The sequence below is a fragment of the Mustela putorius genome, unplaced genomic scaffold (assembly GCF_011764305.1).
Source record: "Mustela putorius furo isolate JIRA1106 unplaced genomic scaffold, ASM1176430v1.1 tig00003834_pilon_pilon_pilon, whole genome shotgun sequence".
In the NCBI taxonomy this organism is placed as follows: domain Eukaryota; kingdom Metazoa; phylum Chordata; class Mammalia; order Carnivora; family Mustelidae; genus Mustela; species Mustela putorius.
The window spans coordinates 21,414,876-21,486,964 of record NW_025421987.1 but is presented as its reverse complement, the minus strand read 5'-3'; positions in this window follow the sequence as shown (position 1 = coordinate 21,486,964).

Here is a 72,089-nt window from a genome sequence, read left to right as displayed (position 1 = left end):
CTCCTCAACAGTGTGCATTTCCAGAGGGGTTCCTCTCTGCGTATATTGAGGAGCCAGCTCTAATCCTGCCCCCATCACTGAGGGGGGCGGTCCTTCCCACACAACATGCAGGACATGTACCACCGGGTCATTACTTATCAGGGAGCCATCTGTTGATTTGTTCACATCAGAACTGTGGAAGGGAGAGAAGGGGTTAAAATGTAGATTCCTGGGCCTCAGACCAGACCACATAATCAAAATCTCCCAGGTGGGAATTCAGAGTCTGTATATTTTAGCCATTTCTGTGATTCTTATTCACATTAAAAGTAGAGATCCACTGATCCTAGCGGATTCCGCAAGAATCCCTTTAGGCTCACGGGCACTGTTGACTCCGTAGAGAAGGCCACAGACAATTTATACTCTCATCGGACCAACAGCCTTGCAAAATAGAAAATGAGTAAGTAAACAAGCAAATCAATTACCTCAGATCTTGATCGTTACTATGAAGTAAAAAAGATGTATCACCGAGAGTACGTGGGAAAGGCAGAAAACCAGTCACCGGAGGAGAGTCCTCTTTAAGGAGACCTCTTCTCCCCAACTCCTCCTGGCAAAATGTCACTTTTTTGTAATATGCCAAAACCCTAGTTTTCTTGCAATGGCCTTAGGAAAATGTAAAGTCTGTTCTAAGGGGGTTTGGAATAATACAGCTTTATTTTTGTCTATTAGTATCTGTAACTATTCTATTACACTGGATCATCATAGCAAGTCTATAGTGTCATCTAAGCAAATATCACCATCCTCACAGATGACAAAAACTATGACATTGAGTAACTTGGCCATCGTCATGAAACAGTCATAGTGAACCTTCATTTTGATCATGTGTCTTCTTTTTTCAAGTTGACTTCACAGATAAAGAACAGAAAATTCAACAGCAGCCCAAAGTAGATGTTGTGGGTCATCCCAGAAGTGTGTTCCCTTCTGTGGAAAGGTAAACTTGTCTTGATAGAGTGGAATGCCTGCTGCCTATGAAATTATCATTGACGTCCAAAATGCCTTTCCCTTTATCTAGTGATGTGACAGTACTTTATCAACACCCTAATTTTAGAAACTTCCTTGAATTCAATTTAGTTCTAACCTTGTATTGAGAGGAGGGTATTGTGCTAGGTCTTACAAAAATGATTAATACATGGTCCTATCCCTCACAGAATGTACAAACTAATGAGCGAGAAAAAGATATGATAGTTATGTATAATAAAACCCCAAATTAAATAAGTACTAAGTATGAAGTTTGGCATGATTAACTTACTCAACAAATATTTAATGGCTATCTGCCGTATGAGAGAGAAGCTCTTTATGATAAGCTAACCAAGCAAAGCATTTAAAGCAGGTGATGTTTGAACTGCACTTTTAATGAGAAAAATGGAGATTGATGGCTAGAAAAATTAGGAAAAGGAGATTCCATGCTGAAGGCAGAACACAGACAAAATTAAGAGTGACAAAATCATAGGATATGTAGAAAAATATAAATGTGGATTTGTTTAGGGTTTGTAAAATGATGTAGTAGAAGAAAATGGGAAGTTTAAGAATAGATCAGAGAAAATCCTTGACTGATTTGGTACATGTTTAGGACTTCATTCCAAGGCAAGGGGAAGCTATTGCAAATTTAAAGAGTGGAGAAAAACACTGCAATCCATAATTAAGGAGGAACCATACCTGAACTGCAAAAGGACATGTAAAAAAATTAATACCTTATTTTTCTTTTTGGTTTTATAATTCTCTTGTGTGTGGATATATCAAAATACGTAATATATATCATCCCTCAAATTGTAAATGTTTAAGGCTAGGAACCAGATACCTGTGATTGTCTTTGAAAATCACATTTTGTCAAGAACCAGCTCAGTTGATTATTACACGGTCATGAATTCTCTTCTCCAGGAGATGCACAGAGTGGATTAGAGATCTCGTCTCATCACAAGCCTGCCACCTTGCTTACCCGGGAAAGCACCATGATTTCTCTGTACTTACTCAAGTCCCTGGCAGATAGCATCAATGCTTAATAAATGAATGAACACCTAAATAATAAATCACAATCCTGGTATAACTGACCCGGGAACTTTGATATTTTCAATTATTTTATACAAATGGTTTGCTGATATTTTTCTGAGCATGCCACTTGCAAATGACGATTACATCCTGTAAATAGTCTTCTCACTTGACTATGAGCCATTTAAAAACAGAAGGATAAACTGAGAAAGTGGACAATGGGCCCTTCCTCCCAGTCTTGCTAAAGATCAACAGGTGTAGATGGGTAGATCAAAAAATAGATGAGGGGCACCTGGGTGGCTCAGTGGGTTAAGCCTCTGCCTTCAGCTCAGGTCATGATGTCGGGGTCTTGGGATTGAGCCCCACATCAGGCTTTCTGCTCTGCAGGGGGCCTGCTTCCCCCTCTCTCTCTGACTGCCTGTCTGCCTACTTATGATCTCTCTTTCTCTGTCCAATAAATAAGTAAATCTTAAAAATAAAAAAAAAGAGTAGATGATACACACATGACCCAGATATATTTGTATGCACACGTACACATGATTTTCACCTTTAAACCATTCGTTTGATTAAAGAATATTAACAAAGACTTTTAACTGAAGGTAAGATAAAACCTTAATTTTACTTTATGTCATCTTTTTCCAGCTTGAAATCAAGGCAAATAAAAGTACAGCATATTATAACTCATTTAAGCAGAGTTTACATAAGCTTAGGCGTCAAGTTTCTTCTTACTGAAACTTTTTTTTATATGACAACGGCAATGTCTTTAATTAACAGAATATCTGGAAATCACTTTCCTGAGTGAGGTTACTATTTTTCTTTTTTATGTGATGATTATATCCCCCTAGAAACATATCACATTTTACTTCCAAGTAACCTCCAAGACTTAAAAAAAAAAACAAAAAAAACCACTAATTTGGGAAAAGAATAGAAATGACATAAAATCTTGCCCATCTAAAAAATATTAGGAAGGAAAATGATTTCTGTTCAAAGAATGTCTATTACAACTGTTGGCAACTCTGCAAAGGAAGAAACACAAAGAGGTTAAGCTATCAAATAGTTCTATTAGAAGGTTATACACTTTGAAATTACCATTATCAGCATGGAGCAAAATTCTATCCAGCTGCTCTTTCTTGCCAACATAGTGGGTGAACATTCATTTTAAGGCACTTTTTTTCTTTTTGTTAGCTATCCAATTACCAGTTTTTGAGTTGAAAATACAATAATAAAGGGTGTATGTGTATGGGACAGCAGATAAAGGATTTTTTCTGTGCTCTTTTAGAAGTATATAGTCTAAGACCACAAATAGCATTTTACAATTCAGTTTTAGTCACCATGATTGACTAAATAAAAATGAAATTCTTTCAGTCAAGGAGGTTTGACGATGTATTAGCACTTGACCAGGTAGAATACGAAAAATGCAAATCACTTCATATTTGAAACAATGTTCAGTTTTATACTATACTAGATTGAGTCTAAAAATTCCCTTCCCTCTAACCATGACATCATGCCATAAAACTTTGAGAGTCTTGTCACTCTCCGAGCTTGCACAAGATTTATTTTGGACAATGGGATGTTACCAAATGTGATGCGAGCAGAAGCTTGAAAAGTGCTTGTGAGTTGGAAGTTGTTCTCTTCCTGCATTTGGAAACCCTGTTACCATCACCACAGGAACCAGCCCAGAGTAGCCCGCTAGGTTATAAAAGACTACACAGACCAGAGATGAGCTGTCCCAGCCAAACTATCCTGGACCAGCAATCTGTTGACTAATCCAGAAGCTGCCTGCAGATAACGCAAGCAAGCCAAACAGATATCAGCTGAGACTGGCCCCATTAGAAGCAGCACCCAACGGAGCCCAGCACAAATTGCCAACCCACAGAACAATAAGTTAAGTAAATTGCTGTGTTTTAAGCCACTAAATTTTAGGACTTTTTTTTTTTTCGAAGAAGAAGTTAATTGATACATACAATCAAAAGAATTTTAACAATCTACTGATCTTTATGAATTAAAGTTTCAGATACTTGTATATCAATCCATCTACTGATAATTGCCCTCTAAACTGCAAAGGACTATGGAGGTATCATTATTTTTATTTTTTAAGATTTTATTTATTTATTTGACAGACAGAGATTACAAGCAGGCAGAGAGGCGGGCAGAGAGAGGAGGAAGCAGGCTCCCCATGGAGCAGAGAGCTCGATGTGGGCCTTGATCCCAGGACCCTGGGATCATGACCTGAGCCAAAGGCAGAAGCTTTAAATCACTGAGCCACCCAGGTGCCCAAGGGGTATCATTATTTTAATGCAAATAAAATCTCATGGATCCCACAATAATTTAAAAATAATTTCCCCCATTCCACATCATAAAGAGGCCAAAATGCTATGTTCTGCTGGAGTGAGGATCTTGAAAAATCTGTATTTGAAATGTGCACAATTTTAGAGTAATATAGCTATATAAGCATCAATGAAATCTTTATCAAAATATGAATATATGTTTTTTTTTAGTATTTTCTAAATAGGCAATTGGAGGGGCAAATAATTCTACCAATCAAATTCCACAAATCTTTGATAAGTAGACTTCAAAAACTGCCATTTAAGAACTGTAAGTAGGGGCACCTGGGTGGCTCAGTCGTTAAGCCTCTGCCTTCAGCTCAAGTCATGACCCCAGGGTCCTGGGATCGAGAGCCCCTGCATCAGGCTCCCTGCTTTGCGGGGAACCTGCTTCTCCCTGTCTCGCTTCCTCTGCTGTGTTCCCTCTCTAAGTCTCTCTGTGTCAAATACATAAATAAAATCTTAAAAAAAAAAAAAAAAAAGAACTTCAAATAATGTTTGTTTTGTTTTCTTGTTTATGGAAGAGACCTGAATGAAGTTAAGTGACCTAGATGTCAATACTTCATACTAAAAAAATAAACAGTCTGATAATTTCATTTCAGTATATATTTTAGCAGAATACTGACTCTGAAGACTGTGTTCCTTAGTTGGAGGGGAAAAAAGCCCTTTTTACAGTAAGCATTTTGACAAATACATATGTAAGATTTCTTTTTTCCTAAAGATTTATGTGATCTGTCTATAAGTGATAGTTGCAGGATATTCAGAGCTGACCACAGGTAGCAACATGACCAATGTAAAAGGAGTTGAACTGAATTGGGCAGTAGAACCTGGGTTGGGCTGTCATCTTAAGTATAATGTTACCTAAGATTGATTACCCGAAATGGACTTCTGCAGAGCAATATTATTTTATGGCTATGGTGCAAGGCCACAACACATGGGTGATTTCTTTCAAATCAATGGAAGTATCATGATTAATATTACTTGGCAGACGTCAATGAAGCAATGGAAATAAGGACTTGGGAGATGGATCTCTCAGTTAAAAGTAACAGAAGTTCTTTTTTCATTCTGGAATCTTATTGTTGGATGGTGTAGCACAGACATGGTATTATAAACTCTCACTAAAGGCAAGAAGGTCATCTGGCCCTCCCAAGTGCTATTAGATCAAGATCAGTGAGGAAAGCACATTTCCCAAGTATTGCAAAGATGAACAAAGACTTGGCCTTGAGTTGCGGAAGTCAGTCTAATTTTTCCCAGGATCTACATATTCTTAATAAGTTGTTGCCGAAAACTGTAGACTCTTCTCTGCTTTCATTGTTAAGAATTTACAGTTGAATCTGAGGATGAAAGGCCACAAAGAAGACATTAACAAATGAGCAATTCTTAATGGCGGGGCGGGGGTAGGAGGGCGCATTGTGGTATTGTACAGAGCCCAACGGACGGCTTAGGTAAGGAGAAACTGCCAGGACAATTTTCTGGAACAGTCAAGCATTATAAAATGTTCATAGAATGTTTATGTTTGCAGATATTATGGAATGTTTATCATAAATACCTAGAGAAGGGAACTTAGGAAACAACTGGAATTCCTTGTGGAGACGTTATTTTGAATCTGCTCGTAGTCCTTTTTCACATTTGAACTATTTTACAATAATGGCAAGTTCCTCAAATTTTGATAACATTTCTGAAATGCCCCAGATTATTGATATATTTTTTAAATACCATGGCTCTTTATTTCCTGAATATTAATTGCCCTACTAAAACAGGTCCACCTTATTGATTGATGGTTTTGAAAAATACCCTGCATCCTGACTTTGCAGAACATATTGTAACTACAATGTTAACTGTCTAATCTGTTTTCTTTACATATTTCAATCAGTCCCTCCCTACCTAGTAAATAATTTGGGAGGCCAGACATTCGTTATAAGAGCTATTATTTCCTTTTTCTTCTCACGTTCTTCCTAGAAGGAGAATTTCATTGTCTACATATGCCAATCCCCACATATGGAGAGAATGAACAAATTGTTGGATTTTTCATCATTACCTCACTCTGTACCTGAATCTGGAGATCCTCCAGCACATTTAACTGCTAATCTCTTTGCCTTTCTTCCCTTAACTTATTGTATGAATTGTTTTTGTTGAACATTTATAGTAGGTGGGTCCTATTTGGATTCTTCCTTGTACTCCTTCCCTAACGACCCAAACCACCGACCCGAAGAAAGATATTTGCAAAGAGAAAAATTTAAGACCATGTGACTTCTGCCATTTGAATCATACTCTACCTATAGATAACATTCTCAATTGCTCATACCTTCATACCCTAGGTTTAATCAATTTGTGTTCCCTTAGGGTTATGTTCACTTATATTTGCCAAGAGGACTTATGGGGAATGCAGTGTTTCATTCCCTATCAAACTGAAGGTCATCATGCAATTGGATTATCAGTTACACCTATTTCATTATATAATCAATCAGAAATTCAACATTGGGTATCACGTTTACATTTCCTTCACAGACTAGAAGCATGACACTGGTTGCATATATAGTCCAAGGGTGTTCAATCCGAGTAGTATAAACCTCAGTGAAGCTGCCCAGTTTGGAAGATTACTTTTTGCTTCAGTAGGCACTGTGGCAAATGAATAGGTGATGAGAAATCTGTTTAAAATTCCAGGAAATATTGTTAAAGCAATAGCTACCCTCAAAATAAATAAATAAATAATCTCTAAACTCACTAGTTTTTGTTGTATTAGATAATAGAATTGTTCTTGATTATATAGCTAGCTGAACAAGGTGGGGTTTATTACGTAATAAACACCTCCTGCTGTATTTGGATAAATGTTTCTGGCAGAGTTAAAACAGAACTAGATAAAATCCAGGCACAAACCAACCAGATGTTAAATGCAGGACCCACTGATAACCCCCTGGGTCTTAGATCTTTTATGTACCTGCCCTTAGGAATTGCTTCCTGATTCAGGTCATTCTTCCAATTTGGACTCAGCATTTTGAGTATTATTCTTGGAATTGTCATCGTTGTGAAACTTTGTCTCCTCTGCATAGGACAATGTTATAAAGATGCCAACCAGACCACAGCTACTCAAGTGTTTCAAAATGATTTCTAAGGCTTATGTGACATCATATGAGGAAGCTCCCAGAAACTGCAGCAGTGTTTTGGCCTTAAAAGAACTTGCAGGGGGAGACTTTCTATGCTCTGATGCTCACTCTCCTTGCTCAAATATGGCCTAAGGCTCCAAAGGAAATCACTTTCCCTCCTATGTGGGACAAGACACAGTGGGAATGAGCCTCCCTGACCACAAGGGATCCATAACTCTTGATTGGATGATCAACACCGCCTCTTAATAGTCGATCACCAGTACCTTCTAATAGTTGATCAACTGTGCTTTCAGAGAAAGATCAAGATCAAAGCGGGGGAACCGTGAGAAACCGACATGACTGGAGCCATTTTAAAAAAACAGAGCCAGAGCGGCCACTGCAGAAAAACTGCCCTACCTGCTTTTGTTCGAACTGGGCCAAAACCTCTGGCCAGGGCAAAACAGCAAGTATTTTATGAAATTGTTTGAGACGTCAGGGGGAGAACAGACCTTGTGATCACAAGATTGATGGTTATGGACATTCAGCAGATAGAATCAGAACCCAGAGTAGTTTAACTTGTTGACATCCATAGACAACTTTTTATCCCTTGTTTTTTTTTTGTTTGTTTGTTTGTTTTTCAACTCTGTAATTGCCCCCTTTCCTTTCCTCACAAAAACCCGTTGCTTTTACCCTGCAGCCAGGACACTATTTAGGTTTCTACCTGAATCTGAGCTTCCCCAATTGCAATCTTTTGATCCCAAACAAATGTTTGTTTTCTTTTCATTGCTGCTCTTTATTTTCAGGTTAACATTTAAATGCATCTTAATTTAATTTATAAAATTGGATCAAATTTTAAGGTACACTTAAAGCTATGTTCTCTTTAGTTAATACCAAAAGCAAAAATAAAGATAATACATAAATATAACAAAATACCACTCTGTTTCCTCATTATCCTGAACAGTATGCTCCAAAAAACAAGTATGTTTGAATACAATCCCATTATACCTGGCTAAATCCTTCCAATTTCAGTCCACAAAACCTCTTTAATCTTCCTGAGACCCAAGCCCACCTGGAATTCTATAGCCTAAGCCTGAACCCCCAAATCAGAACATCAGTGTTTCAATTGCTCTACCCCTAAACTTCATGCTGCTTCTAGCCCCAGACCTCCCTTCACGTGGATTCTGAAATGTGAGATTGAATTCCTAACAGACTTGTAATAACAAAGAGGATTATTTTATCAAAATGGCAGAGTGTCCCCAAATAAATCACAAACACTAGTGTGCACTGAAACTGACAAAGACATTTTATCAGAACTAGCTTTTCCTTAGGGCTTGATTCATGTGGAAAAAGGAGATTGTTTAGGCTGGAAAGCAGTGTTTAGTGACAGAAACTCTATTTCCTTCCTATCTGAGTAAGATTGGTTAAACTGGTCCTGAGAAATGCATCCTTTTTTAAAGTCCCAAACTGTAATCCAAATACATTATTAACCTCGGTGTGACCTCATTGCTAATTGTTTATGCATGCCCTTAGGGGCTAGGCTTTTTAAGGAACAATTTGTGATCTTTTGATATGTTAATTTAATATGTTTGGTAATTTCCTTTTGTTAATGGTGTCCTTTTGTACATTGGAGTGCTAATTATTGTAATGGCTTTTTATTTAAGAGAATATTCTTCAGATGAAAAACAATTTAAATGATATTTCAAGCCTGTACAGCTCTTTATCACTTTTCTCGAGGTCACTATTCCCTCCATCATTGAAGTAAACAGCAGCTCACGTAGTACCCAAAGGCATCACTTCAGATTACAATAATTCTTTTTCCCAATTATGATCAAAACGTCAAAAAAAAAAAATTTTAAGAATAGTTTTAAAATGTAGTGATATTGCAGGCTGAATAAAGTTTGCAATCTAAAACTTCTTGGATCTAATCTCTGTCCTATGCCTAATAAGATGTTTAACATTGACTAAACCACACAATCCCTCCAGACCTTACTATCATCTCTATATAATTAGTATGTTATATATATTAAGATACACACACACACACACGTCTCTGTAAAATTAGCATGTTATATATATATATATACTAAGATACAGATATACATATATATGTATATATATACACACACATGTATATACTAAGTTATATACTAACTCTGCTTCTAAGGTACTAAATTTGTGGTCTGAGTTGTCAGCTCCTCAATCTCTAAGCAATAAAGTCCTCTGAGTTCTACAAGGCACAGCAAAAGATTAGCAGAATTTCCAATCATTAAGTAGATCTCATTTATGGAAGTTTAGACCAAAGAAAGAGTAGTAGACTTAGAAGATACGCCTCTTCTTGCCCAGCAGCAGAGAATGAAGTTGTCACCAGGTAGACTGGGGAGATCCCCCGGCTGGAGGCCTCTGCCCAGCCTGTTCCTGTGATGTCCTAGGAGGCTCTGAGTTTGCTCACAAGAAAGGATTCAAGGACAGACCAGACACAATAGTGTGAGTGCTGCCAGTGGGAAAATTTTTGTTAAAGTGAGAGTATGCTCTCTGGATGTGAGAGCAGGTGAGCTCAAGGGAGAGCCATACACCCCGCGTTTGGAGTTTCTCACTTTTATTGACACTTGTCAGCTGGGGTGGGGGGTGGAATATGCATTACTTGGGGAGGGATTTCCTTGGGAGCAGGGTTTCCTGCATTTTCTCTCTTACTTGGTTAGGGTCTTTGGTTTTTTTTTGTCTCGGGCCTGTCTGGTGTGATCTGGCTTCTTCTGGCTTTGTTTTTGGAGTGCTGCCAGGATAGATATCTGACCTTCCCCATAGCTGACCCTGACCCCCCCCTTTGCTGGCTCCTGTTAAAGACTAACTAGCTGCTTAATCTAACACAGTCATCAAACAGCCCTGACTTGATAGCACCTTCCAGGTCCCAGAACCCAGTTCTATCTCAGATGCACAGAGCCACTTGGGTCAAGGTCAAATAATTTCTAGAGCACACCACATCCAGCAAATGGGGGAGGTGATATCCCACCATAGAACCCTCTGATGTGACATCCCCCTCCAGACCACTTTATTAGAGAGCCAGGGCTTTGCTAGTCCTCCCTCAAATTCATCCTCCTCTCTTCCATCCTTCTAATTTTTTTTTCCACAAGTATAAATTTTTTTTCTTTAAAATCAAGGGAGAAGTTTGTTTTTGTTTTTGTTTTTAAGATTTTATTTATTTATTTATTTGACAGAGAGCACAAGCAGGGGGAACGGCAGAGGGAGAGGGATAAACAGGCTCTACACTGAAGAGGGCACCCAATGCAGGGCTTGATCCCAGCACCCTGGGATTACCACCCAAGCCAAAGGCAGGTGTTTGACTGACTGAGACACCCAGGCACCCTCCACAAGTGTAAATTCTTAATTTACCCTTGTAAATTAAGGGTGGACTAGCCCCTCCACCAGTTTATCTACTAATGGTGGGTTGTACTCCTGGGACAATATCCTATGCCTCCATGAATCCATGTCAATTCTAGAGCCCAAAGGTAAGAACTCAAAGGGGTAAAGTTCAAAGGGCCCACTTTTGCTATAACTGTTCAGCCTATAATGTAAGTATGAGATTATCTTCCTAAGTGGAAATCAAATTCCAAAATTCACTGATCTTAGAAAGATGAGAAGTACTAATTCAATGCAGATTCCCCAAAACTGAGCAAATTAGAACCAATATGTTCTAGGCCTTGAGGAAAACTCTAGGTGTGGCAACTTACTAGAGTGAATACCCTCTTGTGCACTAACTATATCCCAGAACTAGTTCAATCCTGAGAGCAAAGACAGGGGATCAAATATTTTGATAGAAATGACTAAAGTGAGTTCCTTTCTTCTGAAACACTAAGTTGACCTACTGAATCTGAATAACTTGAGTTATGTGAAAATTTTAAATTATTTTGCCTTGATTAATCAGAACATTCAGCAGCTACCTTAAGTAGGTATGTGTGTGTGCCTCTCCTAGGCATTGTACATGTGCACATTCTCAAAACCTAAAGCAATGAGTATTCAATCACTTCCAGAAGGTCACCCATATTAGCTACTAAGAAAATGATTCCTAAAAATGTGGATCTCTGGCATATTTCTTAGGATCACTCTGTAAACCTACATAGCAGAGATCAGAAAAAAAATTTTATTGTCATAGTCTTGTGAATAGAACTATTAAATACAGGGATACTCAGTTCTAAGTTATCCACTTTATAGTATAACTAGCCAGAAAACTGTAAAAAAGTCAAATCCAAAATCTTTTGCTAATATTGAAATGTTCTACTATTCTAAATAAAAATAGTTCAAAGATTAAAAAAAAAAAAACTTTACCAGAGTTCCTACTCTTGACATAACAACAAAGGAAAAAACAGGGTTTCACCTCTAAGCCCAAATCAATCTTGCTGACTTAAAGTCCATAACGTTTGGTCAATGACCCAGGAATCTTACCCACATCTCCCAAATAATCCTCCCCCTGAACTGTTTTAATTGGAGTTTATCAACTGAAGCAGAATTTATTTGAAATAATGATTTTATTACTACTTTAAAACTTCAATCTAAGATTTGACTTTAATAATCTTTAATGTTGTAATAACTTTTAATGTTAATTTAATGTGGCTTAATGTGGCCACCTTCCATGACATTTTTCTAAAAAACTTTTTTTGGGGGGATTCCATACCATTGTAACACAGAGAAGAGTAATGTTTTGCTTAAATACATTAGGACCAAATAACTGAATACCACTTTTCAAGTGTCACAAAGCCCCAGATCGTGTGTGTGTGTGTGTGTGTGTGTGTGTTTAGATATGTGCACTCTATGTATGTGTATACACACATACACACCTGCTGACTTCTCCTGGGTGTTCTAAAGTCAGCTGCTACAGAGGCATCTCTCTTGGTGGAGGAATGAGTGGGAAACCCCGCTAGCTTCCAGATGAGACAGCAGAAAATAAGATGTGTGTCTGTGTCTGTGAGTGCATGTGTGTGTTGGGAAATAATAACAATAATAATAATGGTCTCCATTATTACTACTAGAGTTTCATTCACACAGCACCAGGGCTTACAAACTAAAAAGAGCTGCCTTAGACAGCTGAACAAGTACCAGATAAGTCAATCCATCTACATCAAGTGCTTATAGAGCACCTTTGATGTGTAAGGTGGTGGACCGATAGTTGAAACATTCCATAACTAGTTCTATAGCCTTGATTCTGCCATAAATTCACTAAAGCACCTTGAACAAGATATTAACCTTCACTGGGCTTAGTTTTCTCAACCATGAAGGAAGAGGCCTGGGCCACTTCTAATACCCCCACATACCCATGCCTCTCCTGAGAACAAATGCCTGGCTAACATAGCTGATATCCCAGCTTGAAAAGCAGACCAAACTCATAGGGAATGGAAAACAATAATGCATGCTAAATTCTAAATTGAGTGACACAGTACAGGAAGAGCCAAGACCTGAAATGTCATGAAGCATAAAAAACACAAGTGCTATTCCAATAGGCATGATAAGAGGAGAGAAGACATTCCATCAGGGTATACTGCATGAGAACAGGAGAACACTAAGGCGGAAGCACAGGGAGGGGCAGGTTTCATAGCATCAGGAGTGATATTTAAAAAGAAAGCACTAATGGACGGAAAATGCAACTTCTCAGTGAATTTTTGAGGTTCCAAAGTAATCACATCAGGAATGTTGGGGTACAGCTTTGAAGCCAGGAAATCCATACTACTGTGAAAATCCTTCTTTGGGATGAGTTGATCAGAAATAGGTGGGCAAAGTAAAAGACAAAAGGGTATTTTAGAGAGTCCTGTTCATTTTACTTAAGCAGACCTCTGAATCAAATGCAAAGAAAGGGGCACCTTGAATCATCTCCAAATAATTACCCTTCTTGTTGAAAACGACGGGACTGTAGGGCCAAGCTATATAGACAAAATTTTGGCTTATATCCCTTTTGTTTTGTCACATGAAAAGGAACAACTTGCATGCACTACAAGGCAATAAATAATAATTATTCATGTTGTCTGAGCCGACAACATGTACAACTATCTCCGTCCCACACCGTAGCTCACAGAGGAACACAGTGATCTCCCTAACAGTAACATCAGAGTTCTTTAGCCCAACTCCTTAGAGCATCTTTGCCAGACTGTTAAGGGGCTTGATTTTGCACAAAAGATGATATTAAAGAGATAGAGCAATGCAGCCTTGAGGCTTAAAGGTACATTAGGTTGAAATACCTGAAATTGTTGGCTTCTACCACTGAATGGCTTTTGAGGCCAGGCAGAGGTTAAACATCAGCTTCTTGTTGCAGAGTAATACATCTACCCTGGGGCACAAGGCCAGTTATCACCTGTGAAATTTGTTCCAGTCCCCTAAAAAGAAGCCTGCTATTTAGAAAGCACTCTTGCCAGAAATGTGCTCTAACATATGGACTAAAACACACTTAGGAGACAATTTTTATGGGCAGTCAAGCTAACTAGGGCAGGCTTCACGTCCCTCAGGGTAGTTTATGTAATTGCTGCCCAAGAATCATCTGCAAATGAATTGCTGTATGATTTGCATGATCTGTCTGATTTTGTATTCTTACCCATGTTCTTCCTTTCAACCCCCTACCTACTTCCTTACTCACTGAATCCCACAAATACTTAATTTAAACTACCCAGTGGTATCTAGAAGGAACCATTTGGATTCTTCAATCATTGTCATTAAGACCAATTCTCTTTTGAAGGACTAAACGTTCAGCGTTTGGAGAGAAACCCCTGAAAGATTTAAGGAAAGACCATGGGCAGGTTCTTCTAGATTCTAGGATAGCAAATGAAGGCAATTTGTGTCCAGAGCATTGACACCTTTTTTTTAAGATTTTATTGGGCGCCTGGGTGGTTCAGTGGGTTAAGCCGCTGCCTTCGGCTCAGGTCATGATCTCAGGGTCCTGGGATCGAGGCCCGCATTGGGCTCTCTGCTCAGCAGGGAGCCTGCTTCCCTCTCTCTCTCTCTGCCTACCTCTCTCTACTTGTGATCTCTCTCTGTCAAATAAATAAATAAAATCTTAAAAAAAAAAGATTTTATTTATTTATTTGAGAGAGAGAGAGCAAGCACAAGCAGGGGGAGCAGCAGAGGTAAAGAGAAAAGAAGGCTCTCCTCCAAGCAGGGAGCCCGATACAGGGCTTGATCCCAGAACCCTGGGCTCATGACCTGAGCTGAAGGCAGATGCTCAACTGACTGAGCCACCTAGGCGCCCCACACCTACATCAATTTGGTGAAACTCTACTACTGGTTTCTACTAAAGTGGAAGAATATACTGTACCTGCTGGAAGGAGCACTGCATTGACAATAACAAAAAGTGAGTCAGGGTCCCAGTGTTGCCACATACCAGCTATGACCCTGGGAAATTCTAAAGGGAGCAGAATGCACCACCCCAAAATATGCTGCTTTGCCATGTGAATTATTTCAAGCTGAAGACAATCAGGGCCCACCCAACTCAGGAAGAGGTTCTCCTGTGTATAAAATTTGTTTTTCTCCTGTTAAATCTGTCTTATGTCAATCTGATTATTAGCCCAGCCAAAGAACTAAAAGGGAAGGAGGGAAAAGTTTTCTGTCCCTGGAGTCACACTGAATTCTCAGTGCCATTTAATCTGCAAAATGACAAATAATACCTGCCCCACCATCTATCTCCCAGGACTGTTAAAAAGATCAGAATAAAATTACAAATATGAAACACTTTGCAAACTTCTAAGATAGATAGATAGTATCATTACATCTAAGGTTTTTCCAGGCCTGAATGTATCACTCCTTCACCTAATTTCTAGAGAACTGGTTATTACCATTTACTCATTTAAAATTCACAGATTTGAACTCTAATGCTATGCTTTATTCATTTCATTAAAATAGATCAAAACCCTACCATGTGCCATATTCTAAGAGCAAGCTCCTGTCTCATAAAACAGACAGCCCTGGATCCAAACTTTATTCTCTTTTTTAATTTTTCAACTGTTTGTGTCTAATCCTGTATCTCTGAGTAAGTGCCTAAATAAATGCTCTGCACGTAGTAAAAGTTTAATACATTTTAATTTGAACACACGATTTTGCCTGCCGCTCATCAGACTATCAATTAGCAACTGATGGCTATCAAGAGGGATTACCTGAGCAGTAAATAAAGTAAAAGCTATTGTGTTAGAGGCCTTCTGCAGGCTTGCTGCACTCGATTCCTGCTAGATTTCACCTAACAGGAAAAATTCACTGAGAGCACGCACATGTAGATTGGTCAGACTTTCATGCCTGCAGTGTATACGGAATGCCTGGTTGCTATCATATGACCCATGGATAATGTAGCAAGAAAGTGCTGGTGTCAGAAACAAATTATGGCTGGAGTTACATGCTCAGAGAAGCTAGAACTGCTTTTTGTAAATAGGTAGTTTCAGGACAAGGTGGTTGAGGTAAAAGCGATTTGGGTAGCCCCTACCTGGAAGCTCTGAAAGCTTGATAGCACCTCCTCCCCATCAGGCTGAATACGATTCTCCACCAAAGCACACTTCCTTTGAGGACAAAGGGAAATCTTATAAGCCAGATCCCCTTCACGACTGCCAACCTGAAGTCCCTGGGTATCCCTGTTGAAAATGTATCACTTGAGCTTATGGCCAGGAAGCATGACTTTAATGAGACTTGCATGGCAGGGGACTCATTCCTGTGGAGGCTAAACCCAGTCCCTAAAAGACTAACTCAGCAAAGGGAATGTGAATTGACAAAGATACCCCTTGGGTGATACCAAAAAAAAACAGTAAATCCAAAGGACCTTCCTATAACCCAGCATATTCATTCATTCATTCATTCATTCATTCATCAGATAATTTTGAGTTTGGGGATCTTGCTAGAGGCAGGAAACAGAATGATGCAGGATATGCATGGTCTCCCCCAAAATGGAGCTATTATTTGTGGCCCATTATTATAAAAAATGATATTTGGCACATATGGGATCATAGCTCCTAAAATACCTCTACTATGCTATCAACCTGGCCATCCATCAGGTTTGTATCTATAGGTCATAAAGGGCAATGCTTGGAGGAAGAGAAGGTATATACAGGAAGGCAGATAGTTAATCCAGATTGTGTCCGTGAAGAGCACTTGGAAATCATTTAATTCTTACCAAATCAAATAGTACTCTCGTGTTTAAAATACGGACTATTGTGCCATGAGAATGATATGTAAAATTCCTGGTGTGTGGTATTTTCTTAATAAATGATAGTTATTATTACTGGATGTCTGTATTCAAGATGTTCTTCACACCTTAACTTCCCGAACCACTCCCTCGACACCTATACAAACTAAAATACACTAGAATGTAGGATTCATGAAAGCAAAGGCTTTATCTTTTTGGTCTCTTGCTGGATCTCCTAATTCCTATAAAGAGTCCTGGCAGATAGCGGGACCAGAAAAATATTATCTCGTGAGTGAATAAATGAAATACAGGATGCACTGACTCCATTTTGAAGCTAAGAAGATTAAAGCATCCAAAGGTCATATGGTTAGATGCCCGTGATATGGAGAATCCCTCCGTATTTACTGCTCTGTCCTAAGACTATATGAATAGGCTGACATGTGGCTTAGAAAAATCCCCCTCCTTGGGCACCTGGGTGGCTCAGATGGTTAAGCATCTGCCTTCAGCTCAGATCATGATCCCAGAGTCCTGGGATCAACTCCCACATTGTGCTCCCTGCTCAGTGGGGAACCTGCTTCTCCTTCTGCCTCTCTCTCCCTCTGTTTTTCATGAACAAATAAATAAATAATAAATATTGAAAGGAAGGAAGGAAGGGAGAAAAGAAAGAAAGAAAAAGAGAAAGAAAGAAAGAAAGAAAAAGAGAAAGAAAGAAAGAAAGAAAGAAAGAAAGAAAGAAAGAAAAAAAAAAAAGAAAAGAAAAGAAAAGAAAAGAAATTCCCCTTCCGGGCGCCTGGGTGGCTCAGTGGGTTGGGCCTCTGCCTTCGGCTCAGGTCATGGTCTCAGGGTCCTGGGATCGAGCCCCACATCGGGCTCTCTGCTCAGCGGGGAGCCTGCTTCCCCTTCTCTCTCTCCCTGCCTTTCTGCCTACTGTGATCTCTGTCTATCAAATAAATAAATAAAATCTTTAAAAAAAAAAAAAAAAAAAAAAAAGAAATTCCCCTTCCAGTTACCCAGGCAGGAGGTAACACACTGATAACTTCCTATGTACCTAATGTCTTATGCTTTATTTTCTTCTATTACCTGAAGTTCAATCAAACTTCTCCATGCTTTTGAATTAGCTTAAGGTCTTCTGTGAAAATAAAAAGGTATTACTGTGGAAGAACAAGTAGTCCACCACTTCTCAAGGCACTGGCTTTGTCAACTTACAGTATTTCTAAACACCCTGAGTAGCAAACAGGCAGACATTGTTTTCAAACGCTTCAAAGAAAAAGACTTAAAAAAGAAAAGTATTCAAAACCATCTCTTCCTATTGATTCAAACAGAATTCACTATATTTTAACAAATGTATTTTTTATGCTATTAAAATTTTAAAAGTGCTGCCATTGTTATAACTCATTGTCTATCTACTCCATCAAATGTTTAATAATAATCAGTCCATTTTACCATTTTGCTCATTAAAACAAAACATTAGTTTTAAACTGTTTAAATCTTTAATAGTGGTTACAACTCATTTATTCAACAGGGCTAGAATTTAATGAAGTAATGGAATGGCCTTCCGGCTAACCCCACAGAGGAGATAGACGTTAAAGGGGTGATCTCTCCTGCTCAGAGTGAACAATACAATGCAGGACACCAGAAACACTTAGAAGATGATAGGGACAGTCTATGATTAAAAGCCATAATGAGAGGATGTGATAAGTGTTCCAGGCATTCAGACTATGGAGAGATCAGGGGTTGAAACCATCAAGTGTAACTGTGAAGGAGGAACTTTAATGGGAGTCTCCAAAGATCTGTAGATGCTCCCTGCTCTCCACACTCATTTTCTAATCATTACCCACAGTAATGAGCTTGGTACCTTTAGAGAACAGTAAGGAACCCTGCCTGAAAGACTGTTCAAATGCAGCCCTACAGGCATTCCCACCAGTTCCCAACGCATCAGGCTGACAAAGCAAGTAGTTAACTCTTCCTTACCAGAGTTACGGACTTAAGAATATGTCTTTCAATGCCAAGACCCTGTGCGAAGGCCAGGGTAACTGTTTGGGGCTTGCGCTTCAGTTGGTATCATTTCACAGAGAACCCATACGGAGCCTATGCTACACTTAATGGGAGATTTTTGACTATCTCAGCTTGTCTGCTTGTAAGCAGTAAATTAGAAAGAATTTTAATGAATAAATTTATGACAAATGTTAAATGGAGAATTACACATTAGAGTTGATATTCCGACACAAGCCTAATACTTGTTAGAAAGACTAATAATGTCCACATGCATGCCTTGCAAGCTCCATGGACCAAACTATATGCTACCTGAAGAATGAGCTTTCATTATCAGCCATTGTTAGGGAGAGTCATTATTCATCCCTTTGCAGAATTTGCCGATGAAGGCATTGTCAGGTATTCTTTTCCATAATGAACTACATAAAATATAAGACCCGTAATGTCACTGAGCTGTAAGAACAGTTCCCATAAAATATTCTCGTGTTAATACCTGCCACCAATTGATATGAGGTCAATCAGGCCACAATCAAAACCAACCATTCTGACATCAGTCAGTGCTGTTCTCTGTTTGAGGCTGTAAGTAGGAAACCTTTTTTCTTTTTTTGGGTTTTGTGTATTTTATTATCAACTTTCAGAATTAAGTAAACTATACAGTATTAATGTCATACTTTGTCAGTTATACATTATCAGTAGAAAAAATAAGTTAGTAAGTGACTAGGAATAAAACAATTTTGCACGTTGTAAAAAATGTGCACAGGGAATATGTGAGAGTAAAGAAATTCTGAAATAAGTTCTTAAAAAGGACACAAACAGTTGTGACAGAGAGAATTTAACCAGCTGCTTATTTGACTTTCATGAAGGATCTGGATAACTTGAGAACTGTCTCCAGATGTAAACTGAAGTCCTGCCATTATGATACATATTTCACTTACAGTCAATGGGGGGAAAAACAGGGAGAGTCAGGAAGTCTTCAAATCGTAAAGCAGGAGTCATGAGTTGTATGTGCTAATTTGTTGCCACTTAATCCTAATAAATGCCTACCCCAAATTTCCCTCAAATTGGTGGTGACTCATTCTCAAAAATCCCTAAATCTCCATTAGGAAAACTGCGAGATTTCCCCATACCATTTCTGTCTTGTCTTTCTTCCATTTTCTTCGCTATTGCAACTGTTTTCTCCTATTGCAACTGTTGCCTATTCCAAGATGCGTAATAAAGTATCCTGAGGTTCTGAGAGGTTGGAGGCTCCTCCCAACACCTGAATCGCACAATCCTCTCAGTCTTTTTGATTCATCTCCTGTAATTTCATGATAATGTCTGGAAATGGAGCTCTGTGTCCCAGACAAAATTTGAGAAGGCAGTCTTTGTCTTTGCACACATCAGAGTTCCTTTTCTGCCTTCTTACGTTGCTGTGCAGTTCCCTCTCACACATTCCCTGTTTCTGGTGTCTTGTCTACACACCCTGTGTAGAGAGTCAGTAGAGAGTCAGTAGAGACTCTCTAGTAGAGAGTCAGTTATCAGTCACTCATAATCTCTATTTGAATTTAATTCAGAACGATATATAGTTCAGGATAATTACAGTTGAATTCAACCCCAATGATACTTTGAAAGGCTTAACATGCAGGTAAGAGAGCTAAATGACAAGGAGCAGAAAGAGCTTTTCACGGAAACCTTTCAGAAACCACATTTTCTATCCACCTGCTCCTGGTGCAAAGTATTGTGAAACTCATGCACTCCTCCCTCCCTTCTTTTCTCTCCTTCTGAGTTGGAATTACAGACAGCCTCCTTCTTTGCTGAGCTTTCACTTGCATATGTCTGGTCATAGCTGACACATGTCTATCATGCAAGTTCTGAACTCCCGAGAGGCATATCCAGGGGTTGGGAAGAGATTTATTCCAAAGGGATCATGCTCTTTATTAATGTCAATCTGTCAACAACTGAACACCATCCCTTACTTCAACTGTACAGATTCCCTTATAGGACATGTACCTACAATGCCTTGTTATGTCAGACTTCTCAGTCATGGAAGGAAAGAAGGGAGGGAAGAGAGAGGGTAGAAAGGAAGGAAGGAAAAGAATGAAACATACCCATATCCTTTTCCTAGTACTTAATTATTTGTATCTGATGTGGAGCTCGAGCTCCACCCTGAGCTCTGTGCTCAGAGTGGGAGACTGTTTGAGCTCCTCTCTCTCCTGCTCCTCCTGCAACCCCCCAACCTGAGTGCATATTCTTTCTAAAATAAATAAATCTCTCCCTCTCACTCTCTTTTTCAGACTTATTTATTTTAGAGAAGGGGGAGGGGCACAGGGAGAGAATCTTAAGCAGACTCCATGCTGAGCTGGGAGCCTGATACCTGCCTGGATCTCGTGATCTGGAGATCATGACGATCATGACCTGAGCTGAAAACCAAGAGATGGATCCTTAATTGACTGAGCCACTCAGGCACCCCAGATATGTGGTGTTTTTTTTATAAGCTTGAAATATAGATGTGTCACTTTTTTTTTTAAGATTTTATTTATTTATTTGACAGAGATCACAAGTAGGCAGAGTGGCAGGCAGAGGGGGGCGGGAAGCAGGCTCCCTGCCGAGCAGAGACCCTGATGCGGGGCTCGATCCCAGGACCCTGGGATCATAACCTGAGCTGAAAGCAGAGGCTTTAATCCACTGAGCCACCCAGGCACCCCAGATGTGTCACTTTTAAAGTGACTTCCCCACATAGTACTGAATGAAATAGAAAAGCAAAGTAGAACCATTAGTAAAAATTGTGAACCTAGAGTATCTTCTAAAGAAATAGTCTCTTTGTATTAGTTTAATCTGTATTATAGACATCTAGAAGTCAATTCCATTGCATTATTCATTTCCATTTCCCTAAACACATGTCACTTGGCCAAGGAAATTGTTTAATAAAAATTTCTTTGAAAATATAATTTTTACTTTTAATGTTTTTTTTAATTTTTTTTTTTTAATGGAGAAATGCTGTTTGAATCAGACAGGGTCATCCACTGAATCTCAAACTCTGTCTTTAGCTATGATCACAGATAATCCACAGGCAAGTACCATTTTCATTCATTACAACAATCTCAAAATACTGAAATGAAAAAACAAACATTCCTAGCTTTTTCTTTAATAGCCTACTTTGGCCCAATTACCCATGTAGTTATCAAAGCATGCTTTCACTTTATGTTCAGAACCAACCATAGGTTATTCTATTTATTGAAAATGGTCTCACAATTCACCTATAATTCAGAGAAGATTTAGATGATACACATCAAAATCACATAAATTGCTTCATAAATTTTTCTAGTACATATATTCAATCTATATTCATAACCATTCAATATATACTCTAAGTCCAGAAAATATCTTTCCCACCATAGAATTTTTACAATTTCTAAATTGGTTTGTATTCTATGATGGGAAAGATGAATTTCAAGAGCTAGCAGTTTTGATGACCATAGTTAAATGATTTTAGAAATACTGAATAAACCTGCATAAGGCAATATTAAAGATTTTTTAAATAAATCTAATTATTGGAAATAAACATTCATTTTGGTCTATGTTACTTACCTTATTCAAGACATGCGATCTCTCACAATAATTTGCCTGCCAATTAATTATATAGAAAACCCAATCTCCTAAAGTACTACAAATACACAGGGAATAATAGCATAAAATGAGTAAGAGAAGACAACACTGCATTATTAAGAGTTAATATCTTATCCTGGAAAATACTGTATCCCCCCACACCCCAGGGTAAATATAATAAAGTATCTATTCCAGACTTCATTTTTCCAAATGTCCAGTTATTTGTTCAATAAATAAATAAATAAATACTGAGCACTTATTTTGTACTTGGCTGAGTGGAAGGACATGGTTATTTGTCTAAAGGCAATCACCTAGTGTCAGAGAAAATATATACACAGGAAGACCAGTCAGCAATAAAATGATGTAAGACATCATGTGATGTGTCCTGATACAGTTATAAAAGCGGTTGACATTTCAAAGGCTAGAAAGCCCCTTCCATTCAGGGAATCAGGGAAGTACTTCTAAACCAACTGTAGGCATACACTCTAAGTAGGATTTCAAGGGCACTGAGGAGTATTTAAGTTAAGGGAATGAAAATGCAAAGGCCTAGACATGGGAAAATACATATATGAAAATATGGGAGATGAAAGTAGGTAAGAAATTTAGAGTTTGATCCCTAGAGGGCCTTAAATGAAATGTTTTTAACAACATTTTATTTAAAATGAAATATAAGACTTTTGAACAAGTATGTGGAACACTGGGAGCTGCCTTCAGGAGAAACACAGAACCAATGCTCCTGGACAAATTCTTCCCCATGATGCCTAGAAGATTGGGACAAGGGTGCATTCCTATATCTATGATGCGCCAAACATACTACGTACTGGAGAGGCAATGTTATATTCTAATGACAGATAAAGACATTAAATGAGCAGATAAACATAAATAAGCAATTTAATCAAGAGATGAGACACACTCTTAACATTAAAACTAAATAAAATTCTATGAAGACTTCAGTTCAGAATTTGACATGAAATCAATGCATTGCTATAAAAATTTCTATATCGGTGTACTTGGGTACAATCTATTCTTTTCCTTAAAGTTTGTTGTTTCATTACCCACATCTGGAAAAACAGTTCTTAGAATATTGTGAAGATGATACATGAAGATACAAATTCTAGCACATAGATAGAAAGCAAACTCTGTATGAATGGCACCCGAGGAAACACTCGGTCCTGCCTGCTCAGCCAAAACAACAACAAAAAGTGAATGATATTTTTGTCATCAGAGAGGAAGCAGTCAGCTGATGTTACTGTCCCACCACAGTTCCATAAGATGCTGCATGATCCACAGCATAATATTGTCTGCCTTTCTTTGATGGAAGTGATTTCCAGGAAGTCAAGCCTTTGGCATGAACTGAAGAAATTTTCAAATGACAATCAACAACTATTTTTCTCAAATATGGCATTGCCTCTGAAGCCTGTTGACAGTTATCATCTGTCATCTGCCTCATCTCATCTGTGTCCAGGTTGGACTACAATATGCTGAGAGACAAAACTCCAGGGCCACGAAGCTACTCTGGTGTTTCTCCGTGAAGAAAGGATGGAGGTAATCGGACAATCTCTCTCTGTTCCAGGTTGTTCTGGGCAGAGGCATCTGATTTTTACAGCAGGATATGGAAGTCTAGTATAGTATCTGTGGTTTTTATAATGTTTTCTAGGGATTTGGTACACACATTAGCTAGGGTAAAGTGCTATTTTTATTGAACTTTCTGTTACACTTTGATTAAAAACCAAATATAGACTAAATGTAATGAGTGAACAGCTGAAGCCATTTCCCTGCAGGTAGACTATTAGCTGAGACTTTAGAAAGAGACCATATTGGGACAGAAAAAAAGTAAATATGGATGAAGTAATATAATCAAAACGTCAAGATATTTGTGAATTAGTGGTTCTTTAACTTCAAGATGCATAACAACCACCCCAGAGACATGAATGCAACAGCCTGAATCCGTACTTTAACAATCACCCCTACAAACTTAGTGATCACCTCCCAACTTCTTGTATAGGTCTCCAAAACATACTCTGAGCTTCTAATACATACATAGGGAAAAAATAGTTTAGGGAATTATAGCAAAAACACAAGGGTGCTTATTTCAAAATAGTAGGATTATAGATAATTGTCATTTGGTATATATCCCTCTATATTTTTATATGCCTTTGAATTTTTTTTCATCAGTCATTTGTCATTTGAAAACTTAAAAAATTAATAAAATAGGGCACCTGGGTGGCTCACTCAGTTAAGCATCCGCCTTCAACTCTGGTCATGATCTTAGGGTCCTGGGATCCAGTTCTGCAACAGGCTCTCTGCTCAGCAGGGAGTCTGCTTCTTCCCCTCTCTACCCCTCCCCTCTGCTAATGCTCACTCTCTCTAGCTCTCTCTCTTTCTCAAATAAATAAATAAAATCTTTATAAAAATTAATAAAATAATTTATAAAGTGAAAGTGATTTTTTTCCCCCAACACAAAGACTTTTACATTGGGAACATAGAGTAATTACCTTTTTTTTAAAGATTTTATTTATTTATTTGACAGAGAGAAAGAGATCACAAGTAGGCAAGAGGCAGGTGGGGGGCGAGGGGAAGCAGGCCCCCCACTGAGCAGAGAGTCCGATGCGGAGCTTGATTCTAGGACCCTGAGATCATGACCTGAGCCAAAGGCAGAGGCTTAACCCACTGAGCCACCCAGGCACCCATAGAGTGATTACCTTAACATAAATAGAAAATTAAGTTTTTGTGCTTTCTTTTTTTTCAATAGCAACTATATCTTATCTTTTTCTGTATTCCAAAATTGTGTTTAGTGTAAGACATGATTAAATATTTGAAGGTGCCAGAAGAAGATGCATGTATGGCTGGGTGAAGGAAAAAAAATAATTTTTTTCTTTAAATAGTTTTTTTTAAGATTTTATTTATTTATTTGACAGAGATCACAAGTAGGCAGAGAGTCAAGCAGAGAGAGAGAAGGGAAAAGCAGGCTCCCTGCTGAGCAGAGAGCCTGATGTGGGGTTCAATCCTAGGACCCTAAGATTATGACCTGAGCCGAAGGCAGCGGCTTAATCCACTGAGCCAGCCAGGCACCCCGGAAAAAAATTTTTTTTGATGGCTAGATGGAAGAATGGATGAATGAATCAAAAGGAGCAATGGACAGAGAAAAGGAATGTCTTAAAAAATATATGAAGAAGGACTAATGGAAAGACCCACAGGGTTTGATGGAGAACTATTTATGTGCACCATTCTGGAAGAAAGGTAGTAGAAAAGTCCAGTAGAAATGGAAGACTTGGTCTTTAGAGGCTGTATAACGTACAGAGGAGTCATAAACAGAAATTCCGTCAGGCACAGATCTAGGAACCGATCTGGTTCCACTGGATATGGGAGTCTTGTATGACAGAGGAGTGAGAACATGCAGACAGCAAAGCTAACCGCCTCCCATAGCACCCATGATGGTATGACTGAAAGATGGATTTTCCATTGTGACACTCTAGTGGAGTGTAACTTTCTGCCTTACTTATGTTCTTTGGTAATGGTTGAGATTCATAAGAGTCTTATTCTCACTAAATTTTCATCAACCATTAAGGAAATTGCTATAATAATAAATATAAATATTTTCTGACATGACATGTTCAGCTCTACCATTCACTCCATCTAGGAACATCAGAGGAGCACTTTGCCTATTACAACTATAGAACTCTGCATGCAGGGCTAGAAGATGTCAGATAATTTTTGTGAATTTTTAGGGGGCTGAGCCTCAGGAGTAACTGAAATGTTTCACAAGAACCTCAGGTGACTGAAAGGTTACAGGTTGATAAGTAATAAATAGTTGATAAGTAATAAAAAGGATGACTCTTCGGTCTACTTTGAGCTCTCAAATTACATGCCTTTTCCTTTTCTGGGAAACTAGTTGTGCCAAGGAATGTAAGAAACTCAGATTACACATTTCCACATGAAGTTACCATTGAGCCAGAAATCAAAGAGGATTTCTCATCCAATTTTCAATCATCCCAGATAGTCTAAAAATATTTCAGAACATTCATATACTACTTCTGAACTCCTTTAATCTTATGAAGCTGAAGAAGGTAAAACTAAGGTGTAAAACGGGTCACACAAGAATGAGGAACAACAAAACTCCCTGAGAGATTTTCAGATCATGGAGAATTTTCAAAAAGATCACAGATATTTCTAAAACACTTGGAAGAATAAATTTTCTGAGTTGTTTCATCACAATGAACAAATGACTTTTTCCAATGCATAATTTTCAGACCTTTAGTCATTTTGATGGTGAATTTTCTGTATCAACCTGACTATGCTAGGGGTGCTCAGATTAAACATTATTTCCTAGAAGCTCAATAGGGAGGGTATTTCCAGATGAGACTGACATTTGAATCAGTGGGTCGGCATCATCGAATTCATTAAGGGCCTGATCAGAACTAAAGGCTGAGGAAGGAAAAATTTACCCCTACTGCTCCTTGTTTGCATGCTTGAGCTAGAACATCAATCTTTCTCCTGCTTTTGGACTGGGATTTATACCACTGGTTTCCCTGGTTCTGAGGCTTTCAGACTTGCACTAAAACTACACCACTGGCTTTCCTGGGTCTCTGGCCTGTAGACAGGGGATCATGAAACTTCTCAGCTTTCCTAGTTACATGAACCAATTTCTCATAAAGAATGAATGAAGGAATGAATGACCTAGTGGTTCTGTTTCTCTGGAGAAATTCTACAGTCATCATCCATCATTACTAGAATCCCCATCTCCCTATCCACCTGGCAAGTCCCTACATATATACTTTAAGACTTAATTTGATGTTCAACTTCTCCCTGAAAGCATGGTCATTCCATTCTCTAAATTCCCATAGTACTTTACAAATGCCTTCACCAGACCACTTGCTATGTTTTATTATACCTACCGATTTAAATGCCACACCTCCCACATACAGTACCTAGCATGAAAGAGAAGAAAAAAGAAAGGTAAGGCAAGGGTAGAAGAAACAAAAGGATGCTGCCAGGAACATCCCAAGATGGCATGCCATTTATTTATTTCAGTCGTAAATATTGAAAAAGCTGAGAGACCTTACCTTTAACTCATTGAATCTAGACACCATTTAAGATCGACTATTTAATAAATACTCCGATGATATTGATAAGAATCAAAACACTTCCCACACTTTTCTTTGTTTGCTTTGAACACAAGAAATGCAGAGAAAGAATAAAATATCTTTGGTCAAAAACAATTTAGCATATTTGAAATTACTGATTTCAAAGTGTAGACATTGTAAGGAGAATTTAAAATAAATGCTTTAAAACGGTATCATTTTATGATTTGGGAACTACATCCTGACTATTGAATCTTCCCCAGTTGCCTCTTGATTTCCATGGCCTTTCCTACCTATTCTGAGAGCAGAAAAGAATGTACCTCAGTACATCCAAAAGCAAAAAAGTAACTGAAAAACAACAGGGTGGAAGTCTCCATAGGAGAAAAGATCCTGAGCTGTGGCCCTGTCTGAAGAGAACAAAGCCAGGGAGTAACCCAGTCAAGGACCCGCCTAAGAAATGGGTCAGGTTCTGCATCGTTAAGATCCTGGAATCTGCAGGAGAGTAAAAATGTATGCTAAATGGAGACTCTGACACACTGAACAGACAGGATAGTGAGAAGTCAGTGGAGAATTCCACAGTTGAGGCCTCAAGTATTTTCTGTCAATGGGTCAAAGTAAAAAGAGCATTTCGGAGGCTGGTTGCAAATGAGAAACAGAGCAGAAAGACATCCTTTAGGTGCCTTGGAAGAAAGTGCCTGTTAAGTTCCTTCTTCTAAAGGTGGGCTGGCTCTACCACTATAAAAGAGTAGGAATGGGACCCAAAACCTATAATTTAATCATTACCTGAAAATCATTACCCCCCATTTTCTGATGCCAGTACACATAGTTATTTGATAGTTTTCAACACCCTCTGATTCAGAGCATAACTACTTCTGTGGAGAAGTGAGTCCTTGAACTTGAGGAGGCAAGGCACGTTAAAGAAAGATGAGAGAGTATGTACTGCTCCCCATTCATCTCTACACACTCAAGTGTTTACTGTGATGGATGTGATGGGTGATGGATTGAGTGAGGTGTTTCCACACACTTCACCTCCTTATGTAATCCTCCTAAAACCCACATAAAATGCTCTTCCATTGTACAGATGGGGTAAATGAAGACCTGGAGATGTATTAACTTGTCTAAGTTGACAGATCCAATAAGGAAAACTTCTAGGATTCAAAGTCACATATGAAAGCTACAAAACTCATCAACCCAAGCTGAAAGAAGCTAAACTCACATCCATTTTGTATTCACATAAAATGAACCTTTGGTTAAATTTTATTAGCATTTCCTTCATTCAGCATTACCTACATATAACATCATAAACTTTAAGCCTGCTGGAAAATGTAATAAGGAAGAGAAGTTTTATCACATTTTAAATATTAAAAAGGAAGAAAAAATTACTTTGATTTTTGATAAGTGATGAATTTGCTGCAAGTCAAAATCCTGCCACAGGATTAGGAATTGATTCAGTCTTTCAAAATATCTGACCTTCGGTTCACTCATAAAGGTAAGCAAAAATTAAGTAGGAATGCCACAACACATCAAAGCATGTTATAAAAACTGAACCAAATATGGTGCCTTGGCAAAATACCTACTTGTGTAGAAAATTAAAATATGAACGTCTGCATTTTTTAGTTTTATCTTCTTCCCTACTATAGTCAAAGCATGCTAGACTTATTTATGTCCCCTGAGTAATCAAGTTCATTCCCACTTAAGACTCTTCTCATTTATTGCATCTTTTTCTGTCCTGTCTCGACTTAAACGCTACATCTTCAACATCACTTCCCCAAAGATACTTTTACTGAACATCTTAGCTAAAGTAGCACCCTCTCCCTCATAATTTCATATCCTCATAAGCATATGAAATTAAATTACTCAATTACTTTTGTGTGTTTATTTTCTTCTTCCTGGCACTAACATGTGAGCTCCATGAGGGAGTGAGTTTATTTCTATATGACCAGAATCTGGAGCCATACGTGACACATATTTATGAACTGACCAACAAAATATTAAAGTTGTCATTTGCAAAAGGATTCTATTTCTGCTGTCCTGTGATAACTAAAGGTTCTGGAAGCCTAAAACATATTGTAAGTGATTTCCTATTATCTTACTTTTACATATACACAGGAGTAAAAGTGATCAGAGAGAGGCCATGTATATCTGAGAATAGTCAAGTGTGAAAACCCTTTAAAGTCAAACCTATACTCCGGTCCAGAAAGGCAAACACCTATGGGGACAATGGGGAGAAAAACCCAAGAATGATTTCACTAGGTAGGTAGGGTTCCTGCCATGACCTGAGACTAGCATTCCTGTTTAAGGCCAGTTTCTCAATTTTAAGTGGCTATTGTCTTTCCTCACCATCTCGCTACCTCATCTCTATGCACTCCTCTGCCTATTCTAGCTTTTATTCATCCATCATTTCACATTTTATCCAAGCCCTATCTTTGATATTAAATATTCAGTAAATCTAACCCCTAGAACATTTTCCTTCCTGAATACCTACTATTATGTCTATAATTAGTACCATCATGTTTGCTAATTTCTAAATAAGAAATTCTCTGAATTTTTTCCAGAAAAGCTTCTGACAATTGGAATGATTTCTTTTCTGTACCTTCCTATTGGGACACAACAAAGAAATGTTGATAAGAGAATCCACTCACATTTCCTATAAAAAGAAGTATTGCTACTATCTATAAGTGTGCACAAAAATCACGGAACTCTTCCTGCCTTTGGAAATGCCAAGGACAGGTGGGTTCAAGGTAGCTACACTTTGAACTCATGTAGATCAAAATAAACCATAAAGAATGCTAACTCTGCAAGAACTTCAAACACTGGGAAAGGAGAGAAGAGTCACTGTAAAGAGAAAGAAAAAAAAAAGCTCACAATTATAGGAAAACTAAACAAAGTCTTTAAGAGTTTAATGTGACAGTGGGTGGAAAAGGAAGTTGAATGAAAGTTTTCAATACAGATCAGATATTTACTATGATTGGAAACTAGGTAAGATATTAACACATGGCAAGGAAGTAATTCATGATATTACAGAAGGTTTTATATATAGTCTAGTAGGAAAGAACAGAAAATGAAAGCAGAAATCACATTTTTAAAACAGGATAGTTAACTTTTTCAATTATCCAGTTTTAGTCTTACACCTACTTGCATTTAATATTTGGCTATGAAAGTGGAAGAGAAAACTTTATAATGCATGGAATCAACTGAAGAAAGTTAGCAAGAGAATGCAAGGACACATTGCTTTCATAGCAAGCCATGTGTAGCTCTCAATAAAGATGATGTATGACTAACCTGGAATCAATACGAATACAGATAAAACTTACTCTTTTCACTGGGTTATTCTATAACTGATACATACCTTGCTGAATATTTATCATTTGAATGCAGAATACTGTTTTGCCAGTGTTCAATGTAGGAACAATAAATATAAACATTGCCTCCCTTGCTATTTTCCTCTTATTCTTGCTCTGGTTTTTCCCGGACGAGGATAAATGAATAGTAAAGACCTACCTCACAGTTCACGAAACATGGTAAAGGAAGCATAAATCCCCAAGATAGCATTGCTAACAATCTCTAAAAGAAGTAAATGGCCCATGGATCCTTTAAATGTTCCAAGTACAGCAGTTGAATGAATATGAGTCATACATTAAGTGGGATCGTTCGGAAGGATGAATGGATCTTTAAGGTGGAGGGATTTCTTGTCCAAAGCTGACAGAGGTATGCAAATACCTTTGCCTTTCACATTTTGCAATATGAATATAGTTGTGAATACGTCATTGCTCATTTCAGTGTGGCCCCCAGCCCTTTACAAAATGAAATCCTCAAAATTAACACTTTCCTCAAGGGTCATGAAGCAAATTGACTTTCCATTTGTGGTCGCAGTAAAGCCAGAGTTGGGGTCTTTTTTTTTTTTTTGCTTTTTTTTTTTTTTGCTTTTTTCCTTTCCGGTAGTTATTTCAGTAGCAGAATTGGAGGCAAGAGAAATATAAAACTGAATCAATATTAAGCACTACAAATGCTTTTTCTTGAACAAAGATGGAGCCATAGCTTTCGTCCTCCCAGATTCCTTTTTTTCCTTCTCTACCAACAACATCTGAGGAATCTCCAAGTCCTGTCACTTTCATACCTCCACTGTACCTTTGAAACTTGTTGATCTCTTTCACTGTTGTCCATTTCCCTACTTCATAGCATCAGTCTCTGTGTCCCAAAAAACACTTAGCTGGATTTCCTGTCTCAAGACTTGCTCCTTCTTGAATATTTTTCCCCATATATCTGCAGAATAATATTTTTGTCCTCTGATCATTTCACTCTACAGTTCAAAAACCCTTTGAAGTGTTTCCTATTGTCTTGTGGAAAGTCCGTACTCCTTAACTTGGCATTAAATAAAAAGGCCCTCAAAATTGTAATCCTAATTACTCTTCAAATTCATGTGTACCTTTACTACTCTGTCATAATCAGTCCAAGATAATTGCAAATGCTCTGTTTATCCTTCTCATCCTTCTCCCTTTGACCACCCCCTCTTCACCCTACTCCATATCAATCTTTCAAAAGACCCCAACTTAAAATTTCCAGTAGAGCCAGGTAATGTCTGTTTTGTTCATGGCGGCATGCTCAACACTCAGTAGCACCTGGGTCAGTACATTTTGTTGAAATGAACTAGGCTACGGCAAGCCAAGATGGACAAACTCTGATTGTGGGATTTTAGGGCAAAGATCAGGGAAGGAAAAAAATAATTTTAAATCTCTACAGTGACCCTGTCCGAAGAACTGGGTTCTACCAATATCTGAAGCACCTCTGCACAGTTCAAAACATACACTTCCGAAGTCACTGACACTTCAATATGGGGTAATTTTCCTTCCTCTGAACCATGATGAATTTACTTTACATGGCATTCAGCTTCTCCAGGATCATTTCAAGTCATGTCAGGTCACTTGTGAAGCATTTATTTGATCAACCAAACAAGAAGAAAGTCATCTTGGATTTGTTTTTATCTGAGGGCATGACTTACATGACAAATCTGAGTCTGAATGACCTCCCACTCTCTGAGAACAATGTCATATTCTCTGTGAGGAATGTCAACTTATTGTGGGGTCCAAAAGTATTTCTCAATTCTTCCTGCATATTCAAATTATGTAGGAAGCTCTGATCCTCTCTCCAGACTAACTGAATTCAAATCCTTAAGTATGGAATCTAGACTTTTGTATTTTTTTGAAAGATCTCCAAGAATTCTGTGAAGTCTGCAAACCATTGGGTTAGAGTGATGGGTCAGCAAAGTACTTGAAAACAGGTCAAATAGTAAATATTTTAGGCCATATGGTATCTTTACAACTACTCAAACATACTGTTACAGCTTATGTGCATAGTCAATACACACACTAATGGTAGAGCACATGTATGCAGAGTACATGTATATATGTAAAGTATACATACTTTACAAAAACATGCAGTGGACTGGAATTAGCATACAGGTCATAGTTTTCAACCTCTGCAGTAGAAAATTCTACTGCTTCTCCCTAGCTCAGTTCATTATTTTAGTTCCCATTTTGTTACTGATAAGACATATGCCTGTTTCATTAAAAAAAAAAAATAGCCAAAAATAAAGCCTACTAAAATTTGAGAGAATTTTTATATTATAATTAAGAGCCATCATGGAGAGTGCTCTACTTATAGATATATTTGTAATTTATGGATATAAATTACAAATTTATATATATATATATATAATTTATTTATATATATATGGATATATGCTGAACCATCATACATCATTCAAAGCGACTGCACACTCTTTACACTTACCCTAATTATTTATTGGAACAGAAAATTAAAAGGAATATTGGTGTTCTCGCCTTTATTTATGCATTCCAAATGACAACAGTAAAACACAGCTGTTGCTGGGGTGGAGACGGCAGTGAAAGCTCAAGCAGAACTGAAACAGCCTATTACCTGCAAAATCATGTCCATACAGACGTCTCAGAAGACTGATTTCAGAAACACCAATGGACTGTGAACTACATTGTTGTATTACAGCCCAGGTTCATAAAGTTTTATAGTGCGAATGAGGAAAAACATGAAATAATGCTGCAGATGGGATATACAGAAATTCCATTTGCCTACACACTTTAACAGTCTTTAAGAGAGAAATCTGAGATTGGTTTCTAGGACTGAAAATTTAATAATGCTAATGATCTGCACAGGTTGCAAAGAGGTCAACCCAAGGTAACTATGATGTAAAATAATCGCTTTGTAGGCTTATTTTGATGGCAACCAGTTGCTTGCAACTTTTAAAAACTGTATAATAATGCTCTGTGAGGTCAGGTATCATCTGACTTCTGAAACAAATACTACTCCACTGAATGTGATTTGATATAAGTATTCTGTAAAGATAGGTGACCACTGGACTGCTTTTAAAGAAACAACTTTAAAGTGATGTATGTCCAAGTCTAGGCTACAACAACTGGAGTACTTCTTAAGAAAGATTCCTGAGTCTCACCCAGATCTGAGAGACTGTCAAGTGATTCCGTAGTGAGTATCGTACATCAAAATTTAAGAATCACAGCTTTCAGAGACAGATTACAAAGAAACTTGGTCAAATACCTGAATTCTAATTCTTGGTCCTTTACTATCTAAGGGAATGTAGACAAGTCCTTTAACCTTCTAGGTCTCTTATCTCTGAAATCTTGTGAATTCTACCCTATGCTTTTACAGAACATAGGCGGGCTTATATTTATAGCCAGAATGAGTTGTAGTTAATAAGGCCTCTGAGTGGCTGGTGGGGAAACTAAGAAAGAATGAAAGTTCACTTGTTTCAGGTTATGATTTGTGTTTTATCTTTTCAGCTGAAGAGGTTGAACCACTTCACGTTCCCCTTTGCTATCTCTCAAAATACTTTGAAGTGTATATTATGTAAATACTCATGTATTTACTTGTATAAATATTCAATACTTTGAAGTAAAGCTATTTAAAATACTAAGTGTGATCTTACAAAATACATAGGCTAATATTTGCCAATTTATACCACAAGAAATTAAATTACCTTGTAGCCCAATCACAGCATAAAGTTTCATTCCAGGAAATATCAATTAAACAAATAACAATAATTTAAAAGCAGTTAAAATGGTCTCTTAAAGAAAATCAATACATGGTAAAATTTCATGAAACTCATATTCTTCTATCTATAGCAAACCTATAGTAAGTGATACTTAACAACTTTGTAGCTACTTCTCAACTGCGATGTTTCTCCTCATCAACTTGGATTTATTATTTAAAGAAGTTAGCAGTAGCAGATATGACAAGAAATAAATACTTCTTCCTTAAAAACAGATCTGAGAGACCCAGGGGAGCCTGGGTGGCTCAGTGGGTTAAGCCTCTGCCTTCAGCTCAGGTCATGACCCCAGGGTTCTGGGATTGAGCCCCGCATCAGGCTCTCTGCTCAGTGGGGAGCCTGTTTCCTCCTCTCTCTCTCTGCCTCACTGCCTACTTGTGATCTCTGTCTGTCAAGTAAATAAATAAAATCTTAAAACAAAAAACAAAAAAAACACGAGATTAATGCTAATAATTTGATATCTTTCTTGTCCCGTGAGAATGCCAGATTTGAAATTGTATAATGACAACTGCTAGTTACTTTAAATCAGTTCTTCTGGGAGATTACCTTTGTGATTTTAAGAAAAATATTCTGGCTATTTTTTTCTTTAGTTATTAGACTAAGACACCATCTATTTATCATTCCCTAGTACAGAAAATAAGTAGATGTGAATTCCTAAACTTTCTTCTCACAATCTATGGATTTTCATTTATTATTTCCACATTTTCAAGGTTTATAAATTTGTGTTCAGCTTTTTAACTATAATTCTCATTTTTACCGGCATTAGTTTTAGGTTAAAGAGGCTCAGCGCTCGCTACCAGCCCATTTATAACTCACCTTCATCACTCCTAAGCCCTTCACTTGTGTCATCTCTGGACTTCATCATCAAACATATAAGATACATTTTTTTAATCTATTGGAATATAGACCTGCCAAACTTACAGTCTTGGTGATATGAAACAGTAGGAGAAACAGAAAACCAGAGACACTTTACTGAACAATGAATAGTAGCTGAAGGGAGCCAAGAGCACTAATTAGTATCTACCGTAACAGAATGTTCCCTTCCCTTCTATCCCTGAAACTGCTATCACTGCAGTGAAGGTCGCTGAGGAGCTGGAGAAGGTTCACAAGTGATGTAAATCAATGGGTTATAGAGAAGATCAAGATGTTTTAAGAGATAGAGACAGCAGAAAAAATGACACCATGAAAGGAAGAAAAGTAAGCATGGCACCAGACTACTTAAGAGCAGCACTGGAGGGGCATCTGGGTGGCTCAGTAGATTAAAGCCTCTGCCTTCAGCTCAGGTCATGATTCCAGGGTCCTGGGATCAAGCCCTGCATTGGGCTCTTTGCTCAGCAGGGATCCTGCTTCCTCCTCTCTTTCTGCCTGCCTCTCTGCCTATTTGTGATCTCTGTCTATCAAATAAATAAATAAAATCCAAATTAAAAAAAAAAAAAGCAGCACTGGATACTGAAAGATAGTGAGACCAAGCATGCAAGATTGAGAGGGAAAATATTTTTCAACCCAGAATACTCCATCCAGCTAAACCATCAGTCCAGCATACAGGGAAAATAAGAATATTTTCACAGATACAAATAGCATTTAACTGTGGCAAAATGCCCCTACTAATAAAATAAAACAAGAAAGCATTAAGCAGAACTTTGGATGCTGATCTAGTCCTTCCTACCAAGCAAATGGAATAAAAAGTGGCAAGCATCCAGTTCGTAGTATTATGAACTTGAGGTTTGTCCACTATGGCAGGGTGTATCGACCCTAGAAGTTTGGGTACACTTTGGTCTACAAACACACTCATTTATACCTCATCTATTCTTGTAATATTGTTTACCAGTTGAGTATAAATCAAAGTAAAAGTAATTTGAGCCAAAATCTAAGTAATCTTTCTCTCCAATCTTAAGCCTAGATAAGTCCGATGGTGTGGCCTAACTCAGAAAACCTCAAAATATTAGCTTCCTTTCCAGAAAGTGAAAGAATGTTTCCAACCAAATGAAGGGATAAGCCAAGAAATAGGAAGAAACAAGATTCAAGAAATGTGATATCTAACAAAGGGAAAAAGTTAAGGCAAACAAGATGCATTTGTACATTGCTTCTAGAGAGGAATTCTTCCAGACTGGAGGACATGGGTAGACATCTGGGAGAAGAGGTTTTCCATGAAAGTGAAATGTAACTGATAGATTATTTAGGAAGTTGGAGTGTTTAGGAATATGATCATTGGTATTTTACTAGATTGCATTGGAAAATTTGGAAAAAACTTGATCATAGGTATTTATAAAACCGAATAAATGGAAAATTAAACAATTATTAAGGAAAAATGAAAGGGATGAGAAGTAATAAGCTTGAGAACTGCAAAAGTGATGACACCTGAACATCTTAATAAGTAGATCCTGCCGAAAGCTGGTGTTTTCTTTCTTCTTTTAATGATTTTATTTATTGACTTTCAGAAAGAGAGAAAGAGTGTAAGTGAGAGCTGAGGGAGAGGGAGAGAGAGAATCTCAAGCAGATTCCACCCCGGAGCAGAGCCAGATGCAGGGCTGGATCTCATTGCCCTGAGATCCTGACCTGAGTGGAAATCAAGAGTCCGACACTTAACCTACTGAGCCACCGAGGCGCTCCTCCATGTAAGCACTTTAAAACAAGATAATAGTTTATGTTCACAATGTCACTTTGATTTAAAAAAAAATCTTAATTTTAAAATGATGTATGGAAAATAATGTCTGTAAAACTATTTCTTAAATCACAAAGCACTGGTTTCGGCCTAAGTCCTCTACAGGGTAGAGCCTATAGCAAAGATTAAGGGGAAAATGCTTTACAGTGGGGCCATGGAAGCTCGCGGGAGTCAAGGGTTTAGAACAGAAGGAAAGGAGGCAGGCGGAGACATCAACCAATATGATTAATACACTGCCCTACTGGTGACCACTTCACCATGAGCCTGAGAGAGATAAAATGTGAACCATTCTCATGAAACATCTTCGGAAAAGGCTACAAGGCACTTCAGAGTCTAATCTTATATAGCACCACCACCTCTGCTCCCTGGGGCTCATTTCTGATGCCTAACATCACACATTCAAATACATAACTTGCACTTAAATTGTTGTTCCTTGTTTTTTTTTTTTTTTTTTTTTTTTTAAGGGTTAAGAAACTCACCAAAATATAGAGAGGGAGAAACAACAAGTATTCAAATAAAAAAGCTAGAGTTCAAGCTAGAGGTTATAGACATGGCTGGGCAAAACAAGAGGAATACTGGTTCCAAGGCTTTGTTGGAGATAATTTTCCATGAACTTCTTGAATTCCTGCATATTCTCAATCTTTGAATAAAGGACATGCTTGAATATAGAAGCTAGAGAGGGTGTGTTCCACCAAAGAGATATAGGGACATTCCAGGAGAGTAAAGATAAAGGACTTTTCTTTCCTTCCTGGAGATAATTGCTTATATTCCAGAGCTGTAGATCTTGACATGCCTTCCTTTGCTACCTTGGAAGACATTTTGTTATTCCAGTTAAGAAGTAACCTCTCTCCAGAATGGAAAATGGGGACATTAGCAATTGCCCCTATGAAAGCTCAGAGTCTCCTTAGTTTGGAGTTCTTCTCAAGTGTTGCAACCTACTATACATACAGGTAACTCCTAGCAATTTATCTTGTGCTATGGAATTAAAATGTAAGAAGCTGGTGCACGTTACTGCTGTGGCTGCTACAAGAAAAAAAAAAAAAAAAAGAAGAAGAAGAAGAAGAAAAAATTCTCTGACCCAGAGAACTTTTGCCCATGTGCATGTTTGTGTATGAGTGTGTGTGTGTGTATAAATGTAGCACACTAACTTATTAATTTGCAAGAGTAAAATAGCAGACCCTTCAGTTTCTGACCTTGGCACCCCACTTCTTACTCTTAAATGGATTCACTTCTCCTACTTTTTTTTTTTTTAAGATTTTATTTATTTGACACAGAGAGAGAGATCACAAGTAGGCAGAGAGACAGGCAGAGAGAGAGGGGGAAGCAGGCTCCCCACCAAGCAGAGAGCCGGATGCAGGGCTTGATCCCAGGTCCCCGAGATCATGACCTAAGCCGAAAGCAGCGACTTTAACCCACTGAGCCACCCAGGCACCCCTCACTTCTCCTACTTAACAGAAATATTTTAACTCCAGAAAGATTTTCCCTTAGATAGAAAGAAAACCTACTCAACTGAAGGCTAATCTCAGGTCTGACTTGCTGACAGCTGATGTACTTATTGACAAGATGTAGACTTCTTCAAGACTGATAATTGAACAGTTTTGTCACTGAAGTGATATAATATGAAGAGCATGGTCTTTTAAGTTATATATTCACATATTTGAAATATATTTCCAGCATGGAATAGCTGTGTAAGCTCAAACACTTTGCCTAACTTCCCCAAGTCCCAGTGTCCTAGCAGATAAAATGTATTATGGAATTATGGAAAGAATAAAAAAATTTCATGTGTGTAGAGCAACTGGCAATTTCCAGGCAGTCAATACTTTTAAAATGTTGATTTTTTTCCCTTTGAGAACTACCACTAGGTTTTTAAAGTCAAGTGTGTAGTTCACGAATTCTTTGGGTATTTTAAATTATTCACAAAAATTCAAGAGAATTATTTAATATTGGTCAGAAAGAATATTTTGGAGTTATCATTAGTATAATTATTTGAATATTATGCAGCATGATTTGTTTTTGTTGTTTTAGATTTCTTTAGTTTGGGTTTGGATTTTGGTTTTTACTCTTGTCTGTTTCTACAGACAGAGTAACTAAAATGTAGAGGAAGCTAACTTCTTTGGTAAAGGAAAAGACATATTAATATGAATGATATATTTTCTGAAGTTATAAATGTATTTAAAATATAGAAAACTTCTGGATAATATCATTAGAATTAAAAGGAGTATCCACAGAAACAACTTTCCATGTACCATGAACTCAGCTGCTTCCTCCTTTCTGATACTGGACCTGTTCCTTAGAGAAGGATAAGCCAATAGTAAATGAAGATAGAAGATGCTTTCAAAGTTATGTATTAGTACTGCATATAATTAACAGATTTTTCAGCTTACTAGACTCTTATAAATTTGCATACTTTAAATAAGGGAAGTATGTTAATCAACTTATACCAGCCTTTTCATCTTAAGTATTTTTAATTCCTCTAAAATGATACTTTTTTCATAAAGTATGAGAACTTTTTTCATTCTGCCATAAGAAAGACAGTATGAGCAAAACTTTCCAACACAATAAAGTAATCAGTATTAGAATAAATTAAGCTATTGAAAGCATCTAATTTATGAATTAAAACTCTGGATCAAAGAAAAAGTTTCTTTAGAGAAAATACTCCTGATATTTATTCTATTGTTATTCTATAATAATTTAGAAGCCTATTATTACTGTTTTTAATTACTGTAAAACTTAACATTTTTGTTAAAACTACAATTACCTAATATGAACTCAGGAGCGTTCCCAGCATTGACTTGACATCATTAAAGATTGGAAGGGAAAAAAAGAATTCTTGATTTATTCCCAGAAAACAGTAAAGCTTCCTCATTAATTCAAATGCTATCAATGATGTAATTCTGTGTAAGATTTTTTTCAGTTAAATTTATTATCTGAAGGGAAAGTGATAATGTTTATGGGCCATATTGGCTACGGAAACACATTTTTCATTAGAAATCAATTGTCTCCTCTGTTAGAATCTGTGGTTATAGATGAGCAAAACAAGTGTTAGCAAATTAGAAGCATGATCTAAAGCATGATTTGTGCCCCTGAATTATACCCTTTCCTTAATTGTTCAAGGGTCTTTTGTCATGGGGAAGCAAACTTCTAGGATAGCTCCAGAAAACGTGTTTGCCACTGTATAGGTCTTTAGGGAAAATTAGAAAGCACCTTTCTGTGAATTTCTGATGGGAATTGTTCATTAAAACCAAAGAGAATGACAGTCTTTTCTTCAATCTAATGATGTTACATTTTATGAGATTTTAAGTCAATGGAATTATCTTTGATGCCAGATGTTACTTATGAAGCAATGGGTGATCTATCTTAATCACAGATTAGTCATCTATGAAAGTATGATATCTTTCCAATGATGTTCCCCATAATAAGAACTAAGACACTGAGAAATAAATGAAATCCAAGATAAATAGCCATCCTGGATCAGAAACTACATTCATTAACACATAAGAGAAAAGGATGGGAAAAAACCACAGGCAAGATTATATGTGGTTTTCTAGCTGGTTTCGATCCCCAGCAGGCAGATATACCGCACCTTCAATACATGAATTCTCAAATGCTTTGGTGTAAATTTTACTTAATTTGCACACAACCTTTAATATCCTACAAAATTATTGCCACAAAATAAGGTGATTCATTTATAAGTCTTTTTGCCTCCTTCATAGTGCAAAATTCTCCCATTTATGGACCCCACTTTAAACATATTCCAAAGCAAAACATGAAACGGACAAAAAAGTAGCAGAAACACGAGCAGTCCCCAACTTATGAGGAATGGGGACCCAAGTTCATTTATACATCAGTGACTTGGACGCACAAATGTGTTTATTCTGCATACACAATGATCCCATTCCCAAACTGGCTCATAAAGCCCTAATTCCCAGATGAAGTTTCATAATTATTACTTTTTGCTCTTTTTTTTTTTTTAAAGGAACTAGGCAGAGTAACCACTTCATTCTCTAAGTTTCCAGCATGTATATGATCACTTTTCGAATACTTTCCCCATACTAGCTCCCAGTTGTGTGTGTGCATGCCATCTCTCCTTCTACAGTGAAATATCTTATAATATTCCAGGTCAGGTGAAACTGAAAAATACTTTTTGAACAAAAAAAGCTGCTCAGTTAGTTATACACAGATTGAACACAAAATGATATTTGAGAATACCTCGTTGACCTTTAAACTCCTAATTAGCCTCTCGATTGAGCAGTCAATTATACAAGCAGCTGTTTCCCCCGGGAAGTGTAAAACAAGATGCTGTATGGTCTGACAAAATCTGCCTCTGGCAAACATTTTGACTCAGCTTTGGTTTTTAAGTGAAGTTTATATAGGGGTCAAGGTGACTTGGGGAAAAGGAATCACATCTTTGACACTAATTTCCAGTTTAATCCTAGCTCTGATGGACTGAGACGGTCTCCAGAGAGGGCTGCTCATGGGAAAGAAACACAAGGCTCCAAAGGAAACAATAACAGAAGAAAGGGGAATTCAGGACCAAAGGACTCAGGCTCAACACCGGAGTTAAGCAGTTGATAGACAAAGGTCAATTCTACCCCCCTGATAAAGTGGTCAGTGTTTGGGAACTTTATTAGTAAAAGAGCTTCATATACTTCAAAACCCAGCAGGCTGTAACTATTTAGGCCCCTGTGGAAATTTGAACCTCAAGGCATTTTTGTTTTGTTTTGATTTGCTTTACTTTTAAATCACAGAGTACACAAGGTTGTGTTTATCTATAAAGTTTAAGTTTTCAACCATGGGAGAAGCAAAGAGCCACCTCATATTTGAAAGCAGCACTGACTTCTTTTGACTGAATAAGGACCTTGTTCATCTGGACAACTTGAAAGAGGGAAGCTTCAAAAAGGTGAGAGATTCTTCTACAGGGTCAAAAGTATGTGCCAAATCACTGGGGCAGAGAGGAAGAGAGAGAGATGTAAAAAAATTTTGGTGCCATGCCTTAAATGATTATTTTCTTATTCTATTAGTTTTTGCTTTTATAGTTCTACTTTTTTTTTAAGATTTTATTATTTATTTGACAGAGAGAGAGAGAGAGAGAGAGATCACAAGTAGGCAGAGAGACAGGCAGAGAAAGAGGGGAAGCAGGCTCCCTGCCGGGCAGAGAGCCCCATGTGGGGCTCCATCCCAGGACCCTGAAATCATGACTGAGCCGAAGGCAGAGGCTTAACCCACTGAGCCACCCGGCACCCATGCTTTTTTTTTTTTTTTTTTAAAGACTTATTTGAGAGAGAAAGAGAGACAGTAAGTTAGGGGAGAGGCAGTGGGTCAGAAGATGACCCACTGAGCCTGGTGCCTAACATGGGGTTGGATCTCATGATTTTGTGATCAAATCAAGAGTCAGACGCTTAACTGACTGAGCCACTCAGGCACTCCGTAATTCTACTCTTTTACTTTTTTTTAAATTCAGTGTTGCTGTTTAAAAAACAAACCAAATTAAGAAGGGAGGAGTATTTGATTTTCAGAGTTTCAGACTGAGAAAGTTACAGAATTTTAAAGACAAACTTTATTTGATGGCAGTAGGGATTTATTTTGATGTTTTCTTGCATTCTAGAATTCACAGTTGTGTTTTTCCCCCTCACTGGTGTATTTTCAGTACTATCACTACATTTATACTTCTTGGGCAGGGACATTCTAACTCTCATATGAAACATTAACTAGAGATGATTTTCCTGAAGTAAGTCATTAGGGGCTAAAATTAGGGGTCAGAGGAAGGGTATTGAAGGTACATGTAAGAAAGAAATGTTTGGAACAAAACATTTTGCAAGTGAAAGAGGAGTTGGCAGTATGTAAAACAGCCCAACAGATTCCTTAAGAATGAATGATTACTAGCTTTCCCACACATGGCTGTGGTGACTGGTATTTTTATACCAACCTTCCCACTGAGAACATTTGGAGAAGCTAAATATAATATTTTAAAATGAATTTGAAGACATTAGCAGCTATCACAGTAGACAAAATTAGCACCCAAAGTCCCAGGGGAAAAACAAGCACAGAAGAGTAGTATTTGTCATTGCTTTTCCCCCGTAAACATGTGCTGATTCACTGGGGCCTGTGTCAAAGTTGCAGAAAGCAGAGGTCAAGGATCTAAGCAGACATGGGCAATTTCATGAGAGGATGAATGACATTGAGGTTCAGGAGGCACCAAGGAGGACCACCTGGTCAACACCCCACGCTTTCTGTTGGGATTCCTGAATGACTGTTGATACAGAGCTAATTGAAAATCGTTCTGCCTTTAGAAAACCTGAAACAAAGTTATCTGACTCTTCCCTAACAGTTTACCAAAAGCAGCAATGGATCTTCCCTGGAGGAACAGAAGATCTTTTAAAGCCATAAATACCACCAAATTTATTTCACAATGTCCAACATTTAACAAAAACTAGCCATCATATCAGGCAATAAAACCAAAATACTACATTCAAAAATAAAAAATTAAAAAAAGAGATAATAGAAATATTCCCACAGAAGATCCAGATATTGGAATTATCAACTATAGGTTTTTAAATATATGTTAATATACTCAAGAAAATAAAAGTTAGAAAATCAGCAGAAGTGTAGAGTCTATAAAACAGAACCAAATGAAGATTCTAAAACTAAAATTCTAATAACTAAAATTAAGAACTCAAAGGTTGTTTTAATAGTAAATTAGACAGACAAAGCTAAAGTGAGGATTAGTGAAATAAAAAGAGACCAGTGGAAATTATTTACACTGATGCAGAAAAAGATGGAATGTACAAAAAATCACAAAAGAAATATGAAATATGGTGAAAAGGTCTAACATATGTGCGGTTAGAATCCAAAGACTGGAAAAATATTTCCCAAAATTGCAGATATTAAGCATCAGATTCAAAAATTATTATTAAATTAGTCTTCTTGATACTAAAAGTATCTTGTATTCACAAAATTATTTTTAAAATTATACTTCTATAATAATAATTATAGTAGTGACCTCTATTCTATAGACCTTACACATATTAACTTATTTAATGCTCACAACTCTACAAGGTAGATATTCTTATCTTTCTGATTTGGAATTAGGAACTGTGGCTAAAGAAGTAATTTTCCCATGCTCACAAATCCAGTATGTAGCTAAATCAGGATTCAAACCCTGGCATCAAGTTCCAGAGTCCAGCTCCTAAACACTCTGCATATTTTAACATAAATGATGAATAACCCTTTTATATGAAAGTGTTGATCAAAGCCTTCCCTGAGGAATTTAAAAATCCAAATTAATTTTTATTGTACTTAATTACAGTAAGTCTTTGATAGAAAACTACACAAGAGTCCATCACTTAAAACAATATAACAAAATATTTTTAAGAATGAAATATGAACAAAGTTAATTGCTTTAAAAATTCAGCCCTTGATCTGCAAGTGCTGAGAAGTATACGCAATTATTATAATTGGTAGATGATTAAAAAATTTTTAGTAATATTACCGGTTCTCTGTGCTGAAGTAAATGTTGGATCTAACTTCCATGCAGTAAGACTTACATTCTCATTTCAAGTTCTCTTCTCCAGTGAGTTTGTTTAGTAGGATAAAGAAAAGAGGTAAGACCAGTGAGAATACTATAGTACACCAATCCACATCATTACATGATAATAATTATAAAATATTACTTATTTGTATAAACTCAATATCTTTATGACTGGAGTTTTCCCAAAGTATGCAAGCATTCTTCAATATTGAGAAACTAGATTGTTTGGCAACTCTAAGAATATATATATAATTTTGGGGGAAGAGAGGGAAATGAAGAGTATTGATGGCATTAGAGTCTTTGTTATAGGCCATGTAAGTCCCAAGACTGTCTCAGTTTTCTAACCTTCCTCAGACTTGAATGGTTAGCTTTGCCATTGACTCCATTAGCCACCACAGCATCCTTTCAACAAATTCCTCTTATTGCTTAATGTAGCTTAATTTACCCTACTTTCATGAAAGGAGAAAAATGAATCAGAGATAGAAAAATCAAAGATAAGTCACTGACACCTTTGAACCTTGTTTTCCTTACCACTAAATTGAGGATAATAAATGCACAAAAATAATCAAAATATTAATAATCTCCAGTTATTGAGTGCTAACTATATGACAGTTAACTTACTGCCATTGGTTTAATGAGTTCTTGTTTGTGTTCTGCACAACTAAAAGAGCAGAGGGACCCATGCTCACTGGTTGAAAAGTGAGTTGGCTGGTTGGAGATGCAGCTTTTGGACAGGTCCAGAACCAGGCCAGGGGGTATCTCAGCATTAAGCGACTTATACAACAATAAAATTATCTGAAACTTATTTAATTCACTGTAATCTCTATATATGGGAATAAGTGATTAATGTAGTAATGTTCCAAGGTACCTAAATAGCAAATTCAATAGACAGCTGTTAAAATTTATTAAGTGCATATTCACAGCACTAGAAACTATGCTAAAGCATTTTATGTATTTTCTATCATTGAATCTTCATAACAACCATGAAAGGAAAGGGTTAGTGTCAATATTTTACAGATTAAAAAGCTGAGGATCAGTGAAATTAAGACGCTTTCTCTAATGATTATGGATATAGATGCAGTTAGATTCATTGCTATTGATGTAATTTTTTTCCCCGTTAGGAGATTTGTTGTTTATACTAATTAGAGCACAGCTAAGCTACTGTAAGAGACATAAATAAAATTGATGAATGAGATCAAAGTTTATTTCTCAGTCACATAGAAACTGGAGCTAAAAGGGGGCCTTCTACCCTCTCCACACACCCACCATTCCATCTCTAGGTCCCCATAGTGTTTACTTTTGCCCAGACCAAGAGAAGAGAAGCACTTCTATTTCAAGACACAACCTAAAAGTCGTACACACAAATCTGTGGCATATAATGTGGAAGGGCAATTATTAAAACATTATGTCCATATTTCATTTTGTAGTAGGCAAGGCCATGCATATATGCAAAGCATGTGAATAAGCTTTTTGCTCGGTGCGGTATAAGGAAGAAGTGCCTGATGTCTCTTTGTATGGTTTATTACTAGAAAATGTGCTACAGGGAGTAATATTTTTCTTTTGTAGTGTACACTGGAAAATATGTGCTGGGATTAATTTTAACAGAGCAGCATTTCTGCATCTTACAGGGAAAAGCACCACTCCACAATTTAAAAAAAAGAAAAAGAAAGAAAGAAAAAAAAGAAAAGGAAAAGTTTATACCTGAATGTCAATCTAGCACATTGGCATATCCACAGAGAAAAAATAGTCAAAACTTTTATTACCATCACATTTCATCTACTGAGTATATATGATTTTCAGCATGTTGTGTGAAGAAATTGGCAATAAATACGTGACTAATTTTTCTCATTGAAGTGTAATAGCAGTCAGGGGAAAATACATTCACCGAATTCAAAATAGGGTATGAGATGAAAAACACTACTTCATGACAATAACAATGCCTGGCAGAACCATTTACATGATTACATATGACTTGCTTTATTGGCACATCTCAATGAAATGTTTAATATCTTAAGGAGCCTAAAGCTATCATTTTGGCATCAAAATACTGCAATTTGACTGTTGAAGACAAAAACAACACAGAAGAGTTTCGATGAAATTGGTGTTCCACTCTTTCCTAGCATTTCTTTTTCCATTGATTGAAGGAAGAAATAGATTTTAAAACAATTATTGAGCACAATTACAAATAGCATCCACAAACAACAATAACAGACTTTGTAGAATTAAAAGTAAACAAAAAATGGATCAAGGCTGAATGGATCTGGCTTCTGAATGAAAAAGCTTCATTGACTTAAAAGGAAATTTGGTTTGAATACTCAGGATGATCTAAGAATTAGAGCCATTCATAATGCTCTTTATTTTAAGATAAGATTTTCTACTTTAGTTAAAAGAAAAAAAAAGACAAAGAGTTGACTGATCTGTGGATCAAGTGAAAAATTATCAAACTTAATATGTGTATCTTGGTGAAAAGTTGCAAGCAACATCATCCTTCTAATAAATACAGAGTTGATATAACTACCAATTTTAAATATGAAATGTTAAGATTTATAATTAATCTAAAATTGATGGTTTACATGTATGCTGAATGTTCTTACCAGCTCTAGTTGAGAAAAATAGTCCTTAACTTTTTACCATTACTCCTATTATTCAGGTAAGATTTACAGGATGAATAAAACTCCCACTTGGTATTTAATTCAAAATCTAAACAAGCAGAAATTAAAGAAGTGTGAAAAAGTGGAAAAACCATACAATGAACTTCAGGAAAGTGTACATTTGAATATGACTTTTCTATTCCTACTGTCAATACTTTCAATTTTCATCAAAGTATATGCTAATCACACATTATCATAATGTCAGTTTTTGAATACAACATTCCTCATTATTTAAACTGTTTTCCTTTTGACACACTATTTTTATTGATCGCTTTCATTGATTCTCTAACTAGTTTTATGTGCTTCCAACAATAAATAAAGAGAATCACCATTAACCGTGTATCCTTTGTGTAATACGTGTAACGGTCTTCCTTTATCTACCACATCCAGCACCGCATCATAGAGATGATTGAACGAGTTTTGAATTTGTTTTCTATCAAACTACGATCCCTTCTACTGTTTTTGAGAAAAGCAAGCTGATTTTTCATTTATAGGACAAAACTGGTGGGGGCTTTTTTCATACTCTCATCCATATGATATTTTAGTATTTTCTGGACCCAGACAACAATCAGAAAAACAACAAGGGGATTCAGCATCTTCTTTGACTTTCCCTACTTGATTTCTCCTATTTTCAAAACAATCATGTAGCAGAGATCCAAGGCTGCAAAACAAGATGAATTGAGCAGAAGATCATTAGAAGGAACAATGTGGCACTCATCATTTTGTGCTGTCACAACACCATCTGTGTTGCACCAGACCAGAGTAACTTTGACATGACAAATAAACCTCTTAGGGGAAATGGGGATTCTATTAATTGTTCCACTGTCTGGCCAAACACTGGTGATATACTCTTCTCTAATGTAGCACGATACACAATTGTTATTATTGAATTAACAATAGCAATGAATTATGATTTTTAAAATAACATTTATTTCTTCTGGGTGAAAAATAAGATGTAAAGTATTACACTCTCATTGGGGTGGCATAAATATATTTATGCAGCCTTGTAATTATATTTATTCCTCACCTGAGGGACTGACTGCAGAAAGACTGTTTTCTTTACCCTGCTAATAAATATTGTTTGGTGAAATTACATCATGTGTCCTCATGGCAGCCGTTTCCCTCAACTGTAAAAACTGCTGAGGTTAGTGTTTCAAATAACTTTTGATCTATAGGCACTGACCTTCTCCCGAACATTACTATTATTAACAATGACGACGGCAGCAAATACCTATCAATGTTTATATGTGCCAGCTGCCCTGCTAACTATTTATGTGGATTATTTCACTTAAGCCTCACAACAATCCTGTGAGTTGGAGGCTTTTATGAACCTTGTAATTTTCTAGATCAGGAGTTAGCCAACGTTTTTGGTAAAGAGCCAGAGAGTAAATATTTGAAGATTTGCCAACCTTACAGTTATTACACAGCTATTCAATTGCTAGTGTGGTGCAGAAGCTACTCAGACAATACACAACCAAATAAGTGTAACCATGTTCCAGTAAAAGTTTATTTACAAAAAAGTGGAGGGCAGGCTGGATTTTGCCTATAGGCAATTGTTTGCCTACTCCATTCCAGATGATGAAATTGAGGTTTAGCAAGGTTAAATAACTTGCTCAAGGTCCCTAGTAGTGAGGCCAACATTTAAAAAGAGACGAACTATGGGGCATCTGAGTATCTCAGCTGGTTAAACCTCTGACTCTTGGGTTTAGCCCAGGTTATTGGTGAGATCGAGCCCTGCATCAGGCTCCCTGCTTGCAGGGAGTCTGCCTGTGATTCTCTCTCTCTCCTTTCCTCTCTGTCCCTTCTTCCCCCCAAAACAGACTATAAATCTACACCCCTATCTACTATTCCACACTGCCTTCAGGACTGTAATGTCTTGCATTCTCAGTGATCAAAGGAAAGATGGAGGAAATGTGAAAATTGTAAGGTCTTCACAACTGGCTCTGGGATTTCTCTTAGAGAAGAAATTCATGTTCTAAAGGAGTCCTCATAAGGCACTTGGGGAAATTTGAGAGCCAGAAGACAGTTGTCAGCAGGTCTTAAGGTAAGAAAAAAGACATGAACCACAATCCCGAGGTGCAGCATGGGCAAGCCCTGAGGAAGAGAACAGCTGAATGTGTTACAGATGATTATAGCCCAAATTACAGGGAAAAACACCAACAGATAGGATTTTTTTTTAAAGAGGGGATGGAGAATTTTTAACATTCTGTTACTTAGCCTATGAGTAATAACACTCTTCTAACAGGCTTAAAAAATATAGAAAGACAGTTTCTCACATAACCTAAATCAAAAAGTGAGATGAGCTCTAGGTGTAGTATATTCACAGATCCAGCTCTGTTTCTCTGCCATTATCTGGGTTCTCCCTTCTTCTATGTGTCGATTCTATTATTAGGAAGGTGTTCTCCATCCTAGCAAGATGGCTGCCTCCAGCAAACGTGGCTCGCGCTTCCTTATTCACATATGGTGAGGAAGACTGGGAAAAAATCCTGTCTTCCAACAATAGGAGAAATATTCTTCCCATCTGATTAGGCTGAATCCCCTTAATTCATAATGACCTATCCCTCTCCCCAAATAGTTCCCAGTGCTCAGGGTTTAATTATGGATTCTCAAACCATTCCCTGGAAAAGAGGATGGGTTTCCTGAGAGTGTCCTACGAGAGTGACCATCACATGGCCACGCGGTTGCAAATACAGGCATTTCACTTGAGTCACGGGAACTGCAGGGGGATAGATGATGATCTGAACAAAAATGGGATTCTCTCAGAACATAGAAGATACGCATCTCTAACTCATATGATGAAACCCTTGTGCCACTCTGGAATAAACCTGACTGAAAACAACATCTCAACAAAAAGAAACAGGGCTCGCCATGAGCATGGAGCCTCTCTCTGTTTTAGAAACTACCACACTGCAGTGTAAGTCAACAACACTGAGGTTTTACTTTACACGAGGCAATGTGACAGAACTAGGATACAAAGAAAAATTGATAGTCACTAGCAGGAGACAGCATACAAACAAACATTTTGAAACAATCTGCTAAGTGGATTAACAGTGTCATACCTGGAGTGCTATGGGAATGCTCCAGATTAAGGGAGTCAGGAAAATCTTCTAAAAGACATTATTTCATTCTTCTTTATTAATTTCATATATAGAAATTAAGGCTATGTCACACATTACACACACACACACACACACACACACATCCAATAATAAAATGTTTTCCTTACATAAAGTATAGAGAGGGGGGCGCCTGGATGGCTCAGTCATTTGCTGTCTGCTTTGGGCTCAGGTCAAGATCTCTGGGCCCTGGGATCTAGTGTCTCCCATTAGGCTCTTCTCCCTCTCCCCCTGCCCTCCCTGCCACTTGTGTGGACTCACTCTCTCTCTCTCTCTCTCTCTCTTCTTCCCTCAAATGAATAAATTTTCAAAAAATAATATATAGATATGGCCAAATACTTTCACAATACCACAACATTGCTTGAAAGGTCAGAAGTGATATGTGCATAAAATATACACAAATATAGAGACAAACATAAAGGTAACTCAAACCCTTAGCTCCCCGAGAGAGCATGAGTATTTGCATTCATTTGCATCCCCTTATACATGTAGGAATCAAGCTTAGGCATTAGAAGTGAAACTATATGGTGAACGCAGAAGTAGAATTTTGATTTGTACAGAAGAAACATATTTGGAAAATTGCTGTGTAATTTATTTTGAAATGGGAACATATTTTATCTACAGGGTATTCATTTTCTTAATAACTGAATCTGGCATAACTTGCTGAGAAGACAGCTTGCACTTAAGGGAAGCACTCGTGGTTATAGGTAGTTGAACATTTTAGAAGGGAAATCATTTAATCTACTGAATTTAGAGCTTTAGAAGGAATACATTAATGTGTAAAAGAAAGAAGACCAAAGCATAAATGCTTTTAAATTACCTTTTCCTTCGATAAAAATTATAGTACTATGGCTTTCAAGCATACATTAAAAATTCAACAATATAGCCATTTTCTTAGAATTATTTTAAGACAGGTTTCCTCAACCACAGCACTATTGATATTTTGGACTGGATGATTTTTGTCATTGGGTCTGTCCTGGGCATTGTGCGATGTGGAGCAGCGTCCCTGGCCTCTATCTACTAGATGTCAGAGCTCTTCCTGACCGTGACAATCCTAAAAATGTCTCTAAAGGTTGTCAGATACCTCCTGGGGGAAAAAATTGACCCAAGCGGAGAACCACAGTCTTAATAAATAATTTTACTATCAAACTACAATTTAATATTATGTAACGATTAAATTTCTATTATTAGTTTTGAATGTATAAATCATCATTTGTGAAAAATGAGGAAGCCACTTCCAAAGTTAAAATATTAAAGAAGTTCAAAACCTATATAAACCAGGGAAACTTCTTAAGGGTAATGAAAATCAGAGGGTCAACAGAGATAAATCAGTTCATGGTGATTCCAAAATTGATTATAACATATGTATATCACTTCTGGTCATGGACTTTTGATCTGTACACATACACACACATACACACACACACACACATACACACAAATGTGTGCGTCATCCAAGAAATGTGATAAATGATGAGGGAATAAACAGCGCAAAGTTTAGGATGTAGGGGCAATTAAAAAGTAAGAGTAAATAGAGGTTTCAAATCAAAACTTAAAAGCAGAAGAGGGAACAAGGAATCTCAGGGAGCCAAGCACTAAGTAATAACCAGGACCATCCACTCTACTTATTTTGTGTATTGGCTTAGGGACCTAGAGAACATTAAAAACATAGAAACCAATCTGGCTTGAAAATTCCTTAGAGACATTTTTTTAGTATCTTATAAGGAAATATCACTACATGGGGCCACATCTCTTCTTTTTTTTCAACTAACATCTTTTTAAATGTAAATTCAATTAGCCAACATATAGTACATCATTAGTTTTTGATGTTCAGTGATTCACTAGTTGTATATAACACCTGGTGCTCATCACATCACATGCCCTCCTTAATGCCCATCACCGAGTTAAACCCCATTCCCTCAACCCAGATCCCTTTCTTCAACCCTCAGTTTATCTCTCATTGTTTGTCTCCCTCTCTAATTTCTTCCCATTCACTTTTCCCTCCCACCCTCTATGATCTGCTACACTATTTCTTATATTCCATATATGAGTGAAACCATATGATAATTGTCTTTCTCTGATTGACTTATTTCACTTAGCATAATGCCCCCTAGTTCCAGCCACATCAATGTAAATTGTAGGTATTCAACCTTTCTGATGGCTGAGTAATATTCCATTGTATATATAAACCACATCTTCTTTATCCATTCATCTGTTGAAGAACATCTAGGTTGCTTCCACAGTTTGGCTATTATGGACATTGCTGATATGAACATTGGGGTGCAGTTGCCCCTTCTTTTCACTACATCTGTATCTTTGGAGTAAATACCCAGTAGGGCAATTGCTGGGTCATAGGGTAGCTCATTTTAACTTCTTGAGGAACATCCATACTGTTTTCCAGAGAGGCTATCCTTCTTAAGTCTAATTCAAATGTTTCTGCCATACAAATTAATGTATACATATTCCCATATGTACACCATCATCTCCTTCAACCTGCTTCCCACTTGAAATGTCAAGTACATTGCCTGCCACATAGTAGACACAAATAAATATTTTAACAAATGAGTATTCGATAAATGGCTTCTGTTTCTTCTGTCACCATAACAACCAAAATTCCATAAAGAACAACTTTTAGCAAGAAAGTCCCTCTTTTAGGAATCTTTACTTTTTTTTGACATCCCATTATTAATGTTTGATACTCCCCAAAAGCAACCAAGATTCCAAAACCTTGAACTTTTCATGACTTCATAGTATCCACAATAGCACTTTTAACACCCTGATACTCTCAAGTACCCTACAGTGTATGTTAGATAAGGAAAAATTAGTTTTGTATCTGGATAGCCAAAACCAATATTGTAGAGGGAAATAAATGTTATAAGATATGATATATAGCATTGCAAAGCACTTACCTGTGACATAAAAGCTCATACATTCATAAAAGATATTCAAATAATTAAATATGAATTCAAGTAAATTAACATAATTCAGTTTTGAGTAGCTAAGTCTCCAGACACTCCTTTGGTTAGGTTACAGAGAAATTCCACGACAGGTTTTAAATGCACTACAGCAACATATTCTTAAATTCCCTTCATACTTTAGGAATCCATGGGCTTAAATGTTAGGACTCCCAGACATTAGGTCTCTAAACAAAATAATGATTAATATTCAGAACCCAAGGATCACTTAGATCCTGAGAATGTAGCAGGCGTTTGAAGCCAGATATATCTTCAAAAGGACAAAACAAATTCATTTGCACATTCCTATAGGACACAGAGAGATCGGTAGTTTTCAACTCTGCTTGCATATCATAATCACCTGTAGAGCTCAACATAGTACTGCTGTCCAGATGCCATCCTTAGAAATTCAGATTTAATTGGTCTGGGTTGGGGCCAGAGCCTCAATATTTCTTAAGAGCTTTATGGGTAATTCCAATATGCAAACCTTGAGATAGAAGTGTAATGAAAAGCCAAGTAAGCAGTATCAGAGATAAGGAATTAAATATTTTTAAAAGATATCATCTAATCATTTATTTTTTGTTAGTATAGTTCATTAGATGTATCATAGTCAGAAGCCACAAGGCAAATTTGTCAGTATATGCCAGTCTTTGCAACAGTAAAAACACAGACATGAGAATTTTGGCTGCTGCATAGGAACATGAATTACAAATATCTTCCCCTTCCTCTCACTAAACCTTTTGTTAGTACTGTCAAAATCTTAAGACATTCTTCAATATTAAGAGATATGATACTTTATTTTGAAAACCAATACAGTTCTTCTGATGAAAAGATTTCCCCTCCTCTAAAGCTGAAGGCACAAAATATGTAGAGAAGGCCTTAGCTAGAACTAGTAAAATCAGTGGTCAAGGTATTCATAATACTATAAAGAGTTGATGGCATGAAATGATCAACAGATTTCTCCAGAAAATTTAGAGTTTAAAGCAAATGAATGACTTTTATCTGAATTTGGTCATTATATCAATTGCTCTAAAAATTAACTCTATAGCTTTTGATCAATACCAATAAAGCAAAAATCTTTTTAAGTGCAATTTCATCAGAGCAACTGCACAAACTTAGAATGGGGCTAAACCAGTTGTAGGTATTTTAAAGACCAATGGTCAGGGGCAGCTGGATGGTTCAGTGGGTTAAAGCCTCTGCCTTTGGCCCAAGTCATGATCTCAGGGTCCTGGGATCAAGCCCCACATCAGGCTCTCTGCTCAGCAGGGAGCCTGCTTCCTTCTCTCTCTCTCTCTCTCTCTGCCTACTTGTGACCTCTGCCTGTCAAATAAATAAATAAAATATTTTTTAAAAATTAAAATAAAATAAAATAAAGACCTGTGGTCAAATGAGATTTCATATGAAATACAGCTACCTGAAGCTTAACAGGTCACACAACAGTTTTCACATTCCCCGAGTCTGCAGGAAAATGAGAGAAAACTATTTTTTAAAATAAAATCAATAAAAAAGCATAAATATCAAGGACAAATGCAATGGGACACAATAGCAACAACATTTGGAGGGCTAGAAAACAATTTGAAAGAGCTCAAAACTAAGGCTGGAATGGGGGAATAAAGTCTTAGAAAGTAGAGGCACTAATTATCTTCCAGAGCAACAGCACAGAATAAAAAGAAGCCAGTACTCCTTCCCAGTCCCAGCAGAAGAGGAGAGTTTTACTACTTTCCCAGTCCCAGCAGAAGAGGAGACGGGAATCCAGAGAGACCCAAACCTGGCCACTGATGGTATACCACGCCCACGCATCCCAATGTAATTGATTCAGAGGTGGGCCTCCAAGATCTTCTTGAATAGAACTGTCAGAGAAAAAAATTATCCTTTCTTCAAGTTAGCAATCTGAAAAAACATAAACCAGTAGGGATTATGTACACTACTACATAAAGGAATCTGAATGGGGGGGCCTGGGTGGCTCAGTGGGTTGAGCCTCTGACTTCGGCTCAGGTCATGATCTCGGGGTCCTGGGATGGAGTCCCGAGTTGGGCTCTCTGCTTGGCGGGGAGTCTGTTTCCTCCTCTCTCTCTCTCTCTCTCTGCTTGCCTCTCTGCCTACTTGTGATCTCTCTGTGTCATATAAATAAAATCTTTTTTAAAAAATAAATAAATAAAAAGGAATCTGAATGAATACAATAACCAATAGAGAAGATGTAATAAGAATTAGACAGAGGATCTCATTGAAATAGACTTTAAAGCTTCAGGAACCAGAAAGTGCTTGTTTTTATTGCACCTTGATCTTGGGAGTTGGCACATAGTAGTTCCTCAGTTAAAATTTGTGAAATAAATGAATCAAGTCTGATTTCTGCCTCTGATATCCTGAGGTTTTTTCTTGCCCACCTCTGTAGCTTTCCAAGCAGTCATCTCTCAAAAATATTACTTTTTTACATAAAGTATACACATATACATCTCTTTTTGCTGAAACTACTTGAATTAGGTTTTTGTCCTTTGCAAATACATAATTTCAGTAAATAAAATTATAACCAAAGAGGAGAGTGAAAATTTATAAAATTTTAAGCCAAAAACATAGAAGTGGTTATTCAAGTTGGACTAGGGAATAGTGGATACCCTTTTATTCCAGGATGGGAAAAACAACTGCTCCAAACCAGTGAATCAGTTCATCAAGCAATTTGTCTCAAATATGAACTTGCCTAAACTCAATCTTCATTGGTAGAAAAATATTAGGATATTGGAATGTTGCCATCCTTTCCCAGGGTTCAGTAAGATCCTACATGTCAGAGAGAAGCTTTAATCCAAGCTTTGGCATCTGGGAACAGAAAGACCACTGCTAACTTAAACAACTTTTTAGAACAGATACATTTTCAGCCCATGGCCATTAAACTGTAATTACAAAAATTATCTAATGCATCCTAAAGAACTGCAACAGCTGAATTCTCTGCCTTGTATTAAAATTTGTGTTTGCAAAGTTTAGGAAGGAATAAATGCTGCAGCAACTAAGACTAAAATCTAGAAAGAACCAGTAGAATGCCCTATTCAGGCTACTCTCAAACACCTCTTGTTCTGAACTCCCTACTTGGCAAAGTAACTTTTGCCTAAAGTAGCATCCAATTTGTCATTTGCAAATAGGAGATGCAGGTTTCTGAGCATTGGGGAAGCTCTGTCTTACCACTCCAGCTTGTTTCTTTATCCTGATTCAGTCAGTGGCTTAAGCCAAAGGCGTTGAGCTGAGACCCGAGAAACAGAAGGTGGAAGGCCTGTTGCTAAGAAACAGAGACTGCAAAGCAGAGGTCCAGATACCAAGTTCCTAACCTCCCAATTTCTAATTTTATTTACTGCTAATCATTTCCATCAAATGAAATTTATAGGCAACTATATGAGAGAGAGAGTGTGAAGACAGGGAGGGAGGAACAAGAGGAGGAGGAAGAAAGGAGGAGAAAAAAGGTGAAGCAAGGAAGAAGGGAAGGGAGTCGGGGCAGGGAAGACAAGATCCTTAGGGAACAACCCCAGACTTGCTAACCAGTGGTGCATAAATACTAGCTGCAGAGGCAATCCACACGGTCATGATAGAATCGTTCTCTAGAGGTAGATCATTCCGAAGCTGCTGAAGCCTCATTAATAGCATTTCAGGTATGTCTGTAAAGAACCCTGGACGATGGACTTTCCCCATGGGCAGAATAAGGACAACTAAATATCCGATCAAGAAACTCGCTCTATTGCCTGGAAAGGGAGTCAACATGTAGATGCAACTTAACGTTCCAACTTAGCCAGATGAGAATGATAATAGCCAACATCAGTGGAAATGTCAATTATTATGTGCTGAAAGCTCACTGAATCCTCAAAACAACCTTAAGAGATTGTTCCTATCATTCTGTTGGTTTTGTGAGAAGCAAACAGGCTTACAGAAGGTAAGTTTATTGCCCGCAATTAGGAAACTTGTAGTCAGAATCTAGATACAAAGAACCTGACTTCAGGCCCAGAGATTGTAACTACTCCCCTCTAATGAGTACATAGTAGTAGTTTTGGACCCTTGACAACTTTTATGTTGTATCCCATTCTCCCCTTATTTTGCCCCTTAGAAGACATTTGGCAATGTGTAGAGACATTTTTGAATGTCACAGGTTTGGGTGGGTTGGTGCTATTGACAACTAGTGGGTAGAGGCCAGGAATGTTGCTAAGTACGCTACGATGAACAGAACTGCCCTCCAAAAAAATTATTCGACCCAATATGTCAACAGTGGCACTGCTGAGAAACCTTCCCTGATCTGGATGGAAATCCTTTTCTGTTTCTTCATTGTATGTCATGAGAAGCCCAGGTGGTCAAATGTACCACTCACTACAAAAGTTGCTGGTTCTTGAGAGCCCACATCTGGGCTTGAATTAGACGATATCTCATCGTCCAGAGATTCTAGTTTCTGATTATATATGAAATAATTGGATGTAATACAGGAGTTCTCTAAAAATTACAAATGTAGAAAAACAGATGTAGGTACTGTGCATTCACAGAGTCTAGCCTTGTAGGCATTTATTATTCTTGCTACCTATAACCATTCCCCTCCCCTTACTGTCTAGAACTGTGTTTTAAATGAATTGTCAGTTAGAGTGGCCTACTCTTCTAGCCCAAGATGTGAACACACGATCCACACATACTTGTACCTCATTTTCCTGGCACTGAGATTATTCTAGAGATGGTTATATGCCCATACCAGTTCAGTAATAAATCATTATTTTTCCAAATGAATATTTTGGAGACAACTTCTCTTTCCTCTCTAATCTTTAACCTGGAGAAATATTTTCATATAGAAAAACCTAAAATACTGAAACGTCCACCCAAAGAAAGGTAGAAATAAGGTTCTAAGAGGAAAGATCCTGGCAACATTGTATCTCCAGGTCCAGAGTGTAAGAGCTGTAGGATAGCCCTCTTTTCTTTTGTGATTACATCATTTTCATTCCAATCATTCTTTCCTTAAGTTGAATTTCTGCCCACTAATACTCAAAGAATATTGATTAATACAACAGCCCATGGGTATGGCTTTTCACAGGTCACTAATTCAACCATTTTGAAGTTGATTTTATTTTTCAAGTATTTTCCAGGTATAAAAGGTATATAATTTTCCTGGAGTTTTGCCTTAGCTTTGAGCATCATCAGGCAAAATTAGCACAGCACTTAAAAGAAACCGAGACTATATTCATACATTCTAGATTTTACCATGCCATGTACCTTACAAATTCTAGTCTTTCTAGAAACTCTGAAGCTACACTCAGTCTCCTACAACTGTATCTGAAATCACAGAACAAAGTTCACCAAGGTAAAAACATCATGGCACTGATCAACTACCACTTCCAAGAGGGACCTATGCACAGAAAAAATAAAAAAATAAAAAAATAATAGAATAAAGTAAAATAAAATAAATAATAAAATTAAGCTAAAACGGAGCATCTCCTCCAAGACCACATCCTCCTATGTTTTTATTTCCTGGAAAACCACCAGCAAAAGGAGAAGTAGTAGAAACTCTTCTCTGATCTGAAAAATTATATTTCCATGTAGTCCCAATCTAGTGTTTATTTCAGAAACTATTTCAGAGAGCCTTGCAAAAGGACCACAGCTCAGAATTTAATCAATAGGTAAGATAGGGGAAGGAGATCATACTAACTTCAGATGAAAGGATTTATATATGTCAGGAAAATATGAGATTTCATGTTCAGCTAACATCACCTCACTCTTCAAAAAAATTGCAAAAAATCAACTCACATGTTTGAGTGTCAAATATCAATCTTCTGCTACTTAAAATTTGCTTGGAAATGGCAAGAAAAAAAGTACCTAGATAGTCCTACATATTTTGTATGTGTGGGCAAGAGAAAGAAACAAAAGGGAATCTTTTACAAGTAAGTAATTTGGGAAGAAATCAAAAAAATATGTGCACTTTAGATCTTGATGGACTGGAGAGTGGAGAGTAAGAAACAATGATGAATAAGGCTAGTAGAAGACAGAAAGGAACACGAGAAGAAGTAAAAGAGAACTAACAAATTAAATGTGTAAATAGACATATATATATATATATACACAAATAAATATGCATATATATACTTATATATATAAAGAGGGGCACCTGGTGGCTCAGTGGGTTAAAGCTTCTGCCTTTGGCTCAGGTCATGATCCCAGAGTCCTGGGATCAAGCCCCACATCATCGGGCTCTCTGCTCAGCGGGGAGCCTGCTTCCTCCTCTCTGCCTGCTTCTCTGCCTACTTGTGATCTCTGTCTGTCAAATAAATAAATAAAATTTTTTTAAAAAAAGAAAGAAAGGCTTATTTTTATCCCATATATAACAACCCCATGCCTGCTGCTTTTGTCACACATTGTGTGACAAAACACATACACTTTTATAAAAATATAAAACTTGTATGTAAACCAAGCAATTTTAAATTGGAAATAATCTGACAATTTGAACTAGTCTAAGAACAATAAATAATAGTCTACAACATTTAAAGATAAAATAATTCAATAAAACATACCTGGAAGAAAATTGCAAAATAAAATCAGATATGCATGAACATTGCCATTTCTTCCTAATGTGTCCAACAAATTCAAGTTGTATCATCTACATAACTCATCCTTAAGTACTGATTTTACTACTCTTAGTAGAACATTGACAGGCATCTCTATCAGACATGGCTTTAGAGTTCAATATAATCTGGATTGTTCAAAACATATTTATTTCATCCTTTTATTTTAAATCAATGATCAATGTCCTGTGAGTAATAAAAGAGCCAAGTGGCCCAATAAATCTGTTAGAATACAAAGCTTAAACCCCTGTAGCCATAATTTTTTTTTATTAATTTAAAAATAAAAGTAGAGACTACAGTGAAAAGTGTAAATACTATGCCAAACACATTATACAATGCTTATAATTTTGCTGAGTAGCTCACATTAAAATGAGTATTTACTATTAGATTATATAACATATTAATTTTTGTTTAACAAATGTAGCTAAATAGCTAGGAGAATAAAACTCATTGCCACTCCATTCTTCTCCTTGGAATCAGCCCCACTCAAGTAAAGTGCAAACAAACTATGAGATGAAGCCTGTTGAACCAAACACTTATTTTGGTCAAGGGTGATTTTCCAGCTTGTTCATTGTTGTTATTTGGGAGATACTGTGAAGAAATTGGACTATCACAAAATCTGTAGGCCATTTTCAAGAGGATTTATATGGCATCCCAAATTTGAAAGGTTGGAACATACTGTAGCTACACTGAACTACTTGAAATCCCTTCTATCGCAATTCTACAAATGCTAGATTAGGATAGATAGCATAATTCTAAAACTAGTCTTTAAGGTGAAAAATGGGTAGATAAAATAATTACCAGATAACAACTGCCAAAAGTATATAGTTCACATTTCTTACAATTTCAACATTCCTCCATGTTGGGAAAACAACTGTGGCCCCGTCCCCCAAACCCCTGTCCCAAACTCACATGTTGCAGCCTTAACTCCTAATGTGACTGTATTTGGAGGTAGGGCCTTTAAGCAAGTAATTAAAATTAAATGAGGTCACAGGATAGGGTCATAATCCAACAGGGCTGATATTTCTATAGGAAGATAAACAGACATCAGAAACTTCTCTCCCTTGAGAAGGCAGCCATCTGCAAACCAAAAAGTGAGCTTCACCAGAAACAACCCTGACAGCAATCTAATCTTGGCCTTTTTGCCTCCAGAACTCAAGAAAACAAATTTCTATTGTTTAAGCCATCCAGTCTGCGCTATTTTGTTACGGCAAACTAAACAGACTAGCACATCTGCAACCTTCTGCTTCTGGCTTATTCAATCATCACTTGTGCACATGTTGCCATTCATTATCTTTATGCATGTATCAGTTTGTTCACTCAAGAAACATTTACTGGTTATCTACCATATCCTAGAAATTGTCTTGATTCCAATGTCTTTATTCTTTGTATTAGTCAGGGTTCTCCAGAGAAATAGAATTATATATATATATATATATATATATATATATATATATATACACACACATACACACACAGACACACACACACACACACATACACATACATATATATATTTATATATACAGAGTGAGAGAGAGAGAGAGATTTATTGTAGGAATCTGCTCACACAATTATGGATGCTGAGAAGTCCAATAATCTGCCATCTGCAACCAGGAAAGCCAGTGGTATAATTCAGTCTGAGGCCAAAGGCCCAAGAACCAAAAGCAAGAAAAGACGGATGTCCCAGTTCAAGAAGAGAGATGGAACATTTACCCTTTTTTCACTTTTTTTTTTTTTTCCCATTCAGGTTGTTAAAGGATTACATGGTGCCCACCCACACTGGTGAAGGCAGATCTCTATCTACTGAATTAAATACTCATTTCTTTCTGAAATACCCTCCCAGACATATCCAGAAATAATATCTTATCAGCTCTCTGGCATCCATCAACCCAGTCAAGGTGACACATAAAGTTAACCATCACATTCTACAAAGACTGTGAAATCAGATGTTCTTTCTCCTAGAGCAGAGACACTGGAACTAGCCCATCTCCTTCTCTCTGTTCTCCTCTCTTCAGAACCAACAAATTAGAAAGCTAAGCAATATCTACATGGTAGCCAAAGCAGGTCAAAGGATGAACTTTGACCAAGGTTCTCTGTTAAGAGAGAGAACCTCTGTTAACTTGGTTCTCTCTTGGTCCTCTGTTACGAAGGAGAAAGAAAGAAAATCACATTTATGCAAATACTATACTAGATTTTTTTTTTTTTTTGTATTTTACTTAGCAATATTGGGGGGGGGGATCTTCAAAAATTGTATTCCTTTTAGAGTATTCTAGAAGATTATAATTCAAAATATCAGTAACTTGAAAAACAAGTTTCAAATTAAGAACTTTTACTTCAAAAGGTAGGCTTATAACCATCTCAGCAGTAATGATTTCTTCCTCCATAATATCCCTACAAACACTGTCATGCATCTTGATATTCCATTTTACTCAGCTGTAATTTGACTTTTCCAGTACCGCATGCAAAAACTGAGAGACTAACACAATGCAGTAGTCCAAGCTGGATAAAATGGACAGGTATAGCTCAATAGAATAGTGGCTCAAGGTAACCACATACAGCATTTAAATGCTTCTATCATCTATAGACAGAAAGTGGTTAGAGCTTTTTAGTAGACTTCTTCAATTTTAACTTCCATGTATCTGCCATTTTCTCCTCAGTTAGTAGATGATATACAGCACTGTGGTTTTCTGTTTTTGGGGGTTTTTTTGTTTTTTGTTTTTTGTTTTTTTAAAGAGAGAGGAGAGAGAGAAAGAGAAAGAGGAGGAACAGAGGGAGAGGGAGGGAGAGAATCCTAAGCAGGCTCCATACCCAGCAGAGAGCCTGACACAGGGCTCAATCTCACAATCCTCAGATTGTGACCTGAAGGAAAATAAGAATCAGCAGCTTAATCCACTGAGCTACCCAGGCACGCCATAGTGGTAATCTTAAAATCTGTTATTTTTGGTTTTCAATGCTTAGTTTTCTAAGCATTTGGGAATGCTTTATCCCATGGAGATACAACCATGATTTTAAAATATGTAGTAAAAAAAGGTAAAATTTAAAAAAATTTAAATATATAGTAAATAGAAATTTTTCATCTACATTACACATAGCAACTTGAATAGGTTACATGTGGGACACATCCTTAGTTCATAAGATAATACTTATAATAAGAAACAGAAGCAGGAATATGATAACATGTTCTCTGTATATATCTGTCAACAAGTTTAATTCGAACTCCTAAAATACTCATCCCAGGGCATAAATGCCAAGCAACATTTTAGGTTTTGCCAAATTTCCATAGCTCTTTCAAAATTTCACAACAAGCTCTGAATTCTACTAAGAGATATTTCCCTTCCTCTTAATTTGTTTGGGTTACAAAGGAAATGACATTTTCCAACATATTTCTAACTTAAATTTGTGTTTTCTGCTATGCAAACATAATTTCTCATCTTAGAGAAACTCAGCATTTCTGACTCCAAACAGCCTCTTAGAAGCAGTGGCTGTTCATGAAGTCTTTGGGGATGATGTGCCTGGCTCAAAGGGCAAAACAAAAACAAATCCAAGCGAGGATAGTACAACTCAAGTGATACGTTAGGCCCTTAAGTAACTGACTTCATTTACAACTTCTTGTTTTTTTAATTTGCCAATGAAGGGATTGGACTGGTAGAGAGAGACTGTAATGCATCTGGTTTTTGTGGGGTCGTTGTTTTTTTTTTTTTTTTCATTTTATTTCTTTTTAGTGTCCCAGAATTCATCATTTATGCACCATATCCAGTGCTCCATGTAATACATGCCCTCCTTAATACCCACCACCAGGCTCACCCAACCCCCTCCTCCAAAACCCTCAGATTATCTCTCAGAGTCCACAGTCTCTCATACTTCGTCACCCCCTCCAATTTCCCCTAACTCACTTCTCCTCTCCATTTCCCCGTGTCCTTCAGGTTATTCCTTATGCTCCACAAGTAAGTGAAACCATATGATACTTGACTCTCTCTGCTTGACTTATTTCACTCAACATAATCTTTTCCAGTCCCATCCATGTTGATACAAAAGCTGGGTACTCATCCTTTCTGATGGAGGCATAATACTCCATAGTAAATATGGACCATATCTTCTTTATCCATTCTTCCATTGAAGGGCATCTTGGTTCTTTCCACAGTTTGATGACTGTGGCCAAACTGCTATGTGGCTGCTATGAACATTGGAGTACAGATGGCCTTTCTTTTCACTACATCTGTATCTTTGGGGCAAATACCCAGGAGTGCAATTGCAGGATCATAGGGAAGCTCTATTTTTAATTTCTTAAGGAATCTCCACACTGTTTTCCAAAGAGGCTGCACCAACTTGCATTCCCACCAACAGTGTAAGAAAGTTCCCCTTTCTCCACATCCTCTCCAACATTTGTTGTTTCCTGTGGTGTTAATTTTGGCTATTCTAACTGGTGTAAGGTGGTATCTCATTGCAGTTTTGATGTGAATCTCCCTGATGGCTAGTGATGATGAACATTTTTTTCATGTGTCTGTTAGCCATTTGTATGTCTTCTTTGGAGAAGTGTCTGTTCATGTTTTCTGCCCATTTTTTGACATGATTATCTACTTTGTGTGTATTGAGTTTCAGGAGTTCTTTATAGATCTTGGATATCAGTCCTTTGTCTGTAGTGTCATTTACGAGTATCTTCTCCCATTTCCATTTCATGGGTTGCCTTTATGTTTTGTTGACTGTTTCCTTTGCTGTGCAAAAGCTTTTCATCTTGATGAAGTCCCAAAAGTTCATTTTCACTTTTGTTTCCCTTGCCTTTGGAGACATGTCTTGAAAGTTGCTGTGGCTGATGTCAAAAAGGTTACTGCCTATGTTCTGCTCTAGGATTTTGATGGATTCCTGCCTCACATTGAGGTCTTTTATCCCTTTTGAGTTTATCTTTGTGTATGGTGTAAGAAAATGGTTGTGTTTCATTTTTCTACACATAGCTGTCCAATTTTCCCAGCACCATTTGTTGAAGAGACTGATTTTTTTCCACTGTATATTTTTTCCTGCTTTGTCGAAGATTGTTTGACCATAGAATTGAGGGTCCATATCTGGGCCTCTAGTCTGTTCCACTGGTTTATGTATCTGTTTTTGTGTCAGTACCATGCTGTCTTGGTGATCACAGGTTTTTAGTAAAGCTTGAAATCAGGCAACATGATGCCCCCAGTTTTGTTTTTCTTTTTAAATATTTCCTTAGCAATTCAGTGTCTTTTCTGGTTCCATACAAATTTTAGGATTATTTATTCCAGCATCTGTTTTTATAAGCATGTGTGTGTTATTTTTTTTTAAATCTCCCAATAGTTTGTCCTCTTACTGATCTAAGAGATTGGTAAGTAAAGGACCATAAGAGATGAAGAGGAGAGAAAGCAGCAGTACAATTTTGGGGAAGGTTCAGGTGCATAATAGTTTCCCAAAAATGCTTTACTGTTTATCCATTCTGTTTTTTGTCTTAAATGGTAATTTATTAGTCAGATATGGCTGCCACATGAAATACCACAGACTAGGTGGCTTAAACACAGCAGTGTATTTCTCACAGTTCTAGAGGCTAAGAACAAGGTCTGGCAGGACCAGTTTATCATGAGGATTCCCCTCCTACTTTACAGAAGGCCACTTTCTTACTGTGCCCTCACAAGGTGAAGAGAGAGCTCTCTAGTGTTGCTTCTTATGACCTCATTTAACTTTAATTACCTCCCTAAAGACTCAGTTTCCAAATACAGTCACATGGAAAGTTGGGACTTCAACATATGGATTTGAGGAGTGGGAGGCACAATTAGGGTTCGTCCATTAACAGCGGTACTGTACCCACCAGAGCAAAGGCTTTCTGCACACTAGATTTGATAGGACTTAACTAGCAGCTGAGAAGTTGGCCAGTAGACCATTGTTTGTTTTTGTTTTTGTTTTTTTAAGACTTTGAGAGAGGTAGAGAGAGAGAGAGCACAAGTAGGCAGAGCAGCAGGCAGAGGGAGAGGGAGAAGCAGGCTTCCTGCTGAGCAGGGAGCCCAATGCAAGGCTCTATCCCAGGACCCTGAGATCATGACCTGAGCTAAAGACAGGCACTTAACTGACAGCCACCCAGGCACCCCCAGACCATTGCTGAACCTGGATGCTCTTGTGCCTTCTAAGTCAAAAGGAAGCACAGCCTACTTGTTTGTACCTAGGATTATGGGAATGTTCCCACCCTGCTTTGTGGAGATAGCAAAACTCTGCTACACAGTCTCCAGAAAATCCTTTTATATAAAAACCAATAAACACATGATGCATGTTGAACATTTCAGTATATTAATTCTCTCAGGCCATTCATGTTCCAGGGTGTATTATCTTAAACATGGGTTCCAAAAAAAAAAAAAAATACTTACAGAAGAACCAAATAAAATAAATATTTTCTGAGTCCCTATTATGTGAAACCATTACTAGCCATTATAAGAGGGTTCTTCCACAAGATCTATATGGTTATTTGCAACAGTTCGTAATAGTGATAAATACCACATAACCAAAGCTCTGTGCAATGACGACATTGTTGCACATGAGGCTCTTCCACTGTGCCCTTTATGATTACAAATGTAAAATGAAAGGACCTTGTTCTAAAGAAGGAAATGGATCAGCCAGCACTATACACTACATACAGAAGAAATACAAGTTCTCCTAAACATCTGCTTAAAATTTCAATAATTTCACTTTTCTGTTTCTCCTGTTCCTAATGAAAAGGCAAAAGGCTAAGGAAAACATTTGCTACTACATAACATTCCCCAAAGCCAGCTCCACGAGAAGCAAAATTTAGCTGCTCTTTATCTGAGTTCAAGAGAAGTTTCTCTAAAGAACATGTGTTTCTTAAATCCTGGATCTACCATCAGCTAATAATATGAACATGGGCTGGTCATCTTGCAGTTCTGTCATATATAAAGCTGGGGCTTTGCATGAGAAAATACCAACAATCTCTTTCAGTGGAGCAATGCTGCAATCTCGTTGTAAAAATTCCTTTTTAGCCCAAGTAAAATGCAGTGGCATTAGTTTGTAGAATTTTCTACCCTACATTGTGGCCAAAACCTTCGCAACAATGTGTCAAAAGTTTATTACATGCTTGTAACTGTTTAATTGTTTCTCCTAAGAGAGAAAATAGAAAGACTCTATGGTAAGAGTTGACATTATTTTCCTCTCAGGCTGTATGTGAATAAGAATTAAGTTATTCAGAATCCCAGGTTCTCAATGTGCTGACATATCTCAAGGGAGAGCCTGGACATTTTAATTGCTTCTGTTACACAAAGCCTGCTTAACTTGTATTGTAAGAAAGTGCTAGAGTGGTTTTACCCAAATGTTTTCGAGGCCCCAGGTTTTCCCTATACAAGTACTGGTAAAAGCTTAAGCTCTAAGACTGGGTTTATGTCAAAGATCATATTTTCTCTTTTGTATATAGCCAGCTCAAACAATGAGCTTTTGCAAATGTTTATTTGTCCCTTTTTGAAAACCCCTCAAAACATGGGAATTTGGTAGTATAGTAAAAACGTATTCTGCACACAAAAAAATGTTTTTCCCCTAAAGTCGCCAGATTTCTCCTATGCCACATTTTTCAACCTTATTATTCTCAATATTTGCTTTTCACTTTCTGAATATTTCCTCTGGTAAGATGTGGCATTTTGTCCTTGAGAAGTGAGTGCAAGTTACTATATTTTCCTTCTCAGCCATCTCATGAGACAGGCAGTGAAATGCCAAGAATAATGTAAACTATACAGGAAAATACCATGACGTACTACACCTAGAAATATCTCAGCTTAATAGGTGTTGTGCCATTAAAGGTGAATTTTATGGAGGTAAGGAGATGTAAATCTGTCATGTAGACAAAGATTTACAATAATACCCACTTCAGTGGATGATTTTCATCACAGTTAGGACCGTCAGGCAACTTGCGTGTTTTCGAGTCTCTTAAGTTATGAAGGCCTCCTCGTATTAATCCAAGGTTGGTATCTTGACCTTCCTAGGGTTGATGCTGATAATATAGCTTGCCACTCTTCCCTTCCATTATCACTGATGTTATTTCAGTTGGTTGGGTGGGGTTTTAGTTAAATAAAATTTATTTAAAACACTGGTTAGAACTTAATTTAATGGTTATTTTCTGCAAACAATGCACTTTCTATTGTTGCTCAAGTATTCACATAACTTATTCTTGTAATTCTTTGTAAGTCATATCTGGAGATAGACTTCATTTTCAAAAGATACACATAGTAAATTACCATAAGAAAATACTTGCTTTTGCACCTTTATACACTGATTTCACAGTTGTATTAAAAAATTGAATGATAATTTTGTTAGCTATTAATATGAGGTCACTGGAAGGTAAAACATCTTATTAAGTATGCTACTTACAGATTTGGGGGATACCATTGTATTAGGAAAAGAACAACAATGAAAAACATGCTCTGGTCTTATTCTTATATATTCTTATTCTACATATATTCTTATATATAAAGTAAAATATATATATAAATAATAGAAAAAGTATAAAAGTCTTTTAACCTCTTTTGGTTACAAATTTGAATATTTAACTAAATATGCAATGTAAATTTAGGACTTTTTAAAAGGTTTTTTGAGAGAGAGGTTGGGGGTTGGAGCAGAGAAAGAGGAGAGGAAGAGAGAAAATCATAGGCAGATTCCATGCCCAGCACCGAGTCCTACAAGGGGCTCAATCTCACAACCCTGAGATCATGACCTGAGCTGAAATTAAGAGTTGGACACATCGCTAACTGAGCCGCCTAGGTGCCGCAACATATGACTACTTTTTACACCATACTCTACTCTTCTCTATGTATCTGGATACTACAAAAGATAGAAGAAAATTGTATAGGATGCGATTATACATTTTATTTCTATATTTATTAAATACATATTAAAATACTTTTAAGTGGGATTTCCAAGCCATTGTCTAACTTGGAGTCCTATCTTTCTGAGTTTACAGAAGTTACTCATTAGATGATAGACAAAAGTTTAAGGTAAAAACTACATGGATGCCTTCAGTTTGCATATAAGTATTGTAGAATATATTTAAGGAGAAATGATATAGCAAACTGACAGCTTTAGCCACAGCTCCTGTCATCCGGATGAGATGCTGACTGTAGGGCATAAGCATTACATCTGCGTTCTGAAGATTGTTGGTTGACTGGTATTCTGCCAAGGGTAAGAACACAAGTGACTTTCTTCCTAGCAAAAAGCCAAAGATGGGAGCCTGGAGGAAACTGAAGTAAAGCCAAAAATGAAGTAAAGTCAAAATTCTGCAAGGAAGAATGTCCTCAGATTATTTTCATTTCCCCTCCATTACAGCCACCATGCCTTCTATAAGTGTGGTCCAGTTTCCTCGTAAATAAGGGAAGGGAGCAAACTAAAAGCCCACACTGGAGAACAACCATGAGTCCTTAAAAAAAAAAAAAAAAAAAAAAGGGAGAATGATGTAGAAAGACCAATGGAGGTTCAGTGAGGTTTTGAGCAAGGAAAGAGCTACAGCAGAGTGTGAACCAGAAAACCACCTCCCTCTTCAGCCGGGATACAAGGCATGGGAAAGAAGAGCATCAGCCCCTATTCCAGTCACTCCCACATGCCTTAGTTTTGTTTTAAAAACTAAAAATATTATTTATAAGACATGATATGATGGGGAGATAAATCATACTCTCTTATCAAGATACTAGATCAACATTTTCAAGAGAGGAAAGTTGGTTGAAATTTCCCAGATATTAATATATGTAATACCATGGATGAAATCAGTTGTGATATTCACACAGACTGTTCTGGTGGCTGCAGGACAGTCAGCATAAGAGATACAGTATTTTCAAGAACTTGGTCATGTGTTTTAAAATATTTAAGATATTTAATTTTTAATTATTGAGTTTTATTAAGCCTAATTATGAGTTTATTCCTAGATAACAAATGATACATGGTTACGGCAGAAGACATGCAATGAGTATCTTCAACTTCAGGTTTCACTCATTCAGTCCGACCCAGGGAGAAAAACATGCTGTTCACACTTAGCATGTAGGTTTAGGCAAGAGCATTTCTAGGCACTTGGGAATTTGGTAATGAGTATTTTGGTCCTCATGCCTGCCACACATAAATTGTTTTGAGAGACTTAAGATGAACAGTAATGAGCAGGTCTGATATGACAGATTCTGTGTATTAAATTAGTGACCCTGATCATTTAGACTTATATGAAAAACCAACTTACTCTTATGTACAATACATAGTTTCCATTTTAAGCACTAATAATTTAAATTTCTACATATTTAATAAATAAAAAGAATAAATATTCATGATACAAATATGTAGAAATTGTCTTTCACATTAAAATAGAAAGAAAAGTAGTATAAGAGGACATAGATATGTTTTAAATCTATTGTCCCAGGAGAAGCACCAAGAGAAAAGGATTTCATATTTAAATGGGAGTACCAAATGAAGCTTATTATATCTTATTTTAGAGATTCACAATACTATATTTGCATTTCAAAGTTTTGGAAAAATTATTCTGTAAAGAAACCTGCTTCACCAAGTGTAACCCACACAATTGTCAGTTCATTTAATCATAATACTGTTCTTTAAAAATCTTTTATCAAGACATTTTGAAATGCTACATTAATTATGTCATTTAAAAAGTGTATATTGATATGGGCCTTGACAGAATGCTTAATAGAGAAAATACTTGTAGGTAGTTTAAGTATATAATACACAATCCTAAATATCTATTAAAACTATTGAAATTAAGTGGAAATATTTCTCTTTTGACTTAGGATGCTCATGAAAATGCTTACTTCATTTCTGTATATTCCCAAGATCATATTGGTAAAGCAAAAATTTCAAAGACATTGACAAACCAAAAAATGGGAAAAAGGACTACATTGCCTAAACCTTTTCTTGATCATTTTTCTTTCAAACCATCAACTAATATCTAGAGCAAAAAATAACACCACATAATTATCAAGGCAACCAGAGTATTTTGCTTATTGCCAATAATGCCAATTCATTTATAAGAAGTGGAAACCCTCTAATCATTCTTATTTCTCTCACTCCAACAGATCCACAGCCCATTTATATATTGAGTCTTCTATTCAACACTCAGAAATTATAATACTATAATGAAATTTAATTTTGAATTTGATCTTAATCAAAACAGTTCACTCAAAGTTTAAATAATTTAGTTATTAGCAGAATCCTTAAAGCTTGACTGTAAGGAAGCTGTGGCTTATCTCCAGAGCACTTGTGCAACATACATAATTTTATGTGTGTGTGTATGTGTATACACATATATATCACATATGAACATTTTTATTACGTGGGGGTTTATAAATTTAAAAGCATTGGACTTTTGGGGGGCCTAATAGGTTACACTGATATTCCATATTTCAGTTCAGAAGCAAGCGAGAGACAGACATAGGAGTCAGGGAGATGGACATTCCCAACCAACTACTGACAAAGTTGTGTGGAAAATGTGGAGATTAGGAGCTGCAGGATGATCGGGGGACCAGGTTTGAGGTGGTGCAAAATGGAGCTGCTGAACTTGAGTCTACTTCAAGAAGGAGTGACCAGAAAAACTCCATTGAGCAATAAAGAGAAAAGATAAGTAACTTACCAATATTTGTCAGGGCTCTGGATGGAAAAGATTGATGATGATGATGATGATGATGATGGAGATGATAATAACCACAAAAACACTACTAATAAAACCCCCACTGGATATTTGCCCTCATAAATCTATTCTTACCCTGGGGTTCACCAGCACCACAGTTGGGAAAACATCAAATTGAAAAATTTAAATGGTCCCAGATCCTTCACATACCTTGACGACCAGCAGAAGTAAACGCAAATCCTCTGAAAATGTAACTTCAATCCAGGCTCCAAATTCCTACAAATTAATATAGTTCACAATCACAATCAAAACTTACCAAATAAACAGGGAAAGAATCTACTATGAACGAAAGTCAGTTGGAACAATATAAAACAGCTTTAGATTCCTCCGTGACTTCAGAAGATGTAAATACAAAACATAGAATATAAAATAAATACCGATGAAGGCTTTAAAGGAAATTAACCCCCTCTTTGATTTCTCAGTTCCACTATATCCAACTCTTTTGCCTAATAAAATTCATCACAGGATAGACGTGAAGATCTAGGGATTAGCAAACAATAGCCATAGGCCAAATCTGGCTGTGCCAATTCATTTACATATTGTCTATGACTGCACATGACAGATTTGAATAGTCATAACCAAAAATACATGGCACTCAAAACCTAAAATACTATTATCTGGCTCT